We start from the raw sequence: 72089 nt of genomic DNA, 5'->3' as shown, positions 1-72089 counted from the left end.
CCGGTTTGACCTTCCTTTAACTGGCTGACATCATAAATAAGTTTGTTCAGAACAAAATTAAAATTGAAGATTTCTGATTCAGCTATATATTTGGTAATTGGAAATAGGATACGGTTCTGGTTGGATCAATGCCTATTTGGCAATTGTTCACATTGATTGCTGATGTTTTGGGGAGACTGATCCATAGAGCGGACTCTAGGGGTCTCATTACAGTTTGCAGATGATACGATTTTGTTCTGTGAAGGAGGAAACTTGGAGTATATTAGGAGCATGAAACCAGTGGTGTTGCTTTTTCAATGAATGTCAAATTTGAAGGTGAACTTTGAGAAAAGTTGTGTAGTGGGTGTGAATTTGAAGGAGGAAGAAACTAGGGAGAGTACAGAAGTGCTGGGATGTGAGATCTCAGGATGGCCGTTGAACTACTTTGGTCTGCCATTGGGTGACAACCCAAAGAGGGAGAGTTTCTGGAATCCGGTGGTGGAAAGGTTTGAGAAGAGACTCACATCTTGGAAAAAGAACTATCTTTCTCTTGGAGGCAGGATAACACTGATTGAGGCTACTTTAGTAAATTTACCCATCAATTTTCTTTCAGTGTTCAAAACCCCAGTAAAGATTGCTAACAGGCTGGAAAAGATGACGAGAGACTTCCTTTGGGAGTCGGGAGAGGAGAAGAGGGACCATAGGGTAAGTTGGAAGGTGGTGACCAGAAGTAAAAACAATGGTGGGTTAGGGTTTCAGAACATTAGAGAGAGGAATTTGGCACTACTGGGAAATGGTTACGGAGATTCCCACTAGAGAAGGAGAAATTATGGGCCAAAATTCTATAAGCATTTATGGGCTGGAACTAAACGGATGGGATGCTGGAATTCTGGCTAGGTCCACAAGTGCCTCGTCTTGGAAAGCCATTCATGATTTATTACTAGTTTTCTCTCTGTGTCAGGTATGATTTAAACTCAGGCAATTCCATAAAATTCTGGGAACAAACTTGGGTGGGGAATGCATCTCTTAAGGACCAATTTACTTCTTTGTACTTTCTGATTTTAAGAATGAGCCAGTTTCCTCCTTCTTGACTCTTCCTCTTCCTTGTCTAGTTTTGGTTGGAATTTGGGTCTGAGAAGGGTTGTAAGAGACTCCAATCTAAACAATATTTCGAGTCTCCTCCTTGATAATATTTTCTTGGACCCTACTAAGAATGACTCTAGAATCTGGACCCCCACCCCTACCGGTTTTTTCTCCTGTGCCTCTTTCTTTAAAGTGCTTTGCTAGCCCTCCAATCCTGTAACCCTCCCCCCTTCCCTGTTAATGAGGTTTAGTGTAGACCAATTCCTCCTAAGGTTGGTAGTTTTTGTTAGGAAGCTTTTTTGGAAAGATTCAGCACTAGTGATTTGCTCCAAAAGAAGAGACCCGATGCTTGTTTGTTCCTAATTGATGTATTCTTTGTAATGTTGATGGGGAGACCGGTTTTCATCTTCTGGTGTCTTGCTAATTTGCAAAGTCTATTTGAGAGTGGGCTTTATCTCTTTTGGGGTGTACTTGGATCCCGCCATCAAATTTGCAAGGCCTTTTTGCTCATTTTTTCAGGTGGCATACGAAAAGGGGAAGGATTATATGGAGAGGACTGAGAATAGCAATATGTTGTTCTTTGTGGGAAGAAAGAAATTCCAGAATCTTCTCTGATGTAAAGAGAGGGGCTGACGAGTTGAGGGCCCTGATCCACATAAGGGTTATTCAGTGGATGGAGTCCCTAGAGTTGTTCACAGAATATTCAGTAGATGACTTGCTGAGGAAGTGGGGCGAGATTGCTAGCTGTACCCAAATTAAAGCAGGGATGAGTGTGTCTTGGATTTCCCCACCTCTGGGTTTCATGAAACTAAACTTTGATAGAAGTAGCAAAGGAAACCCCGGACAATCAGGGATTGGGGGTGTCTTCAGGGATGAGAATGGGGTTGTTTTTGTTATGTTTTCAGGCCCAATTGGTGTGGGCGACTCTCAAATCTGAGATCCACGCAGTTTTGGAAGGTATCCAGAAAGCTAGGGAGATGAAAATTAGAAAACTTATAATTGAAGGGGGCCCGGAGGTGGTAGTTGGGTGGCTGAACAAAGAAGATAGCAGCTTATGGAGTATTAGTAATTTGAAGAGAAAATTCAGATGGCTGGTTCGAGAAATGGAAGTTAAAATCAGTTGGGTAAAAAGGTCAGCTAATTCTTTTGCTGATGGGCTAGCTAAACAAGGGGTGGACAGGGATGTCATGTTCTGGGCAAAGATGTGATTACTGTAATTCTTTTCTTCTTTGTCTGTTCTCTCTTTCTCTCTTGTTTCCTCTTTTGGGGCTCTTGATGTAGCTGGAAGATGAGAAAGTTTGTCTTCCTCTCTGTAATTATTGTGATAATTAATGAATTAATGAATTGTGTTATTGATAAAAGAAAAAGAAAAAGAAAAATGGAAATAGGGCTTCTGGCATTACATGAGCTGAGGAACCTGGAATGCAAGTAAAGCAGTGTTTGATAAAATCCATGAAAGTGGAGAATAACAGAAGCGGCAAAATTAACTTTCTGGTAAAGGTATTGGAATGCTGTGAAGCCATCTTTATTAAAACCTGGAAAATCGAGAATAGTTTTCCAGAAGACACAAAATCGACTTTTTATAAAGCTATTAGAATGTGGTGAAGCTGTGTTTGATAAAATCAAGACTGGGCTAATAGAATTCACAAAATTGTCTTTCCATTCCAAGAAAGCTATGTCAAGTAGCTTCTTGGAAGAAATTTAATCATTGCAGAAGTCCTGCCAAACGGGTTCTCAGGTTGTTGACCAGTTCAGTGTGGATTTTACACCCTGTTCTATTTTCTTTTTTAAGAGGCCACTTGTACCTAGGTAAATGCTTCCTTGGGAATATTTTCACTTATCCATGATCTTTTGATTCCTAAGTAAGATAGACATTGACTTTTTTTATCCACAAAATGCCATTGTTAGAATAGACAAATTTGTCTTTAACTTTGTCTCCTTATTGAGAAAGTTATTTATTTGAGAGATTGGTATCACTTACCCGGATAAGCAATACCTAAGAAAAAAACAACTTTTCTGCAAGGCCAACAGTCTACCACGCAGCACAGAAAAATTGGTCAAGAGCCACTTTCTCGTCGACCAACTTCCCCCCTTCTATTTCATGAAAAACGAATGGGTCCTTAAAAAGTTCAAACAGAATATCAATATAATATGATCAATATAGGCTGAGGCATATCATTCTTTCGACCGAGGTGCACAATACAGCTATAAACTAGTACAGATTGATATGGTTGATACACTAAATATTATTTAAATATTAAACTTCATGTTTTTATGTTAATTAAAGTGTAATATAAAATCATATTATAATCATGATGTTTTTTTTTTTTTTTAATTTTGTTCACTTTGTTATATTAAAAAAATATCTATATAAGGATGTTTGTTTATCATTGTTTAAACCTATTGAATTGAAAGGTTCTAATTCTCAGTCTTAAGCATTTCGGTGATCCTGAAAAATGATGCAAACACATACTGTTCCACAGTTCAATGTATCAATACACTCGATACCCATGAAGGTGTATTGTAGGTTTCGGGCGACCAATAAAATAGTTTTTTTTTTTATTTTTGGTTTTATATTTTTATATGGTGTTTATACTTGTAGTCAACATTTAAAAACATCAAAATTTCAAAAAAAAAAAAAACAACACCTAAAATGAAAGTGTTTTGGTGATTTTAATAGTTGTAACATATGAAAATGCATAAGAAATAAATAACCTTTTATGTCAAGTTGACTTGATTTATGGATTTCTGGTTTCCATGTGTATTTTGGGTTTTGGTTCACCTTTACTTCAGATCTAATAGGAAAGAGAATGAAAGCAAAAGGAATGTTATTTGTTTGGAATAAGTAAAATAGAAAGAAAAATGATGTGGTTCCCACTTTTATGAGAGAGAATCTTGGTAGGAGCAGCGTTCAAAATACATCGCATATCATATAAATGAGTTTGGAATTGGATACATACTGCCTTACACTTTGGATATGCATGGATATGCCGATATGGTAGGAAGATATGGATATGCTTGGATGCATTAGGTAAATTCCTACAAATCCCACAAAAGTACAAAGTATATATATTTTTATTAATCCTTACATGCATAAAGTTGAACTGGCTAGAAGATATAGGAGCAAATAAAAAAGGACATGTGTTGAAGTAGTAAGAAATGATTTAAATGCTCATAATTTAGCAATGGATATAACACTAAACAGAATGGAATGGAGAAACAGGATTCTATAGAAGAAATTCTCTAGTGTCATGATTAAATATGATACTCCAAAGGCACCGAACTTCATCCTTGTACATATAATAATGCTAAAACCAGTGAATCATACTTGGGATAACCTTAAACCTTAAAAGAAAAAAAGAACATCTTAGCAAAATAAAATGAAAACTGTATGAACCTGAACCCAACTAGAAAAAGTTGAGCTGGGTTAGGGTTAAGATTGAAGGCTCAACAACTTGGGGTGGGTTAGGATTGACCCAACCTGGTTTGACTTGCACCCCTAGTTTGGAAACAATGGCTATCTCTGTAAGTTTGTATATATTATGGTTTCTTAGATCATTAATTTAATCCATAAGGATTCAACATCCTTTTGCATTTTTTTTTTTTTTGGTAAGAATGATTCAATATCCTTTTGATCTTTGGATAAACTTCACTTCTTCCTGTCGATATGGTTACACACCATATTGAAAGAGCAAATACCCAAACTTCGGAAATAGTATAAAAGAAAATATTTTTTTTCTGTAGTCTAGATCAACCATTTGCTTTGCTCAAATAAAAAATGTGAAAAGGAAATTTTACAAAAAAATAGAAAATGGTCCCACTTTTTATAATTTCAACACAAAATAAATACAAAAAAAAAGTAAATATGAGAAGTTACAAGGCCTATTAACATGTGTATTTGACAAAACCTATGATGCATTGGCTGTATCATCCTATTAAACATGAAAGTATATTTTATAAAATATGAATCAATAAAAAATAAGACGCTTTTAATGTGATATTTGGATTTAATGTGCAGCCAATCTTAATAAATATTGACCAAATAAACAACTTTTCCAACCCAGCAATCCAAAAACCATTTAGACTGTCCATTCCCGGTTCTGACAGACCAACCATCCGGTCTGGTCTGAGTTGGACAAAATTGGTCGATGTTAGGGTACGTTGCAAGTAGAAGATGATGTAAGGCCTAAACTTCTGCCAGAATTGCATCATGGTTGCCAAGGAAACCACAGATATCTCTTCTCATTCTTTGCAGCAAATCTAATGAAAATTCTTAATTTTTAGGTTGTGTTTGCTACGATGGTTGTTTCTACCTGAAAATTGAAATGTCTTGATTTGATTAATATGAATGGGTGAACAGACCTGTTCACAGCTCACAGGCCAGGCTTTTAGCTCAGTTTTACACTGTTTTAGGTTTGAACTTCAAGCCGGGCCCATTCAAATTTTGACAAAAACCAAGTCTGGACCCGGCACATGAATAGGTCTATTGATGAGAAATATATTGTCACATCATGTATGGGAGTCACTTATAACGTCAAATTTGATGTTTTAGGTAGAAACAGTAGAATGTATTGATGATCAACCTATATAACACTTACAGGTAGACACAGCAATAGTAACAAACACAACCTTAGTGAATGAACTCATTTGGGGTTATTCCTACACGATTTCTCTGAAAATTAAGACTTTTTCTCCTATTATAAAAGAGTAAACAGGAATTATAGGGTTGTGTCTCTTTTATAATATCCACCGTGAATTGGACCATTTCCTCTTTTATAATATCTTAATTTTTCTACTATTTTTCTACCCTTATACTATTTATTTCATTGTAAAATAGTTTAAATGATTTTCTAGCCGTAAAATTTCAGATATTTTTCTGCCTCTAATATGGCCAAAACATTGTTTTTCGTCCTTTTACGTGAAAAACAAAACTTCAAATTAAAGAATGGAAGTCAATAAAAAATGACCCCACATTTGGATGGATTAATCCAAGAGAGAAGCATGTCAATTGACTAGTCTGGATTGGTTTGTAGTCCACAAGTAGGCTGTGAGGAGGGCATGATCGAAAGAGGTCCTGGATGAGCAAGGCTCTGCTGCAGGTTTTCTCAATGATAAAGATGTCAAGAATAATGCCAATTATTTCTTATTCTCACCATCTTAATTAGATTTGTTTTCTTTTCACTTTCTAACTAGGAAATTCTTAATTCTACAAAGGATTGCTTTTCTTGCGGTGTAAGTCAGAACTGGAGGTTCAAATTTGTATCTGTTTGTTTGTGGTTATGATTTACACTCCAACCTCATGTAGAATTTGCACTTTTTTATGCATTTGCATTCATTGGCAGTGCAGATAATTTTGCATCTAAAAACTGTTATGGAATTTGCACCACCTTCTTTCAACCTTGTTCTCTCTCATATAAAGTGGGAAAGACATTTTCTTACTTATTCTTCCCAAACAAATAACCTTCCTCATTCATAGAGTTTGGACATCTGGCCAATTAATCCCATTGACCAAGAATCTCATGCTCTTTTTTCAGCTTTATATGGGGATTAAGGAAAGTTTATTAGTGATGCCTATCTCCTCAGTGGGTAAATGCCCATTTTAATAATAGATTTCTATGGTTAAAATGGCCATTGCATTATTTACCTAGGAAATAAAAGAACATGGGTAAATGCACTTGCTCGGGTAAGTGTTTCTTAGGAAAAACTTACCGAGATAATTGCATTTACCTGAGTGATAACTTACCAAAAAGTGAACATGGGCTTAAAGGTTAATACCCCTCCTAATGCCTAAAGATGTTTTGACCCAATTTTTAAAACCTATTTAATTTTTAGGCTATGTTCTCTTTTTGGTAAGTTACCTACCCAAGTAAAAGCATTTACCCTAGTAAGTGTTTCCTAGGAAAGACTTGCCCAAGTAAGTACATTTACCCTTGTTCTTTTATTTAAGGAAATGATAATTTTAGCCATAAAAATCCAATATTAAAAGGGGTATTTTTGTTCCATTCAAGTGTTGGCAACTTTCCCCACAAGTGGGAAAACCCACTTAGGAGATGGGTATCACTTATTGGGTTTAGTGATACCCAAGAAAATAAATTTTCCCTGGTCCCCCCATATATCTGAAAAAAGAACATGGGTTTTTTGGTTAAGGAGAATCAAAATCTCATTGACCAGCTTTCCCCCCTCTCAAAATCCAAAAAAAGAACACCCCCTTAATCTAAAGTTGTATTTGGTTTGAAGGAAAAAGTAGGGAAAGGTAGGGAAACCTATATAAACCTTGTATAAATTTCCCTACCTTTCCCTACTTTTTCCTTCAAACCAAACATAGCCTAAGTGTTATGTCCATTTGAAATCCTCATACAATTTTTTTTGCTATGAATTCTCTATTTTCTTTCATATAAAGTGGGGATCACATCATGAAGCAAGAAGGACAAATCTGAACAAAACAGCGTCTAATTTGAAGTAAAGGTAAAACACTGCATTTATACCAGTGCACAAATGAAGCCAGAAGGATAAATCTGAACATCCCCAAACCTTATATTTTTATCAGAGAATTCAATGCAGAGCTTCTCTGTAAAATATCTACATTCCCAAAGTTTCCAATCAGTAAGGTCCATTTAGAATATAGAATCACAAGTCCATCAAATAATTTACCATGAAAATAGGGCTGGACTAATAATTTACAAGACTACTGTTTGGCGGAAATTATTTTCCTGAAAAGTGTAAAACCTTGTATTTTGTATATATTTACACAGTACATATTTGCATTTATACTCTTTCCAAACTCAACCTACCTTTCTGTTTCTATTATTATGAAATCAAACATAGCCTGAGGCCCGAGGGGCTGAACTATTTATATAAATGGCATATTTACCGTTGAATGATTGAATGGTTAATACTTAATACAGATCGGTATGTGGAGAGAATATTTTTTCTAGAACTTTTCTGATTCCTACATTTTTTTTTTTTATTTTTAGAGATTTGATTCCTACTTGTACTCTCGTTTCCTCCCTTAATTTTTTCCCAAGTGACGTTTAGTCGGGTTAATTGGCTGTTTCTGGTAGCATTCATAGGAAAAGAGAAACGAAGGATGAGTTTTTTTTTTTTTTTTTGATGGCCGATGCTTTAGTTGTGTAGACAAGGGATCTACATGAAATGGGATAAAAGAGAAAGAAAATGCTTTTATTAAGGTTATGTTTGGTTTGAAGGAAAAGCTAGGGAAAGGAAGGGAAGTGTAGGGAAACCTATAAAAGGTTTGTAAAAATTTTCCTTCTTTTCCCTTCAAACCAACACACAGCCTAAAGGTTGTACATGTTCATCTCCATACCTCTCTCTCTCTCACCGAAAGATTTCATCCCTAAGGTGGGCAAGCCAAACATGTGGTATATGTGAGAATTTAGGCTATGTTTGGTTTGAAAGAAAACCAAACACTGCCAAAGTCGATTACTTAATGTTGGTCCCAGCCATATCCTTACACAAGGTGAAGTAGGCTTGTGTATGGGCCTTGGTCTAATTTCTTTTTTCAGCTAAGGTCTATTACTAAATGTTGGTCCCAGCCATATACAAGGTGGAGTAGGCTTATGATTGGGCCTAGGTCTCATTTGAGTCAGTCTAGACCCACTCCCAAATCAGTGATAGGTGGATGGGCTTGACCTGGAGTTCAAGCTCTACTTGATGACTCCATCTGTCTTGAATTCTATTAAGGTTTAGTTTGGAAAGAGAACAAATTCAAACATCTAAGTGCAAATATAAGGTTTAGGAATATCATATACAAGGTTTTGGATTAAACATATTTATATTTTCACTCTTTTTAAATTGAGCAGATTCGGCTGCATTTGGAAATAATGCAAATTAGTGTGAATGCAAATATGTAGAGTGTAAAACAGTTCATATAAATTGCAAAGTTGGAATAATTTTGCACTGATAAATTTACCTTCTTATCAAACAGATTTTTAGCTGTAATGGATGCAAACATGTTTTTAAATAAAGCATATGATTCTTTTTTTTTTTTTTTTATCAAAAGCCCACTTAAATGCAAATTTACTTCTTTTTTATTGATGTACTTTTACATCTTATTATCAATGTAAATATGCATTGGTGTGTCATTTGTCAATGCATAAATGTAATGCTGCCAAACACGGGCAACAGTGAACTAGAGTGAAATTTATCCTGAACCAGAATCTACACTCCATTTGCTCTGTTTCCAAACTCAGGTATAAAAATCAATACTCTTATCACCAACAAAGAGAAGATTCAAACTTTCCAATTTGGGCACCAAAGCACTAATCATGTGGCTTTTGTGCACACATCACAATTATGCTGGGTTAGAATTAGAAATTCTTCCCATGCAGCTTTCATGATTCCCCAAATTCATTCCGAGTGAAGGGATGATCACCTTAAAATTTTATTAACCATTATAAAAAAGGAAAAGGAAAAAGAAAATACAGAGGACTTAACTCGCCTTGCCCTTCTACTCTCACCCTCTCCAACTAAACTACTTCCCACTCATAGAAAACAAAAATAAATAGATACAATGTAAATGGGTTACTTCCATCTAATTCTAGGCACTAGCACACCAAGCAGATCCTCATGAATCATACTTCTAATTCAGACAAAGTAGTGTTAGAGAGTATAACCCTATTATTCCTATGTTTGTAAGTGTATAAGCAGCCATATTAGCCTCCTTATGGACATGAATGCATATGGTATTAAGAGAATCTCCCATTTCCTTAATCTCTTGTAATTGTTAATGAATAAGGCAAGGTGGAGACAATTTACATATTCATGGTTTCCACAAGAATTTGGTTTATCACTACCTATGATAATATTGTTCAAATCAAGCTGTAAGTATAGATTTTACCATTTGGAAGAGCAAGAAATTTAGCCTTAAGAAACGTGCTTTAAGAATTAGATATCCATCAACATGAAAAGACATGATAGTGGAAGAGCTAATATTAATTGTAAAAACCACAATATAAGATGAGGCATATAGGTGATATACACTGTGGAATTTAATATCTCACATATCAAATAATCCCCTTGTCTGATGGATGGTTTGGATTAACTGCAAAATCCCTCTACATGACAAAAATACGTGGGGTGGGATAGGGACAAGGTTCAAACTATTGATACACATTTGTGTATTGATGGGGTGTATCAATGCTTTAAATCATAAGTTTTTTTTTTTTTTAATTTGTTTCAAAATATTTATTTTATAAATATTTTTATATTATTTAATAAATAAAATAAATGAATTCCTTAAAACACCTTTAAACAGGTGTATTGGAACCCTATCGATATGAAACGATACTCTCAATATGGGGTATACCGTTTCAAGGAAACCTTGGATATATCTCTCTCTATATATATAACATATGATATATTTTTTTTCTTATGTAGTATGGCTTTATCTCCTCAACTGTATTTACTTTGGAACACCATATAGCAAATTTCAAGACCCTTTATGCTCTAGGCCATTGACTAAAGTAAACCTAGTCTTGGGTGTATTTGAATATCCCCATGTGAAGGCACTATTTAAAGAAAAGGCAAAAGCTTGAATCCATGGACTTAGGACATAAAACGGGTCTGGGCCCCTCATAACACCATCCAATGAACCACCTTATACATTAATTGGACCAAAAATCAATTGAGAGTATTACACGAATTTGTTTCTTAAGCAAATAGTCAAATAGGGATCTGATCATGCTGATTTTTGTTGTAGGCCAAGGGCCCACCATTTATAAAGGAAGGACCCATTTCTTGATGGGTTCTACTGGTGGTCCTATTTGTATGAGCCAAATCCCCCACTCTGTGATTTTGATTTGAAAATTTTATGCCTTGTTTTGGGGGGGCAGAGATCGACTGATGAGAGATGGGCCAGAGTAGGCACGTTATTCTGGTGAAAGGACCAGAGGGAGGGTCCAGAGCCCGGACCCTGGAGGGGTATGTTGAAATACTGGTCTCTGGACCACCCAATAGTGGTGGACCCACAACCACAAGGCCCGTGGACGTGGAGAGTGGGGACTGGGGAGGGGGGTGAAAAACATGAGGGGAGGGGCCCACAGAAAGCGATTGTGAGTGGCGGGCCCCGCAGAATTAATCATTGAAGGTTTGGACTGAGGAGGCTGTCGGCATCTTGACACGCAGTTGACGCGACCTGCGCTGTCCTCGTAGCCCCACGCGTGGCCCAGTGGATCGCTGACACGTAGCAGGAGCGAGAGTTGCAGCGTACAACCATCGATATTTCCGCCTGCCTCTGACACGAACTGACTCGGATGTTGAACGCCATTCACGTGACACGTGTTCATGCTTCATTGGCTAAAAGCACGTGACCCACGCTCTCACTCGTGGTCCCTGACTCTCTGTGCACTGTCAGGGAATGCTCGCATGCAAGAATCGAATACGTACACCGAGAACTGGCAGTGGCAGTTGTCGTCATCTGTAGCCACACGAGGAAGCCAACCGCTTTGGACTTTTTTGCCCCTAGCCTTGTCCTTGAATTACTAAAGTATCTGCTTGATCTGTTTTCTTCACTGCTTCACAGCAGAAATAGAAATTAAAAAAAGAAAATAAAATTCTGTTCTATTTCTTAATTACTCAACAACCGAACAACCATCTAAGACTAGGTGTTTTTTTGGACAATCTACGGATTTGTCATTGTCTTGGCTGTTGATTTGATGATTTGAAGATCTGGGTGCGTGTTTTTCTTTATTTAAAACTTTTCCCCATTTTGACGACCATTGCTTGTTAAATTGCTTAAACTATCAAGTAAAACAAGGCAATTGAGATAAGATCAGTTTAAAATTGGGGAAAATATTGATAAAAATGGATGAAAATTGACTTCAGTGCATGTTTGTTTCTGATAGGTAAATTAAGACAATAGAAATGGAGAAGCAGATGATAATGTCATGGAGTAAGGTTATTTGAGGATGATTTCTTCTTTCTTCCTCCAAATAGGCATCCAATGTATTTGTTTCCAAATGGTTTTCTTTCTCAATCCTTTTTGCCCTATTTGGACATCATTAATGGGTTGAAAGAAGGCCTTGTTGTGGCTTTGTTCACCAGCTAAAATGGGCCTATTTTTGCTCTAATTGGGGTTCTTTTACAATTTGAAGAAATAGGTCCATCTCCATTATCTTTTGAAGAAGCAAGAATGAACCATTTTTATAAGCCATTTTCAAGGGGTAAAAAAGAGACCATTTTTGGTTTATTTTAGCTTTAAAACCATTAATTACCCTAGCTCCCCAAGCTTCAATCAGAAAAGATTTAATGGGTTTTATGGACCAAGAAAAAACATAATAAAATGGAGTGCTTTGTCTGTGAGAAGTAGCCATTTCTGTATGTTAAGCCAAATCCTAAGTAGCATTCATTTGGTTGTAATTATATTCCCTTTAGATGCCATTGGACCACCAACATACATCTACAGCTAAAACCATGACAACTTGGAGATAAACAAATTAGAATAATAAACAATCCAATGTTAAATATTCCAAAAATCAGTCTGAACATGCTTCTTAACAAATAAATTGACAAGTGATAGGGGCACTGCAGTAATATAATAATATACAAGGATAGAAATGTCACTTTAACCAAAATTGGGCTATTTGTCTGCAGAAAGAAATTCTTCTGACCGCCGGTGGTATTGGGCTTTAGTAGTTTCTTCACTTTCATAAAAGATTTGGGCTGTGATTTGGGCACACACCCTGCTTCCGATAAAGGGGGCAGATCCCTTAACCTACAACCCCTAGAGGACGTAATATATGTCTGTGGGGAGGGCTTTTCAAAAGAAGGGGTGTGCCCAAATTACCGCCCTCAGTTTTATTTTAATGAAAACAAAACAGAGTTAATGATTGGTTGATGAAAAAGCGAAAGTGATTTTTTTGGCGTTGGGCTCTGTTTTCTACCCTCAAAAGCCCCACAAGAATAGTGTGGGAAAGCTTTTTCCGTATGGGTCACATCATTTGAATAAACAACTCGATTACTTTAGAATTGTGAAAAAGCATTTGGTGGTTCACTAAAAAAAGTTGATGGGTCCTTGCAAGTGAATAAAGTACTAGATTTATTGAGATGGCATCGGTAGTGGGTTTTCACCCTAAAGCTTCAACAAATCCCCATCTTTGTTTTTGGAGCACTAATCTTGTGGATTTTGAATTCTTTTCAAAGCTTTTGCTAGTCCTCCCACCCTTTTCCAATGTGTATTCAATGAGACATGACTCCCCCTCTCCTTCTTATAAGGATAACTATTAAAAAACTAGTGAGGAAAATTACGTAAACTAGAGAATTTAACTAGTAAGTGGGTCAGGTTTGTGCTGAGCATTTGTTGAATTTTGGGCTTAATCTTGGGCCCTGACTTGGGTGAGATCTGCTTTGGTTCAATTCGATTGGCATTCAGAATCAAACCCAGACCATTGTTAGCCAGCTTGCATTTATGCCATTTAACCATTTGAGGCAAAAGTGAATATTTCCATTGAAGAATGAATGAAGATTGAAACTGTTTGATGAAAGTGAGTGGGTAATGTAGGTACAAAGGTTCATAAATTCAAGTCTATATTGGTCCCTTCTACAAAGTAACGAAAAAGAGAATGGCATTCTGTGGGTCCTAAATCAGTATCTACACACCATTGTTGTACATATATGCTAAAAGTAAATTGGCTGATCATTGGATTCTAGGTAATAGGTATCAATTCATTGAAATAAACTACTTAAACTTGTATATACAGCTGTGGCGCCAATGTCTACGGTCGGGATCGGATTGAGTCAGATATGTTTACACCCAAATTTGATTTATCTAACATTTATAAACTAAAAAATTGATCAAAGTATTTTATATTGTTAATAATAAAATGAACTGAACAATAGATTCTGATATTTTACATCATGAATAAAATGAATTTATTATATTGTATTGGATGGGGGTAGGTGGATTTGATCCAGTTATAAATGGATTTATGGGTTTAAATATGAATTTAGATAGCCAACATTATTTGGAGACCTACGTTATTCGTAATTTAGATTCCCGTTTGATTCGTAGGAATAGGGATTTAGAATTGGAATTGGAATGGACAATTCCGTTTCCAACTTTTAGTTGGGCAGAATTAAAATCTTATTTCAATTCCTGTTGGAATGGCATTCCCCCATTTGAGGCCACTTCCTTAGGAATGAAATCCCATTCCTGCAAATTCTCATTTCTATTCTCGTTGCTGTCTGAACCAAACAGACTATGGGAATGGACCATTTTGATTCTGATTCTAAAGGATTTCGATTCTGATTCCGATTTCAACTACGAACCAAACTGACCTAAGTCTATTTTCTAAGTAGTTGGAATGGAATTCCAACCTATATTTTGGATCATGATTGAACCGGGTCACAATGAACCAACATCAAACACTAGTGGCTCAACGATTTGAACCATAGAAGCTTCTCAGTCCTGTCCCCACTTATAAATCCGGTACCCATGGATTGGATGTAGCTCAATGGTCCAAAAGAAAAACAAAAAATTGAACTAAAAGAAAATTTCTTAGTCTTTTTTCCCACTTGTAATTCAAACGTTATGGATTGGATGTATGGGTGTCAATGATATTCAAAAATCCGATTTTAAATTCGAGATTTGATATAATTGAATTGAATTCGGATAATTTGAATATCTAATAAGTGGAATTCAGATATGACCCGATTCGATTCGATAAATATCCAAAATTAACTGATTATTTAATTTTTATATATAATATATAAAAATATTTAAATGTTTTATATAATTTAGATATAAAATAATTAAATTAATATAAATAATTTATATACTTTATATAAATAAAATATTTATTTTATATATTTATTAATTACCTAAAATTATTATTTGGTTGAATTCGAATCAAGTTGAATATTCAAATATTTAATCAAATTCCAATTCAAGTATTAATTTTCAATATTCGTCGAATATCGAATCGAATTCGGATATCAAATTTTCTGATCCGATTCAAATTCAGATATTGCCTAATTTGATTTGAATTAGATCCATTCACACCCTAATTCGAACGAACAATCCATTTTGACAAAAAAATAGTTAAAATAAATAAATGCCCAAAAATCGTCAAATGGGTCAACGGTTCAACCACCCAGGTTAATGGATCATTGATCAATTCAATGGTTTTTGGCCAAGGGTCGAGTATGGGATAAAACAGAACTGATTACTTGAACAGTTCTCGGGCCGAATGGTCCGACTATCTGGGTCAACGACGGTTCAAAAACATCGATAATCAGTAGATGGTTGGTGATTAATTTACATTTTATACATTTTAATTAGGTTGATTTGCACAAGGCAAATCCCTTTTGTGAAAATTAAAGCAAAAATACCCTTATTCATAATAACAAAAGTAGACAGAAATGGACGTTCTTTTGCATATAAAAAAAAGTACTTCTTAACTACTTAGGTTGCGCTATACAGTTGTCCTTTCTACTTGAAATATTTTGGGTTATCATAATGGGCATACGAACTGTTATTTGAGGCTGTATGTAAAACATCAAATTAATATTTTTTCTCTTATATGTAATGAAACAAAATATATCTCTCCCTAATTTGTTTTGATTAATTCAAAATGTTTAAAGAAAAATCAATAATAGTACCAAACACAACCTTAATCGCAGGTATCCTATTTATCAAAAGCTGGGTGTCCCATATGACTCAGCAGAATTCCCTAATCTTATGAAAAGCCACCCAACTCTATAATTGGGGCAACTCCTAGAAAATACAAAAAAGATTAAGTACAGTTTGTCCAAAAATAAAGGAATAAGTGCTTATTAAATAAGCATTTAAAATAACCACCTAATTCTAATTGATTTTAAGTATTTATTTTCAAAATAAACACTTATTCTATTCTTATTTGTCAAACAGAAACAAATACTTATTTTTCACATGGTCTCATTCCAAACTGGGGATTAAGCTAAACACTTTGTATATGACACCATGATGAAATTTCATGTAAAGAGGAGCAAAAACCAACAAATGAATACAAGTGGTATGAATTCAGGTTTCAATTATAATTCTTCCACAAAAGAAATACCAAATGTATACACAAGGATGAAAAAAATGACAAAATACTATAATGACTGGGGGTAATGATACTGTGCGTGTATAAGATACAGAAAGAGACAAAACAATATGATGCCATGAACTTCCTTTTCTTAATAAATTGTACTGTTTACCTGAAAAAACACTTGTACTGTATACATACAAGAACCTAGCCCCCCCCCCCCCCCAACATTGTTTTGCCACAAAGATCCCTGTATTTCTGGATTTCAGTTCTTGCCATCGTTAACTAATTTATTCTTTGAACCATGGTTTTGAAAATCAGACTGGTTGGCCTGAGAACTGGTCAGGCAATGATCTTGCTTTACCCAAAAATTGTTTCTGAGTCAAAAATCGTTGATTTGGTCAGTGGTTTATTGATTTAAGCATGATTTAGACAGTGGTTTTTGGTCATTTTTATTTTAATTATTATTTTTAAATCAGAACAGGTCATTCATTCAAATCGAACGATCAGATATTCGACTTAAGAACTGTCTCTAAAACGATTCTATGTTCGGTGCAATTTTTAAAACCTTGCTTTGAACTTAACTTTTTCTAAATTCCTATCTCTTGCCCATTCCTTTAATCTTTCAATCCAGAAGAAATATCATACTTTGACATGCCCATTTTTTGTTATTTTGATAGTTTTTTGCTTTCAGTCCATAAATCTTAAATGGGCAATTTAATAACTTCATCTTCTCCGTCAACCCCATGAATCACACAAGGGGCAAAGTAATAAAATCCAAAAATTCAGGGGGTTTTTGTCACAAAACAAAACAAAGTTCGGCAGGGGATAGGTGTCACCCCAAAGTATAGAACCAAATCAAACCAAACCCAATTATATAGGTTTGGGCTTGAATTTTGTTATAATTGTGTATATTTAATGGCATATTACAAAGAAGTATTTAATAACTAGAATAATGTATATATTTATTGTATGTAGCATATATATGATGTACATAGATCTGGGTTCCTTTAATTGGGCTTCTTAGAAAGTGGTTTTGGGACCTTAAGGGGTGCCCCATTTGATAAAATGAAGAATGTCCTAACCCTTATTCAAATAAAAAAGAAAGAAGATGTTATTAATATGACTTGAGAGAGAGAAAGAGAAAAAAAAAAAAAAAAGGTTAATAAACAGTTGGACACAGAGCTGATGTAGACTGAAAAAGTGAGCACATGTCCAATTTTGAAGGACCCCAATTTGATGGATGTCTGAATTGACAACATCGTTGCTATGTATGGCTGAAACAAGAGAGACATAAATATGTAGATCGTAGAAGAACCTTAACTTTCAACAACCCTGGGCGGCCCGCTTAGAAAAAAGCCTGTTTTTTCCTGATCTCTTCTTTAATTAATTATGATTTTTAGCAATAAAAAAAAATAGTTTCGGATTTTCGATGAAAGAACTGTAATTAGAACACAGTTCTGTTTGTCAGAGAACTTTATATTCCTTTCAAATCTAATAACGCGTTAGAAAGAGAAAAAAAAAGGTGGTCTTCCACCCAAAGCCACCCGTCTCTCTCTCTCTCTCTCTCTCTCTCCCTCTCCTAAATGAACCTCGCTAGAATTTGGAGAAACTTCGATGAGGCGGTTCTAAATTTAGTGATGCGATATGTTGCTTATTCAGCAATCTAAATTTAAAGCATCACTCTCTGTGCAGTGTCTCATTTAATTTCCTTTTCTTTTCTTTTCTTTTCTTTTCTTTTTTTTTTTTTTCAGAAGCGGTGTAAATTTAAAATTTTCTTCTGCTTCATTCAGTCTCTCTCTCTCTCTCTGTTCTCTCACAGAAGACTCCTGTTAAAATGGAGAAAGCTCCCGTTCATATCTTTTGAGTGCTAAGCAAGAACAAGAAACTGAGGGAGACCCACCAGAGAAACCTATCCAAAGTAATCAGGGAAAATGATGATGGTCGAAACCTCGGAAAAGAAGAGGCCCTCGATCAACCTCTCCCTCTTCATCAACTTTTCTGAGTTATCCTCCTCCGATTCTGGCTGGAAGTCCCCGAATTCCATAATCGACTGCAAGCCCCCCACCAAATCTCTCCGGAAGAACTTCGAGGAAGGCGTCGTGGGGCTGGGAATCGTGGCCGCCATGAATGAAATGAATGACACCCATGATGCATTTTCCTCAGCTAAAACCAGCAGAGCTGTGAAGACGGCACTCTCGCCAAGATCGGAGCCGATCCCCATCGTTTATGCCAAGCCCACCTCTAAGCATAAAGAACCCATTTCCGAGAACAAGCATGAGATGGAGCTCTCTGAGAGCTATACGTGTGTCATTTCCCGTGTTGGGAATAATTCAATCAAGAAACATGAATACTTTGATAAGCCTGATGACACTACTGGTACTCAGTGGCTGAATTCTGCTGTTTTCTTCACCTCCCCACCGGACTATGTTGAGTCCGGGACGGCTTTTCGTACTGCTGACTTCCTCAGCTCTTGCTACCGCTGCAAGAAGAAGCTTCAGGGGCTGGATATCTTCATGTACAGGTATTTGAAAGAAAAAAAAAAAGGATCTCTTTTAACAAATTTCTGCGAGTTTTAGTTGATTACTTGGTTGGTGTTGGTTTCTGAACGATTAGTTGCTTATTAATATTATGCATGCTTGTGTTTCTGAAACTGGATGGTTTGTTGTAATATTTTTCCCTGATGGATACAATTTCTCAGTCAGGTGTGCTGTTCTGTAATGGAAAGTTTTGGAATTTGATAAAGTTTAATGGATGATTGTCTGAATGTTTTGGCTTCTGGGAGTGCCTGGTTTCTGAGTAGCTCCTCACTGGGAAAATCTAGATTGATTTTGATGTTCTCCAATGGCGTTCCTTAGCTGCATGTTTGGGATAGTTCTTCAATTGGAACATTGTATGTATTTAGAAGCAATGATAAATTTATTGCCCCTTCATTGTATAGATTCTCTTGTCCTGATACTTGATTGGTACTATGCAGATGAATACTTTAGTCATTGATTGATCAATGTACCTATTTTCTTGTTTTCATGTACGGATGTCTTCATGGAGAAGCTGTTTTACTTAATTCTATTGCTTATAATGGAATCTGGATTTCTAAATTCAGAAAATTTTGGACTCTGTTTATCCATGAAGTGATTTGTTTTGAAAAATTTCTTTGAAGTCATTAATGTGGAAGAAAACAGTTTTTTCCCATATTAATATGTTCTCTGTCAAGATCCGATTCTGCAATAGAATGTCATTGAACAAATTGGATGCATTATTGAGTGTACCTTTGAAGTTGTGTTGCAGATTTGAATTTCAACTGTCTGTCTGTGTGGAAGATGTTGATGGAATAAAACATTGATGAACTAATTGTATTAATATCAGATATGGAGGAAATAAATATTTCAGTCATGCATGCAACTAATGAATATGGCTCCATTATTTGGTTATACACTTGAAGTCCTGTTGCAAATTCTAATTTTGGTTGTATCTCCAAGAAATGTGGATCAAATAAAGTGTTGATAAAGACAAAGTTAATTGTGTTAATGCCAGATAAGGTGGCAGATTAGTATTCCAATCATGCATGTGATGAATGATGCTGAATAAATTTGGCTGAATTACTTAAGTTGTAGCCTTGAAGTAATACTGCATATTTGAATTTTAATTATTTTTCCGGAAAATGTGGATCAAATAACATGTTGATGAGCCTAGCTTTCATACCTCACTTTTAGTTAGGATAGTTCTCAAGATTCAAAACAACTTTATTTTCTCCTTTTTCCTAATATTTCTATTTGTAATTGATTAATAACTGGCAGCTGTAAAAGATCATGGTTCATTAGAACGGGAGGGGGTCGACGATACGTGCTAGTCTTTTGTCTTTGACTAAACTATGTCCAAGATGTAGGTCTTTCTATCATATAAAAAAATTTACTTTTATCTTCACTGGCTCCAAACCCAGATTCTGGTATTACTTTCTCTTAGTTTGTAGGCATGAAATCAGATTCGCAATTTTGTTATGGCAATACAGAGCATCTCCGGTTAGGAAACAGACTTGACCTATGGTGTTTCCCATAAGAAATCCTTCTTTTATATTCCTCTGTGCTTGGACTTAACTCTTCTCAATTTTCATCTGAGGCTTCATTTGGAAAGGACGCAGTAGAGTGTCTGTACTCTACACCATTGAATTTCTTATTTATCTATGTTTCAACAGCAATAACTGGTCAATAAACAGTGGTTAAAGTGCTTGAAGTGGAGATTTGGTCACAGATCTGGATTATAAACTCCACTGGCCAATATATCTTTAGAATTAACCAGTTTCTGCTCAATTTTGGCCATATTGAAATTAAGTTTCATGAACAATGTCCTCCACCCCCCTACCCCTATTTTATAAAATCCCATGAAGAATGGAATCTGTTTTGATGTTAACTTTTTGTGTCATAATTATTTATTATCAATAGGAAATCATGTAACAGTAAATTGTTTGGGTTCATGAATTAAATTTAATCTGCATTGAACTGTGATTAGTGGTTTCATGTTGATGTTGATTTCCATCATTTGTTCTTTTTCTTTCAGAAAAAAGATAAGTACTTGTATATATTTTGAATTTCGAACTTTACTTTTTATTTTCCATCCATAGTTCTTGGAACTTAGATTGTAATAAATATGTGGCAAACAAAACTATGTCGCATCCTCCCCTTGATCTTAATTACTGTTCACTACAGACGTGTGTTTCTGTACCCAGTAGAAAGTGGAGTACAGTCTGACAAATTTTTCTTAAATAGAATGTCTCTCTATTTTTAGCCACTCATTAAGTTTCATTCCAAGTGAGCATTGGATTCCTTTGTTACTTAGTTATGGCAGATTGTTGTACTACAATATCTAGTCATTTATTTACTTATTGGTTTTTCTAGTTTCCAAGTATGGTTGATTACATGCTTGCAAATCTGGGCCATTTATGATGGTTTTTGTCTTCTTTTGTGTCTTAAACTCTACACAATGAGCTTCTCAGTTTTGTTTTTGTCAAACTTGGTAATTAGGGATGATTTTTGGAAGAAGTTTCGATAATTAATAGTTTTGGTCCTTATGTCTTCTCTCTTGTTTCTACTGTTGTCCTCTCCTCCGTCCTTTCTTCATGAACTAGTCCATTTGATATTTTTAACTGCTAGTTTGTACAGAACAGCGGGTCCCCCAATTTTAGTTTCTAGTCCTTTACATCTTTGAATTTGTTTTTTCTAGTCCTTTACATCTTTGAGTTTGTCTTTTTGGCCTCTAAACTTTAGTATTGGTACACTTCTGTGAGTAACTTGTGATGGGTAGAGCTCCATTTGGGTTTTCTTTGCCCCAAAATTTGCTTTTTTTTTTTTTTTTTATTTGGAGATAAGTTTTATCTGGAGAAACTCATGTGGTTCTCGTTTACTTATGGATGTGTTAATACTTTCTATGATGCCATATTCTTATGAAGAATCTTTTCGTTTTCTTCCCTGTCATTCTTTTCAATAATTTGGGGTCCATGCCCATTTCAATCTGGTAACTTTTCCTTGGTTTGGACTTCTCTGCTTATATGGTTCTTTGTCTTGCAGAGGGGACAAAGCCTTCTGTAGCATGGATTGCAGATCGATCCAAATTACAAGGGATGAACATAGGGAGAAATGCCTCTCTGGAGCTCGAACGACCTTCGATTGCTCTGTTTCTCCCTGCTCAACTCCAGTGCTCTTCAAAACAGGGATTGCAATAGCTTAATTACTCATAGATACCAAAATCAATAAAGGATAAAAACGTAGAAGATAAAAAAGCAAACAAAGAAGGAAGGTAGCCAAATAATTGGTATCACCGCCACCGGCATAAGTAACATAAAGAGAGCTTTGAGAGAATTTCTGAGGTCATTACTAGGATTGTCTCAGCATGCAAAATCTTGAAGAGGATAGAGTATTGAAGAAAGTTTGGATATGAATTAAGGCATACAATGAGAAAAGAAAATTAAGGAGCTGGATGTTCTAGACATATGATCATAACTATATTATTGCTATTATTATTAAGGCCTCTATTTTTACTAGTATCAGCTTCTCTTCATGCTTTTCTAGTTCTTTGATACTGTTCATCAGTTTGCTATAGTATATATGTGTGGGATGTGAAATCACAGGCACAGTTGTAGGAATATGAACCAATGAATGGAATCTGCAATTTGTGTTGGTGGAGGAGCATTTTACATGGAAAAAAGAGATCTCTAATGGGTCTCTTCTATATATGGAGATGACTGGATGGGAGACTCTCTCTAAGTCACCAATCTTCAATCAGAATTGATCTAACCCAAAGCCACCCACTTGGAGTATCTCTTTTTGTTTTCAACCCTTCATAAGGAACATTTTTGAGAGGCTCAGACAAGAAATCTCATCAGTTTTTCTGTTTCTTTGAGTTCTGTGTGGGAGGAGATTCCAGGCTTCTCTGAATTTTTCTGATGCAATCGTCCAGGTCCTCAGAGCCTCACATTTGACAAGCCGTGGACCCCTCTAATCTTCACCCAACCATTTTAATCCAATCACGTGAAACGTATCCCGGTGGGAGCCATCAGCCATGTGTGGTGCTGCATGCATTAAACTGACGACTGATGAGTGGTGAGCGAACCCATTTATTATAAGAATATACGAACCGTTCTTTGGTTCGACCATTGTAATAGTATTTCCGGTTTGCCCGAGATTAAAATCCGTTCTTTAATCAAAATGTGAAAATTATGGTTTACCCAAACCTACGTTTAAATTGTCAACTCAAAGATCTTCCATATATTTCTATTCAATACCGACAAATGGAAGATGGAGACATTTGGAACCAAATCAATAGCTAGAATTCTGGATTAAAAAAAAAAAGGAAAAACCAGTCAAGAGTAAAGACAAAGTGAAGTGACTGAGGTTTTCAGGTAAATCTGACTTCATTCTTGTGCTTCTTTTACTCATGTTTCCCCTTTTCTGTGTTAAAAACTAAAAAGCCCAAAGATAAAACAAAGGTTGGGTAAATGATCCACCGTCCTTGTGAAGATGCTTTCATGGTTTTTGAGCTTCAGCTCTGAAGTGTTTGGACTTTTTTTTTAATTAACCAAGCAATCAGACACGAGTGGCTGGGATTCGTTTCTTCTAAGTAGGTTTGATTGGGTTGGTCTTTGATTAGGTTTTTCCCATCCTAGGTCGTGAATTCTTTCTAGTTGTTTAGATATCGGTGAATTGATCTATGAGAAGAGAGAAGTTGAGGATCAGAGGATGTTATTTATAAAATTGGAGCAGTTTCTGCAAAATGAAAAGATGCATCTATGTGAGCAGAAATATACTTTTTTGAAGGGACGTAGGAGTGGTATACCAAAAGAGACATGGCTAAAATAGTGAGAAACGATTCAAAGTCTCATAGTGTAAATAGGCTTTACTTCGCTCCTACTGTGGTTGAATGAAAGCATCTCACCACCTTTTGATTTTTACATCGATCTAAACCCTAAATCTTAAACCTAAACCTCTAAAATTAACATTGAAAATGCCTTTGATCAGATGCATGTCCTCGGAATAGGTATCAGCCGAATATTGCCTAATATAATAATGTAGGGGTGTCAATGTTCCAGTTTTGGGTTGGACCTTGTCCAAACCAAAATCAATTTGGACCGACCAACAAGACATATTGAATTGGACCAATCCAGACTTAATGGTCCAAAGCATTTATTGGATTGGATTGGACCTGGTCCATTCGTAATGAACTTATATTGGATTGGGTTGTATTGTATTGAGCCAATATCTGGTCCATTGATATCAGATAAGAGTACAAGTGTCAATGGACCAGGTTTGGGTTGAAACCAATCTAAATCAAAACGAGATTGAACAGGTTAGATGGTCCAAATATTGAATTGGACCAATCTAAAATGGTCCAAAATATTCATTGGATTGGATTGGACCTGGTCCATTTGCAATGGATTCACATTGGACTAGATCAGATTGGACCAAATCCAAACTAATTGACACCCCTATAATAATGGGTATGGCACTAAATCTATACTATATATAAAAGTGTGAATGCAATGTGAAATTTTTTTTGGACTAAAATTACTTTCTACTTATTTGTTTAAGAAAGGCTATAAAAGCCATTTTGTTACAATTTTAATGTCCGCTTTAATGGCTACTAAAATGCCCAAAATTGTGCATTTAGTCCATCTCTAATGATAAGGTTGAAAATATAACTTCGTTATTACTTTCCACCTCATTTAATCCCCCCTCATTAAGTTTTATACATAAATTATTATCTCTCATTTTTTCTTAATAAAAATAGATTTGTGTCAATATTTTGAACAATATAAACCCATATATTTTAAAATTAACTAAAAAACAAAACAATTTTTAATCCAAATGGTGGTTAAACAATTTAATCATTCAAATCAAATTGACCAACCTACGAAGTCATAGTTAGGTAATAAAATGTTTTAAAAAATAAGAAATATAGAAACTTACAAAAAATATAGAAAAAATTAGATACACATGATATTTTATTAATCAAATTAAAAAAAATAAGTGTAATAAACAAGAATTATTTTTATTGGTAATGAAAATGAAATACATAAATTAGAACTGACAAAAAATGAAATTATTTTATAGTTTGGCAAAGATTAATAGCTCAAATTTTGAGTCACACATGTTAACATTTAATGTCATAAATAAATAATAAAAGTTAATAAAATAAAAAATACATAAGTTTTGCAAAAAAAAACATTTAGGCATGTGTATAATATCATATATTTATTATATTAAATAAAAAGTACTGTGATATATTAGAATTATTTTTACACACAAAAATACAAAAAAGTTATAGAAAAAAATTAAACACATCTATAATTCTATATTTACACCACTATTAAAAATATGAATTGTGGAACTTTCTTTTGACTAAAATACTCATTTTTTTAATCTATTCCATATTTAATTATGAGGTTTAAATTGTAAATTGAATTACTACTTTTCACCCCATTCAATTCTCTCTATTTAAATATTACATTTTTTATAAATGAAGAAAAAAATATACACCAAAAAAGATTAAATATTACAAAATAGAAGAATATAGCCAAGCAAGTATGCCTAGCAATGATACTTGAAATTTCACAACTCAATCCAATTATTATGTATTTGGATGAGGTGTTTATATAATCAGATGTAGATTCTAATTAATAATAAAAACAAAAAAAAAAAACATAAAATTTATAAAAAAAAAGTTAAGTGCAGTATTACTATTATTATCATCTAAAATTATCATGTGCAAATCACATGCACACTTAATAGTATAGAACAAAATAGAACAAAATAGCAGAACAAGATTCATATAGCCGACCTGATATATATGGCAAAGAAGGGTTCTGTGATTGATCTGGAAGCTTATAAGCAAGCTATAGCTTCAGAAGCTGCAAAGCCTGCAATCGTCTTTGCTACTTTATCCAATTGGTTGATCCTCTTCACTCGGCTATATGACATGACTAGGGAAATGCAATGTTCATGCCCCTTTTGAAACTATAGATCTAAGAATATAGTAAATGCCCAACTTCGGAAACCACCAGTTATTATAGAAACTCTGAGGGAAATTCACAAGAGATTGGCTAAATGCAGGACTCCTTATGTTGTGTATGATGATAGTAAATTTGTCAACAAATTTTATGAAATTCCCTCAGAAATTTTCTTACAATTTTCTCTTTCTCACAAAAGGGATATTTCACAATAGGCAATTCTATGATGCTATGTTAAATCTTAATCAATCAAAAAACCAGGCTTAAAAAAACCAAAAATAAAAATAAAAATCAATCAAAAAACCTATCACTTTATTAGGTACCATACCTTTTCTGTACCATGTGGGGTTCTTACTAACATATTAGGGAGCACCCCCAATATTGTGGGTTCTAGAAAATAAATAATAACATAATTAGATGAAGAATGTTTGAGAAATTAACCTATGATGATTGCTACTTGTTCTGGAGTTTAGGAAAATATTGCTACCGAACTTAGGAAAATACCTTAAGATTCATGGTTTTTTAATTCTTAAAAAATCCATTACCTAGGCGGCTAAGCGACAATGCACACCCGTGTCACCTAAGCTCACTTGTGCATCTGTGATGTTGTACTGTTCACTTAAAATAGTAACAATCTCTATGGGGTGTCAGACAATGATATAAATACCAAAAAAAAAAAAGGAAGAAAATATTTGGAAGATGAGAAGAAAAAGCCATATATGCACATATAACAGAGGGAGAGGGATGTTATGAAGGACAGATTCTAAGGAGAGAAATTTTAGGAGATTCATTGCAATGCACCAATTGGCTGGTTGGTAAATTCTCCCGCTAGTTGTAGTTGGAGAGTTGGGATCAAATGTTGCTTACACCAGGGCTGGGGTTTTATGGGTTTGGGGATGAGTTATATCCTGTTGTGTAACACAAATCCCCAATTTTAGTGCGTATTTGGGATGACTTTTGTATAAGGGTGTCATTTGGACTGAATTTGGTCCAATCCGATTCAGTCCAATGTGATGGATCAGGTCCAATCCAGACTAATAAATACTTTGGACCATTAAATCTGGACTGGTCCAATTCAATCTATCTTCTTGGTCCATCCAATCCAAAACCAGTCCACCCCTACTTTTATGCAATAGCTTTTGGCATTGCAAAGTGGGCCCCACATAAAAAGCCTATTAAATGGGCTTTTATAAAAGCGCTTTCTTGATAAACGATTTTAAAAGGTTATTAAGATCTACTTGGTAAAGTATTTTTTGGGGGTGATTTTTCTAATGAAAAAAGCACCAAGCTCCAATCAGATCTTTCGGATGCATCAAAGTTTATCTTTAACTTCTTCCGCCTTTGGTGGCATCTAATAAACTTGAACACACTTTGGATGCTTTGTCACATCTTGAGAATCAACCAGCAGCTCTTAATGGAACTCCATCTGGCATACATAATCTAGTTTTGTCAACTAAAAGATGGGATGAGAAACTTTTATTACTAAATACTTTGTTGATTCTATTTTTCCAAAGAACCCATAAAATCATACGGTCCTGACATTTTCTAATACGCATCTCTCTCTATTTTATTTATTCACTAGTCTTAGTATTGCCACCAATCTTTAACTCACTCTCCAAGGGTTGGTTTTGGGATTGAGTTTTTCATCAGAAGCCAACAGTGTTGAGCTATATGATCACTTCTTTCCTCCTCCCCACAAAACAAGCAATTCGGGTCCAAATAATTTCTTTTTTAGTTTTTTTAATTATTTGAACTCACAAGTTATCCAGTCGGGTAAATATCTTCCACGTTAGCTTTGCCAGACTACCTTCATTTACCCATTGGAGTTTTTTAACTCTCCACCCTCCATTTTGTATGCATACGTACATTCTTCCACCCCAATTGATGAAAAGGTTTTCTATCATTTTAGTCTCATAAGAATTGTCTTCGTTTTTTATCTATATTTTCAAGGATTTTCTTTGGGAATTTAAATGTTCTAATTAGGAATTGAGGTATCATAGAGATATTAGATTTGGGGAGAGTAATCTTCCCAGCTAGAGAAAGAGACTTGTTTTCCACCCACTTAGTTTTTTGAAAATTCTCTCCTCAATCCTCTCAAATGTTTGAGTACCTTTGTGTCTATTAATGGTGCACCCAAATAGATTTGCTTTTTTCTTCTTTGATTGAGATTCTCAAAATTAGTTGTTGAGCCTTGAATGTTTTTGGAGAACATAGTTGTGGATTTATTAAAATTGAGCTTTTGACCATGGGCCTTAGCATTTTTTAAAAAATGCTATGGATACCATGCAACCATCAACAATGATTGAAAATTTGCATATTCTTATATTTTTAGATAATTTATAACAATTAAAAATAAATAAATACAAATTGATTATTTTGGTAATTAAAATTATTAGTTATAATTACTAGTGGGCCCCATGTGATGCATGGGAGTATCCAATATTCAATAGAATGATAGATAGGATTAAAAAGAAATGTAAAACATAAAGTATTTTACCTAATAAAAATAGTTAAATAGATAATTGATTAATTTAATTAATTTACTATTAATATTAACTGAATCTATATATTTGCTAAAAAAATAGGGAAAGTCTTTATTAATATCAAAGTTGTTTTATCTCCAATCACTATTAATCTAAAATTAATCAGTATATAAATTAACTTATATTAATGGTTTAAGATTATATTGAATCAAATTTTAAGATCCCGTTGGACAATTTAATGGATTATTTACTAAATTCACATATATTTAATGAATTAATAGTTCTCAGTTCACAGGTATAAGAGGACTTTTTATAATAACAATAACAATAGTAATAACAATAACAATAATAATAATAATAATAATAATAATAATAATAATAATAATAATATTTCAATAATTGACAAAATCGGTGTTATTTTCAAAAATGTTGAAATCTGTGAGCACCAAAAGTAAACTTCATTTTTGGACAAAAGTGCCCTTCTCTTAGTTTCTTTTCTTGTCCAACCCAAAAATTTAGACCATCAATCCTCATTGAGGATTTTTGAAGTATGCTCCATTATCAATGCTGGGAATCAGAGCTTAAAAATCGGACCTCCTTAAAACACCCTCCAGATATTTCATCTTTTCTTCCCTTTCTCATGCATGGTGTCTCATTGCTTTTGGTTTTTTGACATAAAAGTTGTATTTTGCATCATTGCACCTTCCCTAGGAATCGAATCTCCTCCACTGCCTCACCTCTCTCTCTCTCTCTCTCTCTCTCTCTCTCTCTCTCTTCATTGTCTCTTGTGTCCTATCCTTCAAAGATTGATGTTATACATGGTTTCTCAAAAGAACTTAAAATAAAGGGTTCAACTATGATATCAGAAAGATATGGTATCCAAAAATCTTCTAACCAAACAATTGGGATTATAAATGTGGTAGCTAATCAGGTGTTATCAAAATTCATGGGTGAATTTTGATTGGTCAAGACTATTACGTACCATATCTTTCCCGCATCATAAATTTTCCAATGCAAATTGGGCCTTCTCTGCCTTCAAATCCCAAAATTGGAGTTTTAGGCTCACACCTGGACTCCAAATATCAGATGAAATGCTAGAAGAAATACAAATCTTGATGGTGTATTTTTTCCTTTCATAGGTTCTCTAAGAAAGGAAGAAATTTACAGATTTGCAAGAAAATGGCTGCAACTTTCATAGATTGCAATCATGGATAGAAGAAATGGAAAATCCCAATCTCGCAATTTTTCCAAACACAAAAAATGTTCTGATAGTGACTACCAAGGGAAATAGTGTCGAAATCATTTCATTTTTTAATTTCTTGCTGATTGCCATGGAATTTTAATATCTTTTGATAAAATGGGATGAATATAACATTGAAAGAACCTTAAGGGCTCTACACCATCTGGCCAAAACCTACAAGAGCTCTCAAACACGGAACAGAAGATCACCAACTAAGGGGGAGAGGACTCACCCTGATCCCTACATAAAACTAACTAGATAGTGAGTAATAGAATTATCATCACGGTTTACATGAACAAACCTCGATCACAATGTCAAAACAATCCAACATCAACATGATTTTTGGATAAACAAAACTAAAAATATATGCATCTATGCATGCATGGGTTCACTCTGCAAGAGAGAATCAACTAGCATAGCACCATATCACAAAAAGATTTTAGACTGCATTGATTTGCCAATTCCTAGCCTTTTTTTGGATGGCCATCACCTTCCTAGTGACGACCTGGGCTCCTAAGACGAGGCTGCTGCATCTCAAGAAAAATTCATTGTCGTTCTTCAAGAACACTCCATACCACAGCATATTAGGCTCCTGAGATCCAGCCACCATTCCAAGCTACTTTCTTAGCTCCGAAACCTTCAGCTGTTCGTCCAAAAGTGAACTTTACTTTTTGCACTCATCGATTTGAACTTTTTTTTTTTCAAAACAGCACGGATTTTTCCCATTGGTGAAACTTTATTATTATTATTTTTTGTATAAATCTTTGTAAATGCCTTCACAACTGATTTGTTGGTAGTCTCTCGCTGGTTTGTATCGAAGATATGGAATCAAATTCAGATCTACCCCAAAAAAATAAAAAAAATTCAAATCCTCTACCCATTGTGGCCAATTCACGATTCACCAAGCATTAATTAAAGCCTTTCGATTGAAGTCGACGGCCCTGTCCGATAAAGGATAAAAATCAAAATCAGATGCAAAATTTGAACCCACTAAAGCTTCGATTTATTGTTTATTCTTGGTACCTCTACTTTGTTATTTCTACCACCCATAGTTTACTTGCCACATAATAACACGTCTGCACCTTTGAACCATGGTTATATCAAAAACTCCCCTACCAATGGGCAAAAATGTAATGACAATTAAGATATATTTCAGAAGCACAGGAAGTTCAAAGCTTACAAAGAACCAAATAAACAAGAAAAGGAAAAATAAAGGTGTAGTTAAAGCAACATATCATCGGGTACACCGGTATATTCCCCTATATGAAAAGCGGGAAAAAAAAAAGCAGAAAAATAAAAACGGAAAATCTAAGCTCCACCTATGCCATCAGAAAGAAAAAAATCCAAAACCAAGGATGACTACACACAAAACTCGGAATATCAATGATAGTACATGAGTTGCTGACTGGATGAATTGTTTGCATAACCATCATACAAGGACTGGGACCCACCAGCGCTCAAACCCATGGATGCTGCTGCTGCAGCAAGGCCTTGTCGTCCAGTCATCTGCATAAGAGCCTGGCCTGTTAAGCTAGAACCAGTAGCCTGGCTCAAGGCAAGTTGGCGCTGGTAGGCCAACAACTCTGCTGCCGAATAGCCCTGGTTCATTCCAGTTTGAAGGATCTGGAAAGGGGGAACTGGAGGAGGCAATGGGTTCGAAACAGTCCCTGGAGGAGTTGGCTTGCTACCCCATGAACACTGCACACAGACAATTCCAAAAGGCATTTGTTATACAGATCAGTACCAAGACATGCTACACAAGTACACAACCAATATCTTATAGTTTAGTAGTACAGCCCACCAACTGATGGTGGTGGCTCGGTAGGATCTCTGACTCGTCGCAGAGACCTGGGGATCAAATCCCACTGTCACCAGGGTTGGAGCGTCAAGGGAATGGGAGATGGGCTAATGCCCGTTGTGTAGCCCCATGAAATAATAAATAAATAAATAAGTTTAGGACAGCCCTATAAGGAAGCTTCATACAAGCTGTCACTCTTCGGTTGTCAGCTTGTCGCAGCGGATCCATGGAAGAGAAGTTTTGGCACTTTCATCAAAAGATTGAAACTTCATTTAAACACCAAATCGCAGTGACTATGAGATATATCTCTAGATACGCTACCATATAGAAAACTTTGATGGCTAAGGACAGAAAAACAAACGGATAGGTAACTGCAACCATCACACCTAGATTGTTTCAACCATACAAATGACCTCACTAAGCTGGAGTAAGGTTGAAATCAAGTTTTGGTGGACCCCCCCCCCAAACCCAACCAACCAACCAACAGGCATCTAACAGGTTTTAGATCATGTTACAGATCCTAATTCCTCAGTTTACTGTTGCACACCCTATTCAACTGATAGAATAGAGATTTCCTGTCAGTCTGAACAGTTACAGTGCGTATTATATGCCTTGGCTCAAGTCTTGATATATGAAATTAATCCCACAGAAATATTCCAAGCTACAGACGGTAGCTTGGTTGAAGATGATGAAGGACCATCACTTCATGCACTGGCTTCAAGCTTCAGTATATTTGATCAACCCCACATGAAAAGATTCATCCAACCATGTGGTGTCTGTGACTATTTAGAGTCCTGGTTCTGTGTCTACTATCATGTCCTCCTAAACATAGTGGTTTATAAAAATGAGGGCCACCGCCAGAACACAATAAATGAAAGAGATTAGAATAGAGAGATCCCTCTAATGGAGATATGCTACCTTCATGGATTTTCCACATACTATCATTCCATTGGCCATCCGAATGGCCAAGGCTGCTTCTTCATGAGTGTGATACCTTACAAAACCAAATCCCTTGTCCTTCTGGATGCGCACCTCCTCAATAACCCCAGCCCCAAGGTCATGGAACTGACGATGAAGTTCTGCTTGTGTCACCTGGAAAGGAATGTAATAATTATATAGAATAACAAGAAAAAGAGAACCACATGAATGCTCACAAGACAAAATAACAAGAAACAGAGAACCAACAAAACTTTTTGTGTCACTAAAATAAAAGCTATGGAAATTTGCCCACGGAAAAAAAGAGTATGGATTTGGAATCGGCTTTGATTACCTCATGAGCAAGGTTGCCAACATATACAGTTGTATAGGCTGGATTGTTTTCTGGTGCCTCCTCATTGGTATTTTCAGGACCTCCATCTGTATGTAAAAGGAAAAGAGAGAGAACAGCTCAATGCTCTAAACGTTTTCAGGAAGGTCATGTTCACTATTTTCGGCATGTTGTGGATGCTTTTACAGCCGCAAACAGCAGCAGTAATGGGCGATTAATTAAGAGTTTAATGGACAGCAGCAGTAATGGGCGATTAACTCAGTGTTCCTATCTTATCTTATCTTATCTAGATTCAGTGTTCCTATCTGTTAGCTAGATACAGTGTCCCTATCCTATCTTATCTGTTAGCTAGATTCAGTGTTCTTATCTTATCTAGCTAGATACAGTTCTATCTTATCTGTTTCTATCTTAGCTTAGATTAGTAGGGAGTCTTATCTGTTCAGTGTTCTTATTTTATCTGTTTCTATCTTAGCTAAATTCAGTAGTATAGATTAGTAGAGAGTCTTCCTAAAAGTAGGACTCTTATATTCTTGTAATCTCCTATTTAAAGGAGCTGATGATATTCAATGAAGGGATCGAAATTTTCAGTCAAGAAAGAGCAGAGAAGAGTTGGTGATCCCTTTAACAAATCACCATTAAGGCGCCAAGATAGGTTCCTCAAGAAAAGGGAGGAACAAGGGAAAACAAGAGGTTTTCCCGTTGGCCGACCTGTGACGAGATCCTATTCGCAGTCCCTTAACATGGCATCACTTAAAAAACTACTTAAAGGCTGGTATATTTGGTTATTTACATTTCAGGAATACTTGGACACTGCCCCAACCCAAAAACTACTTACATCCTGGTATCTGGTTATGTAGTATGTACATTTCAGGAAAACTTGGACAGTGCTCCAACATGACACCCCAAGACATGTATCAATAGTTTTGTAATGGCATACATATCGTTTGATGTGTTATGTTGCATGTGTGTCACAGTGTGTGAGAAGGGGAGGTAATGACAGACTAGCAAGTAGTAGCACTTGTACAAGTGATACCTTGAACCAAAAACTAATAAGTTTTTTATGGCCACCAACTTATATTTTAGGTTATCTTGACTTAAGCCCTCAAATGGATAAATGTCATCACTGTTTATTATAAGTAGTTGATTATTTCTTTTAATTTCTTTCTGCTAATCAACTATTTGGAACTTGGAATTAAATCAGTTTTTTGATCAGCAACAGAGAAAACAAATCATTAAATATTTGAGATAAAAGAGTTATAACAAGAGGTTGTGAAAATCTGAAAAGACCCATTACATAACATACACACCCACCACCCTATTAAAATTGTGCCCAATATATTTACTGTTTGTAACCTGCTTGTTTAGCCAAGCCATCCGCCAGGCTATTAACAGATCTCCTAACCCTTCTAATTTGAATAATGTCTTTAAAAAACCACTTAAAGTACCAAAGTTCATTCCAAAAATGTTGAGCCACCTTTTACCTTCGCTCAGCTACCCTACTACTTCTTTGAGTCCCCTTCAATGATTAGTCTAACAATTCCCATTTCTTTGGCTTTCTGTACCCCAAAAAATGCTGCCAAAAGCTCTGCCCTTACTGAATTACCTAGTTCTATTGGACCCAAAAACATAGCACAAATAGTATCACCCTCATCCCTTATCACCCCCCCCCAGAAAAAATAAAAAATAAAAATTCCGAGGGACCAAGATTGCCCAAAAGTTGCTTCCATCAAAGTTTAGTTTCATCCAACCACCAATTGGGGGTGACCACACCTCTCAAGGACTTTTTGTTTCCTAGAGGAAGAGCAAACTATTGCCCCCTAGTTCCTAAAGAAATCTTCACTAAAAAGTCTAAGAATAGTTCCAGTGTCTTCACCCACTGTTCATCTCCTAGAGTTGTGATCTTAATAACTGTCTCCTTACTTTTCTTTCTCCCCAAAATTCTTGTATTCCTTTCTTCCCAAATTGTCCATATCATTGCAGCCCTTGTACTCCTTTCTTCCCAAATTGTCCATATCATTGCAGCCCTTGTACATCTCCACATAATTCTGCCCCTTCTCTTTGTGCTTCACAAAAAAAACAGGTAAAACAACCTGTCCAAATTGATAGGAGGGTTCCACCTACAACCAAAAAGAGAAGAACCATTCCAAAATGCAGCAAACAAAAGAACAGGAGATTTAAGAGGTGGAAGGCAATCTCACCATTCAACTTGCACAAAAAAACACCTGTTGGGGGACACAATCCAATTCGGTCTTTTCCTTTCTAGCAAGTCACAAGTATTAATGCAACCCATAAAAAAAGGTATTAATGCAACCATGGGAAACTTCCCAACAAAAAGCACTGACTTTTGGGGGGATAGGGACACACCATACTTCTTTCACAGGAAAGAAAGGAGAAGAGGTAGCCACAAGAGAAGTGAAAATACAATTGCAAGAAAACAACCCAGTAGGATTAAGGGACCGCACATGACCATCTCTCACAATGTCATCAAAGGCTAAATTATCCAAGATGCACAATAGGTTAGAAATTTTTATTACCAAAAAAAAAATACGTTAGAAATTTTAAACTCTAAGATTCCTTATAAAACCCAAATTCTAATTCAGCCCAAATAAGGAAGGATGAGACTAAATGAACATAGACACAAGTCTTTCCTTTAGATTGGAGAGAACAAACAAAGGAGGAAACACATCTTCCAAAGGAGACTCCCCAATCCAAATATCTTCCTGGAACCTAATCTTATTACCTAAGGCCAAATCGTACCTTACATGATTAAGAATTTGATGAATGATATTATGTATAGCTTTCCATGGTGCAGCCAGGTTAGCTATGTGCAGAATACCAACATCCCAACCATTTTTTATAGCCCATGAATGCTAGTCACAACTTTATGCCATAGCCACTCATTCTCCAACAAGAAGTGCCAAAGTCCCTTACACAAAAGAGCTATGTTCTTTTTACTAACATTGTTAATTCCCAATTCACCCTCAAATGATCTTTTTTCCCTTCCCCCAACTCCCATGGAAAATGCCTCACTGAATTCTCAATTATTTTCACAACTATCTAAGGCATCCTAAAGACACACATAAAATAAACAAGGAGGTTAGCTATGGTGGATTTAAAGAGAATTATCCTCACACCAACTCACGAAGTGAAATATAGTTGATAGTGATGGAATGAAAGCCCCCAGCCCCTAACTTCATAAAACTCAAACTTGATGGAAGCTTTATTGGCAACAGGGGACTGGCTGGGGTAAGTAAGAGTATTTTCAGAGATATAGAAGGTAATGCGGTGGCCTTGTATTCAGGACCCTTGGAGCATGATGATGCATTGACAGCAGAACTTGTCAGTCTACTGCAGGGGTTAAGACTAGATAAACAATTGAGCTTCCACAATCTAGAGGTGGATGGGGATTCTCAAGTAGTCATCTCATGGACTAGAAACAGTACCCAGATTCCCTGGGTCTTCCAGTATAACTTCAGGAAGATTGTAAACCCAACAAGGGAGCTAAATGTTGCCTTTAAGTGCATAAGAAGAACAGCAAATGAAATGGAAGACTCTTTGACCAAACAAGATACTGTAAGAAAGCAAATGTTTTCAGAAAATCTGTAATCTTTTGTTGTTTTGGGGTGGAACTTAAACCCAATCTCTTGTAACTCCTAAATTCACATCAATAAAATATTTTTCCTGCTGATCAAAATACGAAAAAGTGAAATATAGTTGTTTTCCACTCAGCTAGTCTCTTCTCAATTCTTTCCACCACTGGAGTCCAAAAACTAACTAATCTAAGGTCATCACATAAGGGTAATCCTAAATATCAAGGGTCACACCCCACCTTCACACCCCAAAATCTTTGCCAAAGACCTCAATTCTTCTTTTAAATAAACTCCTGACACCAATCTTTTATTCCAACTAACTTTTAAGCGGCATTTTCTTTCAAAAAGGCTTACCACCAATTTCAATTTCTCAAACCCACCGTTGCTCTCCCCATCACAGAAAACAAAATATTATCCGCAAACTGCAAGTGAGTTACCATCACTCTCTCTCTCTCCCCATAGACCAACATTTGAACAATTGCAAAGTGCAAACAATTAGCTCTATAGATCAGCCTACTGAGAACATCAACCACCAAATTAAAAAGAAAAGGAGATAGAGGATCACCCTGCCTAAGGCCTCTAATAGTTCCAAGAAAGTCTACCACAGACCCATTAACAATGATAGAGAAATGACTCATTTGTAAACAATCCTTGCTCCATTTACACCACAAATCTTCAAAACCACAACTTCTCAAAATGTTAACTAATAACTCCCCATGTCCAATCATTTTCTCCTAATTTAAATATAATAAATAACTTACTAAAATATTAAAGATGATCATTAAAGACTTTAGGATCAAGGGAGATCAAGAGGGACCATCTAGTCAAATTGGAGGAAATTGAGAATTGGAAGGTTGAGTCAAAATATTAATATTTCACTTTTGGGCAAATGGCTTTGGAGGTTTCCTATAGACTCAAACTATGGCATGGTGTGGTGGTTAGCATCAAAGATCAAAATTTCACAATGTACTGGCTGGTAGTTATCATATAGATAGGTCACCAGTACACAAAATTTTGGTCTTTTGACCAATCTTGAAAAAAAAAAAAAAAAACTAAAAAAAAAGGTGTGTGGGGTTGAAACACACAATACACCCATCCAATGTACTGGGGTGTATCGATTCATGGATGCGAGCTAATGGCAAGGATGTAGCCTATCTTCAAGATCAACATTGAGACATCCCTAGAAATAGATTTTCTAAGGTGCACCCCTTTTCTATTGCCACATTAGTTATGATACTTTTTTACTAGGATAAGATCAAAAATTTGAAGGACCATTAGTGTGGGAGAGGCTGCTCAAAAATGTTTTACGTCTACTCTCTTCTTATAAAGCCAAACCCATCTCTCAGCTTGTCACCAGTTCCCCTTCAGGATTGTCTTGGGATTTGGGTCTTACAAGAGAACTTGGGGATTTTGAAAGCCTTCTTTGCCTGAAATTATTGAATTCTCATGAAGGAGCTTTTCTTTACTTTTCTAATTCAGACAGACTAGTTTTTGGACAGCTTCTCCCTTTGGTTGCTTCGTGTACTTTACCCATGAAGGATATTTGGAATAAGTGCCACCTAAGACTAAGACCTTCTGTTGGGAGATTTTTCACTCCAAAATCAGCACTTGCAAGACTCCACAAAGGAGACCCATCTCCCTTCAGATGTGTACTTTGATAAAGCAAGTTGCAAATACACTTCCATCTGTGCTATTTTCTCCCATTGACATGCTTCTTGTATGCTTTTTCCATGAAGAATAGTTGGAATAAGCAAGTGACAGCTAAGATTAATGCCCTCTGTTGGGAGGTCTTTCACTCAAGAACCAATACTTGTGAGTCTTTGCAAAGGAAACCCACTTGATATCCCTCTCGTCATATTTGTGAGTTTTGTAAGCAAGTGGCAAATCCACTTTCCATCTGCTAATCCCTTGTTCTTTTGTTATACAGATTTGAGAATAGTTATCTTTAAATTTATGGTTGCACGTGGAACCCTCCTCAAATGGTGAAAGCTTATTTAGAAGCTCTTCGCTTGGATTGACAAAGATAAGGTGAAGATTTTATGGCATTGCACAAGGATGGAAATTCTATGGGCCATACTGGAAAATAGCAGAATTTTCAAGCAAAGCAAAAGAGCTTACAAACCCTCATTCAAAGCATCATAAAGAAGATGATTCATGGGTTAAAATAATGAAAATCTTTTTAAGCTTTTTCTATGAATGATTTAAGCAGAAACTAAAAGTGGATTGCTATTAGCACTAGAGCATAAATCTGGTCACAGTGGCAAAAGCATGAATATGGTTAAATTAAATTTCAATAGCTGTAGCTTAGGCAACCCAGTCCCATCCAGTATAGGGGGATTTATAAGAAAGCACCAAGGCAACATTTGGCTATATGTACTAAGATCCAGATGGCCATTAAAACTCTTAGGACTGCAAGTCAGTTTTCCCAACTTGAAGAATTTCAATTACATTGAGCTTGGGTTAGGGTTCAGGCTCATTGAAAATATAAAACTTTCCAACCCAACCAAGCCCAAGTTGCACCTATAGAAACTCTACCATAACAGGACTACTTTCAGCATTAGAGATTTTGAGACTTATAAAGTATCTAAACTTGAATCATGTAATAGTAGAAAAAGGACTTCACAGTTGTTCTAGGCTGGATGAAGGTAAATAGTCAAGGATCATGGTGTTTTTGTAATACCCTTTTTATCAATAACTTAGGAAATCGATTTCATTAGAATTAAAAAAAAAAAGCAGTACAACCAGAAGTTGTGAAGGGAACAAAGTGGACACCAGATGTCTAATCCCCAAAAAATTACAAATAGACCCAAAACATAGGCTGTCTTTGTACCCCTTCTTTAACCAAACAACAAAGAGGTCACCAGGTGCTTTCGTAATACTACAAACGAGATTTAAGGCATTGGGCGGGGAATTGGTCATCTGATATTTTTTTTGTTTTGAGAAAAGATGAAGTCCATTGTATTAAATGTATGAAATGGGAGAGAAAAAAAAGGGAGAGCCCATTATAATGAAGCTGTACATGGAGGGAATCCCACAGTAAGGTCAGGATTACCGATCTATCTATTCTGGGACATTTTTTGCATGATTGAACCAGTGATTTAAAAGGTGCGCCTAGGTGCATAGGTGAGGTGCATTTTAGGGTATGCGCTTCGCCTAGGTCCTAGGCGCACGCCTGGTGCGCGTGATGCACCTTGTGCCTCGGCCTAGGCATGCACCTTTTGAAAAATTGGCTTTTTTTTTTCTTTTTTTTGAACCTAGTGGCTAGGCCGGGGGCTCCGCCCAACCCCCTATTCGCTAATGTTGGTCATTCATTCATCCTAATAAAATATCTTCTTAAAAAGCAATTAAAATTATAAAACCATTAATTTTTGTGTGAGAACTAAGAATTTAAGACCCTAACATGGACTTGTTTGGGCTTGCCTCGAGGGGTGTGGCACAAAGGCAGCTCGTAGAATCAGGAATGTAATATGTTTTACATCACATTAGCTAGTTGAAGTAATGCAATTGAGGAAAAAAAGATATTGTGGGTTTTACATGGTTGAAAATGTTTTATATGTTTGACCTTATTTTTAAATTCTCATTTGAATATGCTTTACATTTTATGTTTATGTATTTTAATTTTAGATAATAGGTTTTTTAAAACATTTATTTTAAAACTTAAGTTTATATTTTTTTTTAATTTTATGTTTAAAATTTTTTGATTTTTTGGCTTTTTTTTTAATTTTCTGACATGTTTTTGATTTTTTAGCATTTTTTTGTATTTTTGCACACCTTGCTTCAAATAGGTGTGCGCCTCACCTTGTGCCCTGGGCGCAAATTGGCCCCGGCACCTTGTGCTTTTAAAACACTGGATTGAACATAATCCATTCTTTTCTATCATCTTATAAGATTCTTGATTATTCATTAACAAAAAAAATAAACATTAGAAGGAGGTGACACAGCTGGACATGTCATATACATAATTTATACTAAAAGATGAAGTATCTGATACAATAAGGCACCCCTGTATAGTATGTGGGTATCATAATCAATTAGTAGTACCAGGATGGGTAAACTACCAACAAATCGCTGAAACCATATAAATAATTTACAATAAAAATTGAAGTATCTGATACAATAAGGCACCCTTGTAATTAATTATCCTGTTTGATTAATGAAAGTTTTATTATTGATCAAAAAAAATAAGGCACCCTTTTACAGTATGTGGGTATCCAAAAAGGGCAAAAAAAAACAAAACGCTGAAGCCTATGATTACCTAGAAAATGTGTGCATTCAAATGTCAAGGAGAAGACACGCAAAATACCTGAAGAGCCGTTTGTAAGTACTACTGTTGTTTGGTTATCACTGTTCTGCTTGTCTTCATTAAATCCAGCTCCTTTAGCTGCCCAATTACATCTAATTTGCCTATTTCCAAGCCATTTCCCTGAAAGTTAACATTGCCATCCCTTTTCATTTCTGAAACTTGAAAAAGGGTAAAGCAAAAAGGATTTAACCAGTTGCAGTTTCCTCACCAGTCAAGTCATTTATAGCACTTTGTGCATCCTGCAAAACAATCACAGCAGATAAGATAATTAATGTCTGGTGATCTTGGTTTCTTTATAAGTAACTTGACATTTTATCTATTAAAATGATACAAGATATGTACATACAATACAAGCATCCCCTGGAGAGGTACAAGCTGGCTACCTCTCCACAATTTAATGGCACGTTACAACTAAGCCCAATACAATTGCTCCCTATTGAATCCCTTCTTGGCTAACATTGACAATAATAAACTGCTAATAGATATTAGTTCCAATTATTAAATTCAAACTCCTATTTAAGCAGTGTCACGTGGGTTCTACCAAATGGATGTAGTGTCCATGTCAGACAGGGTTTAGATTCTGACACTTTTCCTTCCATACCATTTTCTTTTTCTTTTTGTCATTGCTTTTTTGATACAGATGAACCTTTAGCATACATATAAACATTAGAGTTTAGATTCTGACACTTTTGTTTAGCTTGGAAGACAATTCTCCATATCATTAATCATTTACTTTTTTATTCTGTGTTTGTTTGGAAGACAATTCTCCATATAATAATTGATTATGAAAATACCTGCTGATTACGAAAAGAAACAAACCCAAATCCCCTAGATCGCCCAGTTTTGTTATCCCACATGACCCTTGCATCCCTGCAAAGTAATTTGATTGATAATCAAACATGAATACAGTCAATTAAAATAGCACTATCTAAAACAAACCATAACAGATAAAAGACAAAAAGAAACTTACGAACAACTTGGATATACTGAGAAGCAGGCAAACAATGTTGCATCAGTGACATCAGGGCTCAGATCACCAACAAAAATATTGAAGTGCCCTAACAAACATAAACACCATTGAAGCTAGCTCAGTGATGACATTGTAGAAAGGGGGGCGAGGGGGAATCCTCAAGTGAGATATAGGGAAATAGGGGAAAGGGAGAAATGGATGTAAGAACCAACCAGAAGTATCCTCCCTCTGGCCATTGGCATATGCCCAGTTCACCTTAATTGCCTGACCATAACTGCAAATGGATTAAATAGGGAAAACATTATCCATAGCACTAAGATATATATTTCATGAGGATTCAAAGCATGGTATGATCATTTCAACTGAAAAAAAAAGGCTAATATTCCTAAAGCAAACTACCAATAAGGCAATTAAAGCATTTGAAAGACAAATTTATTCAGCTTTCCATTAGAAAAAACACTGCAATGCTCAAATACCAATTAGATTAACACTGCTCAAAACCTAAATTGCTTAAACCATGTTTTGAGCAATCAAGTACAGTGAAACCCTCATGAAAAAAGACAGTCCATCAAAGGGTGAATAAAAGCTTAAATAAGACACCAAAATGGGATTGCTTTTTACAAGAGATTTTTTTCTTACAGTTGTCGTCCATGCAATGTCATTATAGCAAGTGCAGCAGACCTTCGATCATAGTAGTCCACAAACCCGTACGATGACTGCCAATAAGCAACAAAGAATTAACAGGAAAGTTTGAGTTTCAATTCTTGGATAATATGCATAGTATCAGCTAATAACTTCCAACCTATGTATGTTAAACAAACACAAATACCAAGTATTGTTCCGTCTTCTATTAGGTCATTTTTGCAAACAAAAGAGAATGTAAAAAGTAAATAAAAGTGGAACACTTTTTCAATATAAAAGTAAAAGCTATCCACCAAACCACCAAAGGCTATGATATGTAGTATATACCATATTGAAAGACACATAACATCTTATATGGTTCTTGTACCCTGTACCACAAAGAATTTTCTTCAATGCAACATTTTGTAAGAAAATTGGCCACTTGGTTTTTCACAGGACTCAGTTCCAACCAAATACAAAACTTCAAATACAGAATATCGCTTACAACATTCTCATAGAAGATAAAAAGTGGGTAATGAGAGGAAAACTGCCCCACTGTACCAAGTTCCTATTCCAACTGTAGAATCATGCATCTGTATGTGGTACTTGGGTAGATATTATTTTCATTTCATATGGTGCAGTTCATATTAGCGTAGCTAATGAATCTTCCAAAGACTTACCACTTATAAGATATCCATTTAAGTTGTGCTATGTTGCAAAGAAAATGGATGAAAGGAAAATATAATCTAAAGAAAGCGATTTTCCATTTTTTGTTTGACTAGGGAAACCAAAAAAGGGAAAGAAATTCAAGAAAAAAAATTGACAAGGTGAGGTAAAAATTTTATTAGAGGATGAAAAAGATACAACAATTTCCAGGCATCTCACACCCAGAAAGAAAGGCATGTTACAGACTCCAAACAGACCGAGTACAAAGCAAATGGAAAAGATTCTGAGACTTAAACTCAGAGTTAACTGACAGCTAAGAAACAAGCTTAGACACTGCAGACTGAATTAATTCCTCCAGACTTAGACACTGCAACCAAAAAAAATAGAAAAGTGCATCCCTTTAACTTCTTTTATTTTTCTCTCCCTAAAGGTAGGGAACATTAGAAAATGAAAGGAAGCAAAGCAGGTCCAATTAACTCCTAAAAGAAAATTCTTCATTTTTACATTCTTTTCTTTTCTCATTTGCTTAGCAATCAAACAAAATGTCAGGGCCAATGTTTTAAAATGCAGAGGTGTTCCACTACCTGGAGGCATGAGGTGTAGTTCAAATTGTAAGAGAAGTAGGCCCCCCAAACACAAGGAGGTGTAAGTCTCCTTAAGAGAAAGGGGGGATGAGGAGGAAGAAGAGGAAGAAGAATCTCATTTATATTTACTTTTAATAAATTTTTTTATATTAAGAAGAATGAATATGCATAGCACTAGTTCAAAATCCCACTAACAAAAAAAAATGCGAACAAATTGGGCTGATTGAAAAGGGGGGCTGGAATCAGGGGGGCGAAGGCCCCAGCCATGGGGTAAGCCCCCAACCCACTTTCTTTCCCTTCCCTTTCCCTTTCCTTTCTTTCTTCTTTCTCTTTTTTTCTTCTCTTTCTTTCTTTTTCTTTCCCTTCCCTTTCTTTTCTTTTCCTTTTTTTCCTTCTTTCTTTCTTTTTCTTCTTTTTTTTCTGTCCTTTTACATGAGGTGTGCATGAGGCGTACACCTCTAGCATGCCTCATGAAAAACGCGTATGAGGCATATGCCTCTTGCACCTGAGGCACCTAGGCATATGCCTCAGAGGTGTCAGCACCTCTGGCATATGCCTCAGGGCGTTTAGGGGGCACCTCGCCTGGGGGTGTCAGTGCTGCAAGGCATACGCCTCCCACGCTTTTTAAAACACTAGTTAGGGCCCACTCTATTCCACTGGTAAGCAATACTTTCATCGGCTGTGCAGCTCATTTGATTTTGGTTGTCTCCACCAGAATTGGCTTGCTGCTTGTATTGATATCAGCTTTTCCCAAGTGCTTGCGGCCTATGCCAAATTATACATTACTTGGAAGAGAATGTACACCATGCAGCCTAGCAGACAATATGCAGTATCACCATCCATCTCAAGCTTACTTGACAGGGAGCAATGCAAAAAGTAACCTTCAGACAAAACAGTCCGTTAAATAAAATATGTTGCAATGGAATGATTATCACTGAGGCCTGAAGGATAAATGAGAAGTAAACATAAAATACCATGTTCAAATCAACTGATATCTTACTGTATGCTACTGTAAGAATATAATATACTCGATTCAGTATAGTAGAAGAAAAAAGAAAAGACCATGGCTGCCTACAATAAGCAATGCTTCATAAGAAACAAATAAAAATAAAACATTTTAATCCACAAACTACACAAGCAAATGTAACCTGACTAGCTTTTCAACAGTGGAACCACAACCAATGACCAATGTGTAATGGCTTGACTTAATAGCTTAATGTGATATCAAAGCAAAATAAATTGCAAGCAAGCTAAAAGAAATAATCACCAAAAAACTAATAATCATGGGGGCCTGGCAATTATAATAACCAAACCTTCTCTTTTCTGATGAGCTTGCATCCTTCAAGTGGACCAGTACTCTGGAAGACCTCTGCAAGAAGAGTCTCGGTCACATTCGGATGAATATTGCCCACATACCTGAATCAGCATGACCTATCTTCATTAATAGGCAAATAACATGGAGGACACTAAACAAATAGTGAATAAGACCAAAATGTATGCAACGTTATGCTTAGCACTGCCAATCACTGCAAGCTTATAAATCATAGGTTGAGGAGCTACATCAGAAGAAAGGACCCAAATAGATGTCCAAAAGAAAGTCCGCTCCTTTCATGAAATTATAAAAGGTGAACACTCCAAAAGTTCTCTCAATTGTAGGAACCTAGAAAAACCTGTTCAAACTTCAAGGTTTGGGCCCCAAGAAGCATAAATGCAAAAAAATAAAAGAAAAAGAAACAAAGAAAACCGTTGCATAGAACTCACACACTACGGCATGAAGATGAATCAAACCCAGGAGGCAGATTTCCACTTGGAACCGGCTCCATCTGCAAAATATAAAAGAAAAAAAGAAGAAAATAAAGAAAATGACCCTGAAAAGTCTAAGAGGATTTCCTAACAAAATGAAAGAAAAAAAAAATCCCACAGCTGTCCAATACAACCTGTCAACCTCTATCCAATAACCCACATCCGAAAGGCAAAATATTAAGGAAAAGGGAAAAAAGAGTTGCAGTTGCTCAAAACTAAAACTAATAAATTCCTAATGCAATGCAAAAACAGAAAATCTAGACCAAAATCTCAATTCTATAAATTGGCAAGGATGACATAAGACATCCAACAAAAGTGGGAGATAAACAGGGGAAAAAGGCAAAAAATAGGGCAACAATCTTATTCTAACTAATACATTTTTGCACTCTGTGCAATTGTTAGGCTAATTGATATGTCATTTTCTTAATAAGCACAACTCACACTTACCAATTGAGCAAAAGAAAAGAATCAAAATGTACAAATATAATTAGACCTAGTCAATTGCAAATAATTTCAGTTTATGTTGTTATAAATTACACAAGTAAAATGTAAAAACACAATAGCTTCTTACTGGTCATGGATCTAAATCCATCAAGAACCAGGTTTTGGCTCTTGAGACTGGCCTCAAAATTAAAAATAAAAAATCAATAAAAAAGACTTTTAATTTTATCTCTTCCAACTTAGCTAGTCTTTCCCTGTTTATTCTTTGCTCTAATCTTATCTTCTCATTTTCCTGCCCATTTCCCTTATAGTGCTCTATTTTTTTCTCGATTTCCACCAAAATAGGCTTCTACGTATTTAGTTCAGTTGCAAATAAAGACCAATCAAAATACGGAAAGTTTGACAATATAATCAATAAATTTTGACGATATTATAAATTTCTAATCTTCTCTGTTAGTTTGAATTCATTAGATGTTCAAGTTCACAGCATCCTTGATTCACTGGCAAACCATGTAAATGAGAATATTAACACTATGTCAATAAATAAAGAACTTAGGAAAGTGCTAGCAAACACTGATGAGACACTTATTTTTTGTTAAAAAATACCAAATCATGCACATTAGAGGAACCACATAATGCTACAGTTACGGGAAGTCTCGCTTTAACTAAAATGAACTGAACCGTGAAGGCAGTAATACATCATGCAAGTAAGAAAATAACAAGATATTCAAGAAACTGAACCAAGAAAATTTAATGAACTTCACATCGAATCTTGCATCAACACAAAAGCAACTAAGAATACATACATGATCAATGACTTCAATCAAAGTAAAAGCATATTCATAAACAGAATCTACACAAAATGCAGCGAAAGAGATAATATATCGAACCTGAGGCATCGCGGCAGCGAGCACGGGATGATAGAGCTGCTGCTGAAGCAACGCCTGCTGCATCAGGGCTTGCTGCTTTAACCTCTGCTGCATTTTCTAAAACCCTAGAACTCTCCTAACCAAGATACTGAAATCAAATAGTAAACGCTAGAAATCTTCCACAGAAGATTCCCAAACTCTGCTTTGGAGATCAAATTGGACCGTACGAACAAAAAGGCATAATAACCTACAGAACCTAGGAGAAAATGAACGCAGAAAAGAATCAAAGCACAGGATTTATACAAGATTCTCTAAAAGATCAAAGGAATCAACAAGAAATTGCTCTATGACTTCAATGGAACGACAATTGAGAAAGATGAGGAATTGGAAATTGGAGCAGAAACCCTAACGAGCAAGAGCTTTTCGACAGATTTGGTTCTTCTCTCTCTCCTCTCTCGGTGCAAGTAACACCACAGAGACAACAAAGTCGGTGAAAAAAAGGTCCTTTTGGCGTGGCCGCGTGTAGATATTTAAATATGGACCACATTTCGATACGTGGAATGTTTAATTCCAATCTGACGACAAAGAAAGGCTTCTAGCGTTGGAGACCCCATCCAATAAAATTCCGTCATCCGATGGTCGAAATCCATGGCTGAAATCAATTCGCCGTCGCCAATGGTTGTGGAAAAAGTTCACAGAATAACCGTGGAGGTTGTGGGGATGGATTGCGTCGCCCCGGTTCCGGGACATATCGAGCATTCTAGGGCTCTAGGGTTTGGTTTACGCTAACATTACGGCTTCGCATCCGCCCCTCAAATACATCCCACGCATTGCGGACGCGGCGCGTCTCCGCCTACACGCAGATTAAAGAAACTCGTGCAGAGCTAACTGCCTAGTTAACTCCCTCACGCCTAAAAGAGCATCATCCCCTAGGCTATTCATTGTTCGTATCTCCTTTCTCCGGATTCTAATATCAGAACTAAAACCCAAGTCTTGAACCAGTTGACGGATTCTATATTGTGGTCTTGGTTGATTCTGAGTTTGGACCGATCTTTGAAGACATGGGTGAAGAAGTGGTTCGCAAAATGTTCAAGGTTGTGTCAGTTGCTCAATTCTCTTTGGTTTCCCAAACAGAGCATTTCTTAGGGAACCCTTTGTATTCGACCAAGACGCAATTCTACAATATTGGGACAGCACGTGACATTTTGATCAGATGTAGTGAAGAAGACGAAGGGTTGAAGTATCCAATGCTATTAGGTTGTATCGCTAAGAGGAAGGTAATTCGAGTGAAGAAGTTGCAGTGAAATTTTCAGAGGGAACCATATCATCTTTGTTGATAGATTGTTGGTTGATATGTTGTGGGATGTTCATGACTGGTTCTTCAATCCAAACTCTGGATATGCTGATTTCATGTTTAGGACAAGAAGCGGGTTGGACAGCCGGTTGTTGTTGGAGGAGAAGACAGCGTAAAAGGACCAAGAGAGAGTTAAGTTTTCTTTGTTGATCTATGCCTCTAAGAGCCCATAAAGAAATTTATTGTTTCCATTTTTCTTCTATTTTATTTTCTCTCACTCTTTTAGTTTCCTTTCTTCTAGGGAGAGTGAATGTAGTTATTCATTTGATGTTGATTATAGGAAAGAAAAAAAAATAAAAAATACTTGGCGATGACATTCTGGTTTTTGAGTAACAGAAATGTGTATTGATAGAATTTGAAATTGGTTGGTTTTGATCATACTTGGAGTTGTTTCTTTTCATCTATTTCTTTCTTTTTCTCTTTGAACTCTAAGCCCGCAAGTTTTTATCTTTTCTCGTTTTCCATGAGAGGAAGTGAATACATCAGTTTGGATTCTCGAAAGAAAGAATTTTATTTAGTTTAACAACACTAACATCACTGGTAGTGGCATCTGGTATGGTCACCATGAGAAGCAAACAACAAGAAAAGGATAAAAGGAGAAGCGGCCCAAACCCCAAAATGAGCTTTTTAGGGATCTTAAAAAGATTTTAGTGGTTCCTTTTAGGAGAAAAAAAAAAGGAACCATAGTCTCTGGTGGTGGTGGTAAACTGGTAATGTCTGATTTGTGTTCATGGCCTGCATCGCCAATGGACATAGTTAAAATTTTTGTGAAAAAGAAGGAAAAAGTTGTAAATATTGCAGGTGAGAAGCTTTTTAAGGGAACCATCTATACGGAGAAATCAGTTGGTTTCGTTACAGTGAAGAAAAACAAATCTTTGATGGGTTATGAAAGGTGGAGGTTTTAGCTCTAAGATTAGAGTTTGGAGAGAGAGGATACAAACATAGAATAGCCTAGGGGATGATGCCCTTTTGGGCAAGAGGGAGTTAATGGGATGAAGGCACGCCCACAACGCGTGGGATGTATTTGGGGGGCAACTCTGTGGGGGGCGTATGTGAACCCATTACAAGTTTATCTATAAGAGGCTAGTAGCGAGGACCCATGCATGCACGAGAAATCTGAAAGATTTAATAAATTTATTTATAATTAATTAATATTAAATTAATAATTAAAATTTATTATTAATTAACTAAAAGTATTCAAAGATTTTATTAATATTTAAAATTTTAATAATTGTATTTTTCATTTAATGCTGATTTAAAGAAAATAATTACTATTAATTTAATATGAATAAGTATTTTTTAATAAATTTAGTTTTATTAATACTTTGTAGTGATTTTAATAATTATTATTATTTTTATTACTTTTAGATGAAATTTTGATTAACTTTAAATAAATAAAAACAATTATAAAAGCTAACATTTTTATTAATTTCACTAATAGTTAACAATTATATAGGAATGGCAAGAAGGTGGGTTCAACGTGGGGCACTCATCCCTGTCCCTGTTGCATAGTCAAGACACTCTACTCCATCCCCACGCCCGTCCCCAGTGTCAGGCAAGTTTAGGGTAAATGCACTTACCCATGTAAAACCTATCTATCTATCAACATATCTCTCCTTTGAGAGAAGCTATTTATGTATTCTTTCCAATTTTTGCATTTTTCTTATATTCTTTTGTTTTAAAAGTATAAAACAGTAATCATTGTTTATCTTGATTAGATTAATAAAACTGCACACTATTAGAGAGAGGCCTTTGGGTTTTTCAAGGCCTCTTATTTTAGTGCATGTTATTATTACATTTAAAAAAGACATTTAAGAGCGAAAGAGAGAGAGAGAGAGAGATGATAGTAATAATATACATAGGTTAAGGTTAAACAATCAAAACATTATTAATTTAAAAATCCACTAAACTTTCACTAAAAATAAATATTAACAAAACTTAGTAAATATTAAAATTGTGTTTCAATTACAGTTAAAAATCAAACTTAATAAATGCAAATAAGAAAAGAAATTTAAATATAAAAACATTAATTGATAGTTTTAAACTTTTAATAATATTATTAGATAACTTATGAGTTAAGATTTACTACTATTAATTAATAGTAAATAAAATTTTTAAACTTGTAATAATACAAACATTTAATAATATTATTAGATAACTTTCAATTTTACTTAGATGACCTTTTATCATTAAAAATGATAATAATTAATGAAAATATACAATGTAGAGCCCATTTTATTAACAACATTTTATTGCAAAAATTATTGAATAATAATGAAAAAAATCCAACAATTAATTAAAAATAAGAAATTTAAATATGAAAATATTAATAGGTAGTTTTAATAATATTATTAGACAACTTTATATTTATACATTTTTAATTAATTAATAATTTTTATGAGATGAGACCTTTATTGTGCAAAATGAACTCATTAAAACTGATGAAAATTAATGAAAATTTAAAATGTAGAACATCTATATATATACTTATTACGATTGGGATGTTCTCTCCGTGCAACAAATGGATGCGAGTAGATTCCCACGTGAGAGCACCCCTATCGAGATCAATGATCGCACAAGAGAAAAAATCAAGCGTGTGTCTCACTACTTTCATTGCATGAGTGACACCCATCTCACTATTTCTCTCTCTCTCTCTTGCTTCGACACACTTCTTCTTTCTCTCCCAGCTTCCCTGTCTATCTTCTCTACCTCTCTTCTTGCTTCCTCACTTCCCTCACTCTCCTCCCTCTCCTCATTGCCTCTCTATCCTCCTCCTCTCACTTCTTCTGAAAACTCCCTTCTGTCTCCCTATCTCATTCATCCTCTCTCTATCTCGTGTAACAGGAGTGACTTGCTCCTTTTCTTGATGCGACAACCCAATTCCAACACTTTCCCCTTTTATTGATCTGTAGCTTCTCCTTAGGGTTTTCTCGTTTTTACATTGTTTGTAGGAAGTTGAGGCGTGACAAATCACCACATCATGAGGGGTTGTTGAGAGGAAAGGGTTTGTTAACTTCTCAGCATCATCCGTTTTTAATGCCACCGAAGCTTGCCAACAGTACAAAACTAAAAATGCAGGTAACATCTCCCTCCGTCTCTCTTTCTCTCTAACCCTAACGGGTTGGTTTCTATTTGTATGTGTTTTTGTAGGTATCGATTTCTATTTCTCGGTAAATGGTGGTTTTCATAAGTTGAAGCTATTTATTTTCTCCTAGTCTTGGGTTTACAGTTTATGCTTGCCGGTTTTGGTGACCAGCCAAGTCTCTATTTGCTGGTTTTCATGGTTCGTGTTTGTTGGTTTTGGTTAGGTGAATCTTGTTGGTACAATGGTATTTCAAGTTTCTTGTCAAGGTTTGCATTTGATGGGAACCATTGAAAAATCTGGAACTTCAAGCAACTTTATTTTTAATTGGTCTAGACAAGAAAACATTGTGATGTTTATTATTTAGTTTTGGATTGTACCAAGTCATATTTTTCTTTCTTATGCAACTTTTGTAGAGAAAATGGGCAGTTTTTGGTGTTGGGTTTTACTCTATGCATCTTGTTGTTGACTATGTTGAGTCATCTGTACAGATAGTAACATTTTGACGTTTTAACTAATTAATTTGGAAAGTCTTTTTCTCGTCTCTCACTTGGATCCTTTGCTGACATGGAAAATCAATATAAATTTTCTTTGTTGTTTCCAGGTATATATAGAGTTCACAACTGATGAGTCAGCAATTTTTGCAATTTCTAAAGATGTATGGAATAAACCACCTAGATGTGGAAATGAGGTCAGATTGCATCTTAGAGAGTAAGCTAGGAAGTATTTGTAGGAATATAAATTAAAAGTGGGTATATTGATTCCTAGATGGATAGTCATCTTCTCTTATTATAGTCTACACTTTCTTCCTTAAGTGTTTCCAATTATAGTTCCAATATTATATTGCACTTTAAGTTCTTTAACATATGGTCAATCTTCTGAGTGGAAGAAGTAAGATTTGGTTTTACAAACATCTGTTTTTCATTGGTTCACTATTTTTTGATGGCTCCATGTGACAATAATTTGAACATGTGAAATTCATAAAAAAAAAAAACTCAAACATGTGAATTTGTTGGTTCATTATTCGATTGTAGCATGCGGTCAATAAATGCTATGGAATCCTTTGGATAGAAGATGCTATGAAATCGATCATTTTATGATCTAAGTATTTGAATTGCCTTCTTACTTTCGTAAGAAGACAACTAACAAGTGTTGTTTTAGAGCCCTAAAAAGAACAAACAAGTGTTGTTTTTCCCAAATTAAACATAGACCATATTTGAATGTGTGAAACAAATATTCAATTTGTCAATGTCATTTCTATCAACAATAAAAAAAGCATTCATTAATTATGTGGAGAATGATAATATGAAAACGTTAGTGAACAATTAAAATTTTTAATCCATGAACCTTATGCTTAGCTTCTTTTGTTATTTTGTTTTCTTCATTTTTCAATCATCAGTTGTGAAATTTTAATGGGATTCTAGCATATAAGGGCAACTTTTGGGGTTTAATATCAATAAAAGTAATATATTTTAAAAAATTTCAAAAATAGGTTAATTTTTTAAAAATAATATCAATAAAGGGCAAAAACACTATTCATCATCTTCTTCTTTCCATTTGTTCACTAGAGCCGCCGTTTGCCACCCACCTCCGCCTCTAGGCAGAGGCGGCGGTGTTGGTGGCTTCTCTGTCCAACGCTACCACCTCTGCCCATCTCTACCTCCACCTCCGACAACATTGCTGGAGATGGGTGGAGACAAAGTTGGTGGTAGCGACAGGCAAAGGAATGACCACCAGCACCGTCGTCGCCACCTCTGCCTTTGACCACATCCGACAACGTTACCAGAGGCGGAGGCGGTTGCGGATGGTGGTGAACAGTGGTGGGTGGCGACTTTGATGAACAAATGGCAAGAAGAAGAAGATGAACAGTGTTTTTGCCCTTTATTGATATTATTTTTAAAAAGTTAACCCATTTTTTATTTTTTTTAAATGTACTACTTTTATTGATATTAAACTCCAAAAGTTGCCCTTATATTCTATTACCCCATTTTTAATCCATGTGAATTCTGATGTAACAACAATTTCTCATTTATTATTGTTTGTACTGGGTCAAATGAATTGATCCATCATCACTTGTGAATATGTTTGTATTTATTTGGATATTAGAGTTTTTCTTTGGTTTGACATTTTGGTTAATAAGATGAAGTTTAAAAGTTGATGCTTCTAAATCTAAACTTTGAAGCACCTTCTCTTAGATGGCTCATTCAATTCTCCTTTCCAAGACCTAATCTTTTCTTCCTTAACTAACCCTAGTCACCCCAGATGTGAAATCTCCATCATCCACTCCTTCTAATCTCCACCATCCATTTTAGGGCTCTCCGTTGTAGCTTCTAAACCCTAAGGTGCCACCTATTCTGCTAATCTTCACCATTCAACTCCTCACTATTAAATCTCAACCACTCCCTCTATCCTATATCCCAACCATTCAATTTAGGGCAGCACATATTCTTTTAATCTTAACCCTTTAACCCTAGATGTTCTAATCTATACTCACCATTTCTAGGCACCCAAATCTCAACCCTACATAATATTGGATGCCCTTTCCTTCCATTTTCAGCCATAGGATTACCCCAAAACCATCTTATCCATCCATTAGAAACCCTAGGGCATCCATAGCTTTGCTAAATCCTAGCTGCCGCCCCCATCTTTCTTCCTATTTCCAGTTTTGTCCACCATTCTCTATAAAAAGGGTCCCAAGGGCCTTGTAGAAGGGGTTAGTCAATTCACCCAGGTAAGAAGGAAGACTGATCTTGAGAAATTCAAGGGTAGAGGAAGAGGATGATGCCCAAGCAAGAGGAGGGGTTCCTACTTGCAGTTTGCCAACAACACTACAACCACCTTTGGATTTGAATCCCAACCATTTTTTCTTCAGTTTTAGAATTACTTTCTGTTTTTCTATTTTCAGTTTAATTTTTTTTTTTCATTCCTGCAAATTTTTTTTATTAGATTTAATTGGTGTTTCATTTCTTTTTTGCATATCTGAAATTTGGCCAAGTGAGACGGAAGGCTGATCTCGAGAAGTTCGAGGGTCGAAGGAGAGATCTAGAGACTACTACCCATAATCGGATTTTTAGACATTTTTATTTCATTCCTGTTATTTATTTGTCTTTGTTATTTATTTATTCTTATGCAGTTGTTATTCTCAGTACTGTTCGAATGTGGTTTTAATGAATTCCATTTTTTTAATTAATTAATTAATCTTTATTTTCTACAACTCCCACTTGTGTTCTCTTCTCCCGGATCTAAGTAAGTAATTATTTCCCCCTGCTTCTCTGTGGATACCTCCTGTTCTCATCACTTTACTAAGTTAGTAGTTGTTTGAGAATCAGAATAAAATTATAAATGTTTAAACTAGTGTTCTGAAATGTTTAATGACACGCTTTTGGACACACCAAGTTTTTAGCACTGTTGTCGGGGAAGTAGGGAGAAAAGTTTTTATTTAGTTTTTCTGGATCTGTTTCATTATTTTTTATTTTTTATTTTATTACTTGATCCGTTATCTCAATTTAATTATTGTTTCTCTTTAATTCTGCAAGACGGAATAGTGAAAGGTGGGGTACCGGAGTGTTGCGGGACTGCGGAACGGAAGAGAATGGAAGAGAAATTGGATTGCGTTTTAGGTGTAGTCATTCCATTTTATTTTTAATTTTCTTATTTTTTTTTCAAACTCTCTTTTTGATAGAATAATTATTTTTGAATTTTTAATTAATTTCTTTTTTTAGATATGATTTATTTTTTAGTATTATTTTGCTTCCCTTTTGTTTCTAGATCTATTCTTCTTTCTTTATTTTAATTTCTTGTTCGATTTTTTTTGCTTTATTAGGTTTGTGTTTTTCTTTTATTTCAGATGAAAAAAAACAAAAAAATCATTTATTTTATTTCTTGCAGCATAATTTTCTTTTGTTTGTTTTATTTTTTTTTTCTTTTTGGTTTAAATTTTAGATTCATTTTTTCTTTTATCTCAGATAAAAAACAATAAAAAATAAAAATATTTTGTTTATTTTATTTTATTTTATTTTTGCAGCATAATTTTCTTTTCGTATTAATTTTTAGATTTGCGTTTTCTTTTTATTAAAAAATGAAAAAAAGATATAAATAAAAATTTCAGTATAATTTTTTTCTTTTGTTTATTTTATTTTCGGTTTAATTTTTTTAGATTCATATTTTTTCTTTTATTTTATCTATTTCTTGCTTAATTTTCTTTTTGATCATTTTATTTTCTGTTTAATTTTTAGGTTAGCAATTAGTTTGTTAGGATTTATTTTTGGTAGTTGTTAATTTTGTTTAGCACAATTAATTATTGTTTTATTTTCTGTTTGCAATTATTATTAGTTGCTTTATTTAATTTCTTTTCTTTTAGTAGTTTGATTGAATAATTAATTGCTAAATAGGAAATTGTTGAAAATTTCTAATTTGAGTTAAATTTCAAATCTGAATTTAAATTTAAACTTTAAATCGAATTTGAGTTTGAATTTCAAATTTCAAAATTTCAAATTAAAAAATATTGAAAAGAAAAAAAAGTTGAAAATTAAAAAAAGTTAAATTTAACTTTTAGGAATTTAAATCTAAAAATCTGAATTTGAATTTAAACTCCCAAAAGTTTAAATTTTGAATTAAAAAATATAAGAAAATAAAAAAATTTTGAATATTTCTCTTGTATTTTCATTCCAGTATTTAGGGTTTGATATTCTAGAGCATGCATCATATAGGTTTATTTTTTTTGCTGAAATTATTATTGTTAATTGTGAATGTGTTAGATGCTCTTTTTATTATTTTAATTGTTCTTTTTGCTTAGTTGTTTGTTTTATTCTTTTAGGTTTAATTGTTGAATTGCATCTTAGAAATAATTGTTCATGCATTGTAGTTAGTTGCATTTTGTTGTGTTTATTTTATCTTTCTGTTAATTCATTTAAGGTCATCCAACCTAAATAAGATAAGGTGGAGACTTCATCACCCTTCCTTGGCCCAAAAATACCACCCTTTACGTGCGGTTCACCCTAACCCTAATTTAAAATTTGGATAGAAAGATCCTTTAGGGAAGCCTCACATTTGGTTAAGGTGTGTTGAATTTTAGGAGAGCTTGAAATTATTTTCCATAACCGGCAGTTGGTGTCTAAGAAAAGATGTTAAATGGCTAAGCCTAAGCGGGTTTTGTGGTTACTCAATTAGGTCCTTGTGAGAGCAAGGGGAGCCTCCCACATCCCCACCTCTTATCTGACTAACCAAAGGAAGTGGTGTAATTCCAAGTGAACCTAAGAGGATTCACATTGGTTGGACCACTAGTTTAGGAAACCCTAGGTTAGCCCCTAGGTCATGTGGTTGATTTGTTTGCCTTTAAAAAAAAAATTCTAACTTGAATTTAGATTTTAGGAATTTAAATTTCAAAGGCTGAGTTTGAATTTAAATTTCAAAAAAAAAAAAAAGAGAAAGTCTCAAAAGTTGAGTTTAAATTTCAGAATTCACATTTGAAATTAAACTCAAACTTTTAAATTCAAATAAGAAGAAAAGGGACTTCTGTATTGTATGTTGGGAAGGAGATTTCTAAAGAGAGAAACTATGAAATAGAGAGATACCTCTATCATCAACACTGAAATCAAATGGCCAGAATCAATGATGCCCAATCTTGAAAATTGAAGGAATAGTTCACTCCAACACCATACAAACCTTCATCATGCATTCAGTTACCTGATACTCAGGCCTTACAGTATGAAATTAATTCAAGTACAACCCAGATGCTCCCATCCTTCTATGGGAACCCAAGCGAGGACCTATATAAGCACATAGATGAGTTCTTGGAAATATGTTCAACTCTAAGGATTCAAAATTTCAATGATGATGCCCTTAAATTAACTCTTTTCCCCTTCTCCTTGAAGGATAAGGCCAAGCATTGGTTAGCGACTATAGGGAGACCCATTAGGACTTGGGAAGAAAGGCAACAAGAATTCCTTAGGAAGTTCTATCCTATAGGTAGAACCAATACCATGAGGAGAGCTATCACGAGATTCATCCAAACATCGGGTGAACAAATTCATGAGGCTTGGGACAGGATGAAAGAGTTAATGAGAAAATGCCCAGACCATGGCCTGTCCCAGTGGCAAATTGTCCAGGCCTTCTATGAAGGCTTGATAGATCAATACATGCAGATGGTAAATGCATCGCATCGGGGGGCAGTTATGAGCAAGAGCGAGGATTTAACTTATAATCTTTTCGAAACCCTGAGTGAGAATTCTTTCAATAATGTTTCATTGTATTCCTATGAAAGGTTGGTGGGACCCTCAAAGAGGACATGGCTCTATGAGATTAGAAATAATATAGAGACCGAGACAAAAATGGACTTGAATGCCATTTCTAGAAAGTTGGATAGGGTAGACCTTCTAGCCTAGAAACTCGACTAGTTTTTCACTCTTAACTAGCAATCGGGCCCATCTACCACTTATCCTAAACTATGTTCCATTTGTGCCAGCCCAGCCCACCAGGTTGATGACTGTCCTACTGCGGCCCAGTTTCCACCTTTTATCCAAGAATAAGTTTAAGCGACCTAGAGTTTCTCAAGGTCCAATAATGATCCATATTCTAATACTTATAACCCTGGCTAGAGAAACTATCCTAACTTTTCTTGGAGGATACATCAATCCAATGTACAGTCCCATCAGCATCCGTCCAATTCCATGGCCCAACAATTTCAGAGGCCAGTAGTACAAAACCAGTTCCAGTAGGTGTACCCTAGGAGTCAACCAACCCAACCATATCAGGACTACCCACAACCCCCTCAATCCCAATCAGTAGACGATCAATTTTTTCAGTTGCAGCAGTTGATCCTAAATCAACAGCATTCCATTGCTAGGTTAGAAAGCCAAATAGGACAGCTAGCTGAAACTAATGCAAGGAGGGCAGAGGGGCAACTACCGAGTCAATCGATTGCAAACCCTAGGAATCAACCATCGGGTTTTTCTTAGCAAATTCAACCACCTCTTTAGAATCCCCAATTCGAAAATTCTAAAGCTATAACAACTTTAAGGAATGAGAGAATTTTGGAAGACCCATATGAGAAGGAAAGTAAAGAAGAAAAGGAGTCAGAAAACCCTAAGTTGGGGGGGGGGGGGGAGAAGAAGAAAGGGAGAACTTAGAAAAAGAGCCTAAAGCAAACCAATCTGTAGTCCCTTTTCCTACCGTACTCACAACTGAGCCATCACGGAAAAAGAAAGAGATTCACAATGAGGAGATCAGGGAACTTTTCAAACAAGTATACATTAACATCCCGCTCCTCGATGCATTTCAACATATCCCAGCTTATGCAAAGTTTCTAAAAAATCTATTCACCCAAAAGGGGGAGCCACGATCAACCCCACAAAAAGTGATGCTCTCAGCAGATGTGAGTGCGGTCCTCTTGAACCAACTTCCTCGAAAAATGAAAGAGACAGGTGCTCCTCTTACTAGCTATATAATTTATGGAATCACCTTTGATAGGGCCCTATTCGATCTAGGGGCTAGTGTAAACTTGCTTCCATCCATTATTTATGAATGGTTCAGGGTCGGCGAGTTGAAACCTACCCTAGTAATTCTGTAACTCGCTGATTGGTCGGTCAAGACTCCTCAATGTGTCATCAAGGATGTCATTGTCAGGATAGAAAATTGTTATTTTCTTGTAGATTTTGTTGTTCTAGACATGACCCCAACCAAAAAATTGAACCACAACCTGATAATCTTAGGATGGCCATTTTTAGCAACGGCTAATGCAAATATCAAATGTAAATCAAGGGAAATTGGCATCTCACTTGGGGAGCAGAAGGTCCAATTGAATGTTTTTAATGCCTCTAAGTATCCAAACCTAGGGGAAGATGAAGGCAGTGTGGACATAGTGGACAATCTCATGAATGACCTATCTACCCCTTGGTTAGCCCAATATGGTCCTGGTTGGCATGAAAATGACAGTGAGTATGAGAATTTGGATAAGAGAGATGAATAGTTGCGTCTGGCTAAAGACGTTAAACTTAGCGCTAGTTGGGAGGCAACCCAACGTAATTTTTTTTCACTTAATTTTAGGATTAGAGTTTTTTTTCTTGATTCAAGACCAGGTGGCATATTTTGAACCTCTCAGGAAAACCCTACTTATTGTTCCCTTTGGCCCAAATCTTCTTTGCATCATTCTAGTCATGCCATTAGGGACAATGGCATTCAACTTTGACATAAAATGAAGAATTTAGCAATTCTAGATTTTTTTTTTTCTTGTGATACTATATGATCAAATTTTTTTTTTCAAAGTTGAAAAAAAAGTGTATTGATAAAAAAATTGCCAAAAAAAAAGTGATCAAATTAAAGGTTTCTTTCTACTCAAATTATTTTATCTGAATATGCTCTCATTCTTTCATTTATGTTTTGACTTCAGAGTGAGACCACCCACCCAAGCACCACTATTTGGGAAGCAGTTGCTTATAGACTGATCATGTGAGCCCCACCTTTGAAAGACAGAAACAACTGCACTTTAACCCTCCTAAATGGGCATATAGGTACAATCTTGGGTCAAGACCAGTCTAGATGCAAAACTTAAGGCTAGGCCTAAAAAATTGCCCAGATGGGATAAGCTTCTCCACCAAGTTTGGGATAACAATCATTAGTTTTTAAAATTTTTTGTCATTTTAAACACAATTGATGGATGCAGATTGAATTTAAATTCATGATATCATATTTCATAATAGATTTGGATCTAAAGGTTTGGTAATTGGATCTTAGATGGGGATGTAGCTGGATCAAATCTGTTTACATCCTTCTATCGGAACACTTTCTTCCTGCTGCTTCTTTCTTCTTGCTTTCTAGGACCCAATAACGTGATAGGTTCGGTTCCAATTTTGAGTGTTTAGTCTGGTTTGTCTCTTTCATCATATGGGTTGGTAGCGGTTTGGGTGTATTACATATTAATTTAAGGGGGATTAAGGGTAACTAGGATTTCATGAAAGTAAAAACTCTACCTGCACTCATATTGCATCCAATTGCACATTGGGAACATCTCTTTGTGAATTTTATATACTTGCAAATTTGGTTTACCATCTTTAGAAGTATGTTGATACGAATGCTGATAGTACCAATGGATGATCGGTATGTTAAGTGAACTTTCTATCCTTATTATAGGTGCTTTGAGGCATTTCTCTCTTGTAGTCCATGTACACCAAAGATCTTTAAAATGGAAATGAACAAAAAGTGTTTGGTTTGTAATTTGTATACAATATACTACTAGTGTTTTGAGTATCACCTCATGGTATTATGTTTATTTCTTTCATTTGAATGCATATGTATTCATAAGGGTGTGTTTACATGTATATGCATGATAAACTGAGCAGGTCCAGCAGGTTATGATTTATTTTTATTTTCTTTTTTCATGTCAACATGTGCAGAAACATTTGTATGGATGGACCAATCTGGTCCAAAATATTTATTAGATTGGATTAGACCTGATCCATTCGTAACAAATTTATATTGGATTTGGTTGGATTAAGCCAATATTTGATCCATTGATATAAAATAAGAATATGTGTCAATGGACCGGGTTTGGGTTGAAACCAATCTAAATCAAAATGAATCTGAACAGATTGGACGTCCAGACATTGAATTGGATTGGTCCAAATTGGTGCAAAACATTCATTAGATTGGATTGGACCCGGTCCATTTATAATGGACTCACATTGGACTGGATCGGATTTGACCAAATCTAGTCCAATTGACACCTCTGCCTGTATGGCTGTACGTAACTCTTGTCCTTGTGAGACATGTATCTATTCTATATTACTTTGGTATTTTTTACATCACTTTTCTATCTACAAGTTGATTATAGAACCATCAAGTCTCTCATGCATGAAGAGTTGTGCATGAACATGATGTTTGTAATAGAAAAAGTTCATTTAGTTTTTTAGTCACTTCTATTTGAATTAGGGGTCTGTTTTGGTTTATGGTGCTTTATTCAGTAAGAGAATTTGTTTGTTTTCTCATACAACATTTCTTGCAGAAATCTGAAGAGTTTGGATTTACTTGGAATTGTGACATAAATAATTAGCTTACATGATCCCTGGCTGTTTCAATTTGAAATCCATTTAAAGTGGTTGGCCTCCTACATATGCAATTCATAAATTAAATGATGGGAAGGATATTTTTATGGTTTTTCAGCATGGTATAGAAATTTGAGATTATAAAATATGGATATAGTAAACGATGCACACTTGTGTGGTATGGCTAAAGCATTACTTGGGTAGTTGGGTAGATGTTATCAGCAATGGCCATGGGGTTCCAAATATGCCAAACCTTCTGCTAATTAAGGATATTATTTTATTTTATTTTTTGATAGTTGGTTTATTGTTGTAGTTGCCAAGGATATTATTTTATTCTTTTGATCATTGCTATTGTTTATTATCATTAGCAAAAATTGGTTGATAGTTCTTATTATTGATACTATTTTCTAGTTTATTTGTTTATTCATTTTCTACTTAAACCTCCATTGGTTTATTCGAGAATCACTTAGGCACACATTGTCTTTTGTCCCTTATAGAGAGCTCCAGCTCCATTTAGTTGGTCATCAACGAGTATGGAGCTTGGGTAGCATGGTATTTAATGTTCTTGGTTGGATTTCTATTGGATTATATTACATTCAACTTTTGTTGCTCCTCATGCTCATACATGTTTATTGGAAATGGGCTCAAGGACAAAGTGCCTAAAGAGAATAGTGGATTTGGCTACTACAGGTTTAAGACATGTGATTAACTACTTATTTAATATATTTGACTACATGTTCATTTTTATTTGCAAAATTTGAATATTATATGCTTAGGTGAATATCATGGTTTTAAGTACAAGTGCCAACAGTGAATGGGGAGAGAGATTGGAGTAAAGAGAGGGAGCAAGAGAAAGAGGGGGAAGGAGGAAGATAGGGTCATAGGAAATGATTTTTTGCTTTGTTCTTTCTTCCTTTTATATTTTTGGTTGGATATGGGTAATGAGGTCTTATAGAACCCACAATTTTTTAGAGATCTCACTATGGATTATTGAGATGTTTTCCATCAGTGAAGTTTGAAAGGCTGATATACCCTATTTCATGAAAAATGATGCATGCCATTAATCATGATCATCTATTTATCAAGCAGGGACATTTTCTAGATAGTGATAATTAAGCTCACCTTAAATGTAATCTCTATAATCCAAGTGTTGGGACTAAACGTTTTGACAAGTGTTCCAAAAGTTCCGAGTGAGAAGAACCATCATATGGATACCTAAAGACCTTTTGACTCCTCTTCCTCCCAAATGAAACAAATTTACCTTTAGATTTTTCAAAGAAATTGGAATTGGGAAAGTTGGTTTTTAACTGTAAGAATCTATAGGTTCTTTCTTGATCAAATTTCATTTCTTCCTTTTCTCTTTCTATCTATTTGTTTGATTATCTATTTCCTTTATCAAAAGCAAGAACTACACTAATTTCCTTTATTTTTCCATTTCTGTTTCTATTTATTTGATCTTTTAATAAGTTATTTTCCTTTTTGATTGAGCAGGATTTTACCGAAGATGAAAAATTAGTTGAGACAATCACAAGTATGATTCTATGTCATGGCCTTTAATCACAAATCATTAGTCATGGCGTTGAGAAACAACGATGTCCATTGAAGAGAAATTTCTGCTATATTGTTTTTTTTTTTTTTGTTGTTGTAAGAACCATATTAACCTTTCTTTAAATTCATATGGGCAGTGCTTATTACACCATTTCCAAATATATAATTAATTTCTTTTAAAAATATTACTGTGATTGGCAATTGATTTCCCACTATTTCTGTGACAAATACTCTTGTCTTGTATAAGTTGTCAGGACAACCCTTACCATTGTTAGAATTAACTATTATAAGGAGTATTTATCACGCTAAACTCCTGGAGGGTATAAAAATCTCACACACTTTAATAACCTTTTTTCTTACACTCATTAGCCTCTACAATGAAAGGGCCACCCCGCTAGTGTTTTATTAATAGTATTTTATTGCAAAATTATTCATATGCAAAAATTATTGAATAATAATAAAAAATACTAACAATTAATTAAAAAAGCTAAAAAATTCCGAAAAACCTAAACATAATTAAAATACCAAAAATAATTAAAAATATTGGAAATTAACAATATTTTATATTACTAAAGGTATTTACTGAAAATAGTTATAAAGTACAATTTATAGTATTTTATTATTAAAAAAATACCAAAAATTATTAAAAAATACACAAGCAAAAAATTATTGAAAAATAACTGTATTTTTTAACTACGGTATTTATTTAGTTATTTAATTTACTTTTACTGAAAGCAAATGAAAATTAATTTTGTAGTGATCAATATGCAAAATAAATGCTGAAAATTATTGAAAAATACTCATATGCAAAAATTAATGAATAATAATGAAAAAACACAAAAAGTTAATTAAAAATCCAAAAATTCTGTAAAACCTAAAGCTTAATTAGAAGACTAAAAGTAAATAAAATTAAATTAACTGTATTTTATTGCAAAACAATACTGAATAATAATGAAAAAATAAATCCATTTTAATTATTAATAGTAAAATAACTAACAATAATTATTTTTAAACTTTAATTAACAGTAATTATAATTTAAGCTATAAATAGTAGAAAATTGCATTTAATTACCAAAAAGTTATATTTAATTACAAGAAAATTACATTTAATTAGTTTTAGCCAAGAAGTTAGCAATATTTCTGAAAATATGATAATTTCTAGAAATTACTGTATTTTAAATAAATAAAGTAATTTAATAATTAATAAAAAGTAACAAATCGTTTATAATTTAAGCAACTATTAGATCTATAAATCTTCAAACTCAAGCAACTATTTTCTTTTGAGTTAGGTCTAGCTAAAATGTGCACCATGCCCACACATTATTAGTTTACCAACACCACCAGACACTGTGGTTCCTTTTTTTTTTCTCCTAAAAGGAATCACCAAAATCTTTTCAAGATCCCCAAAACTCATTTTGGGGTTTGGGCGACTTCTCCTTTTATCCTTTTCTTGTTGTTTGCTTCTCATGACGACCATACTAGATGCCACTACCAGTGCTATTAGTGTTGTTACAGTTACACTAAATAAAATTCTTTCTTTCGAGAATCCAAACTAATGTATCCACTTCCTCCCATGGCAAACGAGAAAAAAAAACTTGTGAGTTAGAAATTTAGAGTTCAGAGAGAAAAAGAAAGAAATAGATGAAAGGAAACAACTCTAGGTATGATCAAAACCAACCAATTTCAAGTTCTATCAATACACATTTATGCAACTCAAAGACTAGAATGTCATTACCAAGTACTTTTTGTTTTTTTTTTCTTTCTTATAATCATCATCAAAACCGAGCATCTTTGCCTTGGACTACTTTTTAATACTATAAAGTTATTTCTTTCACTTTAGTTCTATTAAGTTTGTATATATAAATAGGAAGTACAATGTTCCTGCACATGAATTAGCAAAATGGTATAAACATCATTCGTAGGAGCTCTTTTTGTTAGTGCTTAAAACTGTTTAGAACTCACGTAAAAGGAAAAACTAATTTATTGATTGGAGAACATAATTTTATTGATGAATTTAAACCATTAAATACAACTAAATCATAGATGCACGTAGCAGAAAAATAGGCAACAACTAACCCATGACTAACAACTCCTAAGCTCATGAGTTTTTCCTAACGAATTGGTAAACACTACCTAACTTCCCAAAGAATAGGATTACAAATTTATTCTGCTGAATAACAACAAAATAATAAACTTTAACACCCTCCCTTAAATTAAATGTTATACAATCAACATTCAGTTTTGACTAGAAAATGAAACAACTCCAAGCAAATCACGCAGCTTCACAAATGCATCCAATTTGAGAGGCTTGGTTAGTATATCTGCAACATGGTCTTCACTGCGGCAATAAACCAATTCAATGACTCCTTCTTTTGTGAGATCTCGAAGAAAATGGTATCTCACATCTATGTGTTTGCTCCTACCATGTAAAACTGGACTTTTGGACAGTTTAATGGCTGAACTATTATCACAATATATCTGTATACTCTCTTGCTTGAAACAATGCAACAATTCAAGTATTCTTTTCAACCAAATAGCTTGACACACACAAGAAGCTGCTGCTATAAACTTTGCTTCTGTTGTAGACAATGTAACAACTTGTTGTTTCTTTATTGCCCATGAAACAACCCTTGAACTCATCATAAAGACATGACCAGAAGTACTTTCTCTATCCTCTAAGTCTCCTGCATAATCACTATCACTGAAGCCAATAAGATATCAAAATCAAGTGTACCTTTCAAGTAGCGTAAGATTCTCTTTGCAACAAGGAGATGAAGCTCAATTGGAGATTCCATAAACCTGCTAATTAAACTTATAGCATACATAATATCAGATCTAGTTGTTGTTAAGTACATTAACCTTCCAACAATTTGCTTGTATAAAGTACTATCAATCTTCTTTCCTTCATAGTTATAATCCATCATCTGAAACTTGTCCAAGATCCCCAAAGCATATTTCTTTTGTGTGATGAAAATCCTAACTGCTGATTGCACTACTTTATGTCTGGTTCAAGCTCCTCCTTGAGGTGAGATGCCATCAAGAGTGTTTCTTGTCCCTTTTTTTCTCCTTTGTCATTGTTAGAGCTTGTAGTGCATTCAGACTTGTAATGACCAAACTTGTGGCAGCAGTAGCACTCGATGTTGGACTTATCAAACTTTGAGTCATTGTTGAGAGATTGCTGGTGGTGATCATTTCCTTTGCCTTTGCCCTGAGAATCTGGTGTATAAGAACCTCTTCCTCTTCCTCGTCCTCTTCCATGGCCTCGACCACGACTTCTATTTGATCCTCTCCCTGTAGAGCTTTCACCATGAGTTGAAGCCTTTAAAGCTTGTTCTTCAGTTGAACATGTTGATGTTGTCATTCTCTGCTCGTGCACAAGAAAAGAACTCCGCAGTTCATTGATTGAAAGTTCATCAAGATCTTTTGACTCCTCAATAGAACAAACCACATAAGAGAATTTAGGAGCCATTGGTCGAAGAATCTTTTCCACCACAGCCACATCTTCAATTTTTTCACCAAGGATATGCATCTTGTTTACTATTGCCAAGGTTCTTGAGAAATATTCATCAACAGATTCTCCTTGCTTCATGTGAAGAATCTCAAACTCTTTGCGAAGAGTTTGAAGTTACTGCCTTTTCACCCTTGTTGTGCCCTTATACTTTTTTTTTTATGGAATCCCAGATCTGCTTACAAGTATCCTTATGCAAAATAGTCTCCAAAGTGGATCGATCAATTGCTTGAAACAAATAATTCTTTGCCTTGAGACACTTTAACTTCTGTTTTTCTAGTTTCTTTTGCTCTGTTTCTGACAATACAACTCCAAGAGCTGATTCAGCTACACCTGTTTCAACAATAGTCCAATACTCCTTGGATCGCAAAAAATCCTCCATCAACATACTCCAATCATTATAATGACCATCAAAGCAAGGAATTGCTGGTTGCACATAGCTGTTGTCTGATGCCATTGTCGCCTGGCTGTCTACAAAAGAACAAAATATCAAAATATGTAAAAGGAAAAATTAATTTATTGACGGGAGAGCATAATTTTATTGATGAATTTAAATCATTAAATACAACTAAATTAGAGATGCACATATAAGAAAAATAGGCAGCAACTAACCCATGACTAACAACTCTTAATCTCATGAATTTTTCCTAAAGAATCGGTAAACACTACCTGATAGTATTACTAATTTATTCTGCTGAATAACAACAAAATAATAAACTTTTAACACTTTTTGACTTCCTATTACCCTACTAGTATCCCTATAATCCAGAACTATGTATCTTGCTTGTCTCAGTAATATATCTTTCGTTTATCTTGCAAAAAAATAAAAAAAAAGACTAACAATACATTCGAAACCATTAACATCAGACACCGTTGTTATAAGAGAAAAGATCAATTTAAAGCCAAACAAACAAAGCAATTGAGTGTCTTACATAAGCACCTTCTTGCAACGCTTCTGTGTGATTTAAAGTGTTTGATGAATGACAGGCTCGTTAACTAATAATCGAAAGTTAATAGTTATGACCTGCTGGAAACAGACTTTGGAAATGTTTGATGCAATACATGAGTCTTGCCCTTAGAGTTTCTGTTCTTCTGGTAGCTTTTGGTTGAAGCCCGCTAAGAGTTGTATGCATGTCTATTACACGCCACGTCCTGTTAAGCAGGGGGCGACGTGGGGCTTCTGTTTTCTGACGAGTGTCTTTGATGGTTCACAACCGTCGCCACGTACTTTTTTTTTTTCGGAGCCTTTCCCTGCTTTTTGGAAATTTGTCTCTTTATAACGAGAAACCCAGAAGGATCTCAAATTCTCAATTGAACTGATTTTCTTTCTTCTTCCTCCTCTGAATCTAAGCACAAACAACTAGTCGAGCCAATGGGCCAAGGTGAAGAGTTGAAGACAAGAAACGAACCCAAAGTGGAGATTCAGGTTTTCTATCTTTTTAATTTATTTTTTATATGGAGTTTTAGGTTGTATATGTACATCGCGATGATTGGAAGCTCTTGTTTTCAGAATGTTTTAATTTTTTATTGGTGGACCTTCTATCCTTTTTGCCTTTTTGGGTGTTTTTAGTACTTTTGTGTGTGTACACCCAAATTGATTTCTTCCCATAAAATCACACTAGTTGGTTGCTTTTAATTTCGTTGAAATCATTCCCTGAAGTTTGCTTCTATTTTTTCGTTTAATTTTTTTCTGTTGAGTGGAACTTCAGTTAAGAAAATGTTTTGAATCTTGTGCACTGTTGTGAAGTGATGAAACCATTAAATTCTAGTAATTAAGCTAGAATGGGTATTCCTGCAAAATGTAGGAAAGAGGGGAGATTTTCTTCTTTTATAGGCCAAAAGTTAACAAAGAAGAAGCACACAGTGCTGATGATGTGCAGCGGCTATATATTGTTCTCCGGCCGGAGTCTGGCGAAAGGGTAGTCGAAGAAAAGCAGGCCCCAGATTCCGGCAAGGAAGGCGCCAAAAGAGAAGCCGCCAATAGTACTGATAATGGTGGAAACATTAACAGTTCTAACGAGAAGGGCACTGAAGGTGGCCATGGTAGTGAGGCAAGTACTGAACTGAGTTTACACTTGTTCTCTGCGTCTCTTGTCAAAGATCTTAGAGCGTAGTATATTCAATATCTTCATCACTAATCTGCAATTTCAATTGAAGGAAGTAAACATTGAGAAGCAACCCTTGTTGCGATTCATTGTCATGGGTCGTAAAAGCCTCCCTGATCCAAGCAAGAAAAGCCAGCCTTACTGGGGTTTCGTAGAGATGGTCACAACAAGGATCGAAGATGTAAAGACTGCTTTAGAAGGAGGTATACATTCTGATATACAGTGAACAAGGATTCTGATATACATTCAACAGAAGCTGGATTAAACAATTTTCTGATGCTTAGTTACTTTGGTTATTAATCTCTATTCTGTTTCTTCTTTGTGGACTGTCGTCAAAGAGGAGTATGACACTGCTACAAGAGGCCACAGGCGTCAGTCCACTGCGCGAGCACTTGGAGAGGGTGTGTATCGAATCCTGAGGCATGCTTCTGGCAGGAAGATGCACACTCACTTGATCTACAAGCTTGAGTTCCCTCCAGAAGGAGAGAGCAGCGAGCCTCAAGAGTCGCTTAATGTGGAACGAGAAGGTTCATTTGTCATACAGATAAAGAACCCTGATCAGCATTGCACATCCCAGTTCAGAGGAATTCAGAAAAAGCGTAGGGCTGCCTTTCCGGCGAACTTACAAGGGCAGCTGGGGAAGCTGAAGTTTGCTCCAGCTGATCCTCCGGACTTCCTGAACTATGAGGGATGTGAGTTCTTGCTCATATCTGCCTCGGATGACATAGATGAAGAGCTGGGGTTGGAGCTCAAGACAGAAGGGGAAGCAGCAGAAGCCGATTGTTCAGACTTGATTAAAACATTTGGAGAGACTGCAGCTACTGCTCCCCTTCTAAGGGGTACTTGGGCATGAAAAATTTTTATGTAAATTTTCTGACTGGTTCATGTATGAAGGTGAAGCTTAGCTCATTTTGGACTTTTGGATGTTTATGTGTTCGTAGTTATATAGACTGTAGAGAAACCACGTTTTTTGATGGTGGCTTTGATGAAGCAAGCTAGCTAAGTGGATTTTGTTTGGATCCATCGCCCTTTTGAGATATTAAGTAATACCATAATAGGACAGAAGATGTCTGAAAACTGAAAAGCTTTCTCAATTAAGTTCTCATCTTATCGTTCAACCTATTTCTGCTAGTCATTCGGAAGGTTTTTGACCATGGAGGGAAAAGGGGAAACATTTCCGGTGTATTAGAGTTGTCAAATTCGGTTCTACATAAAATCGAGCAACCCACTCGTTACCGGTTTATTGGTTTAATGAACCGGTGATCATGCTAAAATTGTCAATATTGGTCAAAAAAGAACTGGATCTGAAAATCTTACTTGGTCAATGCTCATCACGGTTAGTTATCTGTTCGAACGTTTAATTCGATTTTCCCGTTTGGCTCGGTAGTGGAAAACTGACCGGTCACACATGCAGCAGTGTTTTCAACCCGCCCGGTCCGGTCGGTTAGAATTGTTTGAACTGTGTCATTCACTCGGCAAAATTTTGTGTTTATTGTGTGTGTGTGTGTTCGAGATTTATACGTCCTTTGTCCCTTTAATTTCGTAAAAAAACAATCCGATTAGACAAGAAACACAAGCCTAAAATATATTTGGGTTGATGGCCTCAAGTCCCCAACTCATATGTGATGGATCCAACTCATGCTTTTTTTTTGGTATTAATCACTGTTTGACATTCTCAGAGGGGGCGTTACTCTTAAGTGAATAGTACAATATCATATTAACAGCAGATTTTTTTGTAGAGGTGATGATAGCGGATTTGAAATTGCATCACCTGGGGTATTCATTAAATTCATTCAATGCATCAATTGGGCTATTTCTCAGTCCAATGCACCAAAATCATCCAATGCATCTTGGGCTACTGAGCTACTCCTCAATCATCCAATGCATCTTGGGCTACTGAGCTACTCCTCAGTTCACTATGAAGTATTTGGTCAATATAAATTGTTATTTTTTTCGGGGATTTTACTATTCAATCCACTCCTAAAAATCTTAGATCCGAATCCTGAATGTGAATCGATGCCAAATCTACGAGAGGGGCTAAGTGTAATTTCAGATGGACATATTATATAGCAATACAATTCTCACAAATTTGAGTATCACGTATCATGTGCATGTGGTAGTGCTAGGGCTGAAAATATAATTTGACTCCAATCGAATAAGAATCAGAGAGATCTAAATTTGATTCTGGGTGCAAATGGATCTTATCGTGTTTCGATCCGATTCTATTGGGCCGAATTTAGATCATCCCCCTGTTTGGATCTTCAGATCCGATAATAGGATTTGATCAGAAATCGAATTGGGATTCAGATAATTCCTATCCGATCAAATATATATTATATATTTATAAATATAAATATATATAATACATATATATGTTATTTATTTATTTATAAATATATTTTATAAATTTGTTATATTATTTATTCTTTTTATAAAAACATGTATATATATGATGAAAATATTTAAAAAAATACTAGTATTTTTTGTTTTTTCTTTATTTAAATTAGTATACTTTAATTTTCTTATAAGAACTTATTAATTTTTAAAGAAAACAAGTCGGATCCGATCCGATGGTCTAATTTAATGATAGAATTCAAATTCAAATCGGGTCAAATTAGATTCGATCGGATCTTTGGATTGGATCATATCTGTCATGAACAATGTTAGATTGGATTCGAATTAGGGTTGCTTTGAATCTGATCTGATCCATTTCCATCCCTAAATTTGATTTGATATTTGATAGGTATCTATACCTAAAATATAGATTGGAATTTAATTCATTTATATTCGATTTAATTAAAACATAAAAAATTATGTAAAAGTAATATAAGTTTTAAAAGTTAATTATAGATTTAAAATATATATAAATACAAATAAATTTCTCTAGATACCAATTTTAAATTAATTTTAGAAATTCAGGAGATTTCTGGGGTGTAAATTAGGTATCCAATTTGAAGAATTTACACTCCAGGCTTTTGGCCTAGGCCATTAAACTTTTAATAAATTTTCAACCCGAACTTGCCCAAATTGCACTCCTAAAGATCGTATTTAATCTGATTAGATCAAGGATTAAAGTATCGGCATCGGGTATCATATCGATAACTCAGAAATGGATACATATACACTTTGGAAATACATGGATATGGACAAAAAATACGAAAACACATGGATATGCTAAGGAAATACATACAAATTTCACATCATATTAATAACACTCAATTTAAGACTAAAATAGTCATAAATAGTATTTAAATACATAAAAATGGATATTTTAATGGTATATATGAAGAAATATATTACAATTAAAATACCAAGATGTGTAGATATCATATAATTTTATTTATAATGTATCAATCAAGAGTCCAAAACACTAAACATATGCACCTACTATATTCTAATTAGTATATCAATTATTATTATTTTTTATTTTACTATTTTAATTTTTTAATATTAACAAAAAAACAAGTAAATGTTAAATTCTCAAATGCAATTTAAAATATTAATTAATAATTTATAAAAATATAATCTTAACTTAAAGTATATCAAATTTGTTAAAACTTCTGATATATCATATACAACTTCATAATTTTTAATTACTAAAACAATTCTTGTATTATTAATGTTTTTATTTATATAAGTTATATGAAATAAAAAATAATTTTTTTAAATAAATGTAGATTAGTGGATTTGATAGATTCTATTGAATGTTATATTTTTCAATATTTTGTAAACAGTATTTTTATTTTTTTGTAAATAATAAATGTGTTGTTATTACTTGATAATGTAAATTAAAATATTAATTAATAATTTGTAAAAATGCATAAAAATTTTAAGATGCATACCGCATGTGAATTTATTAAATTTAAAGATTTAAAATAATTATTCTCTTATTAATATTTCTTAACATTAAAACTCATCATTTTATTAAATTTGAATCTGATAGATGATTTAGTATTAGTTTATAAAATACTATTTTTGAATATTATTATTTTAAATAGTTAGAGTTAAATATAAACATGTATTCTTTTAAATTACATATGAATAGAAATGTTATAAAATATGTTATCACTAATTTGTAATTACCAAAACATGAAGTGTGTTTTGGTGGTTTGAAATAATCGATACTTACTGATACCGATACAACATTTAAATCTTGGATTGGATTATAAACTAAATGAATATCCGAATAAAATCCCATCGACTTGGAGGCCATGGTGGACTGGATGGCTGAAGGTTGGC

General features: G+C 34.9%; 3 protein-coding genes across 4 annotated transcripts; 2 read left to right on the top strand and 1 right to left on the bottom strand.

The window, feature by feature from the left end:
• Window positions 1-17519: 17519 nt before the first annotated feature.
• On the top strand, window positions 17520-22122 carry LOC148844303 (FCS-Like Zinc finger 13-like). Of its 2 annotated transcripts, none has more exons than XM_088957304.1 (2): window positions 17520-18609; window positions 21647-22122. In XM_088957304.1, exons 1-2 carry the CDS (start codon window positions 18020-18022, stop codon window positions 21804-21806), a joined length of 750 nt encoding a protein of 249 aa, XP_088813430.1. In that variant the 5' UTR covers window positions 17520-18019; the 3' UTR covers window positions 21807-22122. The 2 variants fall into 2 exon arrangements, with proteins under 2 accessions (XP_088813430.1, XP_088813432.1); XM_088957306.1 differs by lacking the exon at window positions 21647-22122 and adding an exon at window positions 18787-19192 and having other exon boundaries at window positions 17593-18609.
• An 8313-nt stretch (window positions 22123-30435) lies between these two features.
• On the bottom strand, window positions 30436-47003 carry LOC148844302 (oligouridylate-binding protein 1-like). Its single transcript, XM_088957303.1, has 12 exons — window positions 46238-47003; window positions 44865-44926; window positions 44417-44519; window positions 41872-41948; window positions 41445-41506; window positions 41233-41320; window positions 41057-41132; window positions 40471-40501; window positions 40263-40382; window positions 32373-32458; window positions 32021-32194; window positions 30436-31002 (listed from the first exon to the last, which is right to left on the bottom strand). Exons 1-12 carry the CDS (start codon window positions 46328-46330, stop codon window positions 30685-30687), a joined length of 1290 nt encoding a protein of 429 aa, XP_088813429.1. The 5' UTR covers window positions 46331-47003; the 3' UTR covers window positions 30436-30684.
• Window positions 47004-67005: 20002 nt separating this feature from the next.
• LOC148844301 (uncharacterized) lies at window positions 67006-68872 on the top strand. The gene is made up of 4 exons (XM_088959071.1): window positions 67006-67171; window positions 67551-67796; window positions 67903-68053; window positions 68189-68872. The coding sequence occupies exons 1-4, from the start codon at window positions 67118-67120 to the stop codon at window positions 68701-68703; spliced, it is 966 nt and encodes a 321-aa protein (XP_088815197.1). The 5' UTR covers window positions 67006-67117; the 3' UTR covers window positions 68704-68872.
• Window positions 68873-72089: the final 3217 nt, after the last annotated feature.

This window comes from Nelumbo lutea, chromosome 8 (genome assembly GCF_056320005.1).
Source record: "Nelumbo lutea isolate HS-2025 chromosome 8, American lotus-T2T, whole genome shotgun sequence".
In the NCBI taxonomy this organism is placed as follows: domain Eukaryota; kingdom Viridiplantae; phylum Streptophyta; class Magnoliopsida; order Proteales; family Nelumbonaceae; genus Nelumbo; species Nelumbo lutea.
The sequence above is the reverse complement of the archived record's forward strand: the minus strand, read 5'-3'. Positions and strand labels throughout refer to the sequence as shown.

Coding starts and splice junctions, on each gene's coding strand:
- LOC148844302 (XM_088957303.1), bottom strand. CDS start 46,330: ATGCAGCAGAGGTTAAAGCAGCAAGCCCTGATGCAGCAGGCGTTGCTT. Junction 44,927..46,237: donor TCGCTGCCGCGATGCCTCAG/GTTCGATATATT, acceptor TATATTTTGCAG/ATGGAGCCGGTTCCAAGTGG. Junction 31,003..32,020: donor TATGTGGAAAATCCATGAAG/GTAGCATATCTC, acceptor GTCTGTGTGCAG/TGTTCATGGGGTAGCAAGCC.
- LOC148844301 (XM_088959071.1), top strand. CDS start 67,118: ATGGGCCAAGGTGAAGAGTTGAAGACAAGAAACGAACCCAAAGTGGAG. Junction 67,172..67,550: donor AACCCAAAGTGGAGATTCAG/GTTTTCTATCTT, acceptor TGCAAAATGTAG/GAAAGAGGGGAGATTTTCTT. Junction 68,054..68,188: donor AAAGACTGCTTTAGAAGGAG/GTATACATTCTG, acceptor CTGTCGTCAAAG/AGGAGTATGACACTGCTACA.
- LOC148844303 (XM_088957304.1), top strand. CDS start 18,020: ATGATGATGGTCGAAACCTCGGAAAAGAAGAGGCCCTCGATCAACCTC. Junction 18,610..21,646: donor CTGGATATCTTCATGTACAG/GTATTTGAAAGA, acceptor TTTGTCTTGCAG/AGGGGACAAAGCCTTCTGTA.